The following is a 55,044-nucleotide window of genomic DNA, read 5'->3' on the forward strand; positions in this document are numbered from 1 at the left end:
CTACAATAAAATTGCAAAGGCAAAAAGAAAGAAAGAAGAGAAGGCAAAAGACATGCACGAAGAGGAACCGTCCATCTAGTGAGCATAGTTGATTTTGCTGATATGAACAAGTAATCTATGTTCAGAAAAGAGGAATATTGTTGCTCATGTCAGTTCCTTTCGATTCAGACGTGTTTCTGGTGTTTGCTTGTTATTCTTTTGAACAAAATACTTATTTGTTTATGAATAAACTTTTTTGGTGCTTCAGGAGCTGATAGATGGCTTTGATCAAGAAGCCGCTGCGGCAGTTGTGGCACGCTTGGTCTCATTTAAGATGGAAACTGAGGTACATCCATGAGTTTCATAATTAAATTAAATAGTTCACAATATCAGTCCATTTTTAGAATTTACAAACTGAATGCATTTCTTACTTAGCCGATATGGATAATTGTTTTTAGCAGTATTGTTCAGCACTTGAGCTGCAGGCAGTTACTTGGCTGTTGATGTCACATAGATTATCTGAAATAATTCAGGCCTTAAACAATTACAAATTCAAGTTATATTTCCATTTTTATTGAACACTATCTTGTCTGGATGCTTTCAGGCTGATTTTGATCCAATAAGATGGCTTGACCGTGCTTTGATACGCTTATGTACCAAATTTGGAGACTATCAGAAGGAAACACCCTCATCTTTCAGTTTGTCTCCACGCCTATCAATATTCCCCCAGTTTATGTTTAATTTGAGGCGTTCGCAGTTTGTCCAGGTTGAGGGTTCTCGCCTTTCTTCATTAAACAATTCTACAAAGATGAAAACTTACATGTTTATACATACTGAATTGCTTCCCTATATGCAGGTTTTCAATAATAGCCCCGATGAAACCGCATATTTTAGGATGATGTTGGAGAGGGAAAATGTGGGCAATGCAGTCGCAATGATTCAACCTTCACTTTTATCCTACTCCTTTCAATCAGGGCCAATGCCTGTTCTCTTGGACGCAACTGCAATTGCTCCTGACAAGATCCTTTTGTTGGATTCTTATTTTTCTGTCGTTATCTTCCATGGGATGAACATTGCACAATGGCGAAATGCGGGCTACCAAGATCAAGAAGGCCACGAGGTATTTGGTTGTCAGGCTATGGCAGAACAATGTCGGTTTTCTGAGATGCACACAAGTCTAGTTTATTGATCACGAAAGACTTGATTCAGATTGCAAAGTATAGTGTGCCTTCCAGTGCTTAATCTTGTGTCTTGCGTGATGGTCAGGTGTTCGCCCAGCTGTTGAAAGCTCCACATGAGGAAGCCGACACAATAATGAAGGAGCGGTTCCCTGTACCCCGTTTGGTTGTCTGTGATCAATATGGATCTCAGGTAAAATATCCTTTTTGTACTTGTCATTTTATTATTGAAGAAAAGAGGTAAATATCATTTTCGTCTGAACCTGCAGGCTCGGTTTTTACTGGCAAAGCTAAACCCATCAGTGGCATACAACTCCGATAACCCTGCCCCCGGAGGAGACGTTATATTCACGGATGACGTGAGCTTCGAGGTTTTCATGGACCATCTCCAGCGGTTAGCGGTGCAATAGGTTATATATATATGAATATGACCCTGAGGAGAGCAATTTTGTACCACCAAAGCGCTCATCTCTTGTGGTGTACAGTAAAGAGGCATTGTTCGTTCTTGTTTATCGTGTCTTGTTACTTTGTATTGTGTTGACGGGGTTTATGCGCTTCGGTTATCAAAGTGTAAAAATGCGCCAAGTAAACTGTCATTTCTGTTGAGAAAACAGGTCTTTTTCATGCTACTGTGTCATGTCAGTTTGGTATATGTCGATGAGCATATATAACTGAAAATAGATTGGCTTGTACGAGTAGAGAACATGGCCGGCGTATCTGAACCCACGTCGAACAAAACGTGGCGTCGCTGATGGTTGCGCGCGGCCAGCGGGCTGTTGAACCGGGGACCAGGGAAAATCGCGCGGGCAGCGGAGTTTCGCGGTACGGACAGACGGAGATCTTCACGTACGTATGTCTCGGCGAGCGCTATCAGATCTTTTGACGTAACGTTCTCGACGTGCCCATTTTAGAACGTGACCGTTAGGTTATGTTTGTCCTAGAGCACATGCGGTCGGTCAGGTCCATTCAAGCACTCGCACGTTTCCTTGCTGGCGTGCCGCATGGCATGGTGATGGTCCTGGACGGCCGGACCTTGCCAATGCCACCACACAAAATCTTATCTGTTAGCACTGTTACTGCATCCAAGCCGGCCTAAGCATAGAGCAACGCCTGTCTCTTATCTGTTTGCCTGTTACCACACCCAAGGCCCAAGCAACACCCGGACAAGAAGAGCACTCGGCCTCCATGGCCAGCACCATCAGGAACGGAGTCGCCGTCTGCACTGCCTGGGCGGCCACCCGACCTTGCCGCCGGCTACCACCGGATCGGACAAGAAGGTCACCCCAACTCCAACGGCCTTCCCTGTCGACCACATTCTCGCCTCGAATTAGATGCCCGGGCCTGTGGCGTTCGAGAGCTCGTTCCACCTCAGAACGCAATGATGCCGCCGCCGACGACGACCAAGTGCTGCTAGAGGCCCCGGGGAGCTTCCGCATATACAAGAGCGGGAAGATAGACCGCCTCAACGACCCCACCATCCTGCCCGCCGGCGTGGACGAGGCCACCGGCGTCGCCTCCGAAGACGTCGTCCTCGACGCGGCCACCGGCCTCTCCGTGCGCCTCTACCTTCCCAAGAAGCTCCAGGACACCTCCGCCAAGCTCCCGGTCGTCGTCTACTTCCACGGCGGCGCCTTCCTCATCGGGTCGGCCAAGGACCCCACGTACCACAAGTACCTCAACGCCCTCGCCGCCGCGGCGGGCGTCCTCGCGGTCTCCGTCGACTACCGCCTCGCCCCGGAGCACCCGCTCCCGGCCGCCTACGACGACTCCTGGGCCGCGCTCCGGTGGGCGGCCTCGGCGCAGGACGGCTGGATCGCCGACCACGGCGACGCCTCCCGGCTGTTCCTCGCCGGCGACAGCGCCGGCGCCAACATCGCGCACGACATGCTCGTGAGGGCGGCGTCCGAGGACGGCGGGCCGAGGATCGAGGGCGCGATACTGCTGCACCCGTGGTTCAGCGGGAACGCGGCGATCGAGGGGGAAGCCCCGGCCGCGGCCAAGGTCACCGGGCTCCTCTGGTCCTACGCGTGCCGGGGGTCGGCGGTGGGCGGCGCCGACGACCCGAGGATGAACCCGCTGGCGCCCGGCGCGTCGCCGGCGCTGGAGAGGCTCGGGTGCGCGAGGATGCTGGTGACCACGGGGCTCGAGGACGGGCTCGCGGCGCGCAACCGCGCGTACTACGACGCCGTGGCTGCGAGCGGGTGGCGCGGGAGCGCGGCGTGGCTGGAGCTGGAGGGGGAGGGCCACGTGTTCTTCCTTGGGAAGCTCGAGTGCGACAACGCCAAGCGGCTTATGGATCGCGTTGTGGCGTTCATAGCCGAGGCATGAGTTGGGCGTGTAAAATGTGCATCGCTCGAGCGTGTTTGGTTGCCTTCTCAAACAATGCATGTACTTTATACGTGTCTCAACTTAAGTTGGGTGAGCAAAAACATACTCCCTCTCTGGCAAAAAAAAAAAAACATACTCCCTCCGTATAGGTGTCTTAAGTTTAGTATAATTTTATATTAAAATTAATATAAAATTAAAACAGTTATTTTAAAACACAGAAATACAAAAAATTAATATTTATATGTTTTTTTAGGTAAACATGAACTTTATTCATTAGAAACAACCAAAACATCGTTTATGAGTAACATTACAATTTCATTTAATGGTCCATTCAGAAATCTGAGAAAATCTTGCTAGTCTAGCGAGCTCATGAGCAACTTTATTTGCTACGAAGTTGCTAATGAGCGATTCTAGTAACTACAAAATCACACGCATAATGAAAACAATCATCGAATATTGTCGTCGTCGCATCAATAGATCATGCTTCATCCTTCATTGTCTCAATGACCTCCATATTGTCCGAGTTAATAGTAAGGTCATTGCAACCTGCCCTTTACACCAGTGTTAGGTCAAATTTGAGCGCACGTGCTTCAGCCATCAATACATCCACACAATAGTCGATCTTGTTGTTTCCTCCTGCAATAAATCTACCTTTATCATCTCTAAGGACCGCCCGTCGTGCCCCGTAGCAGATTATGGTCAAAAGAAGCAACCACATTAAGTTTCACAAATCCCTTGGGGTATACCTGCCCATGGGCCTGGTCGGGCCGGGCCTAAAACGCCCATAACAGAAAACTGAGGCCCGGGCCCGGCCCATGCCCTACCATCGTGCCTACTTCTCAAGCCCAAGCCCAGCCCATTTGTTGAAAAGCCCGTCGGGCCTAGGGCCACGGGTCGGACATCTTCCTTAAATTCTCAATATACCAAGCCCAAGCCCAGCTCGGCCCTGCTGGCGGGCTAAAAACTTAGGCCCAAGCCCGGCCCAGGGGCAAGCCCGTCGGGCCTAGGCCCTGGATTTTTGGGTCGGGCTGGGGCAAAGATGGCGAGGTATACCCTAGGGGGGACAAGACCATCCCTCCCTTCTCATTGAGGCCTTTGGACATGATGCACTCACGAAATTTTTTGTTAGGGCTAAAATTCCCATAGAAATCAGATGGGCATGCTGAGTTTTCTCCTTATGCATCAATTTTCATCTTTCCCACCATAGATACCAGGTGAGATAGCAATCATTTCACGCACATTGTGGCATTCCATAATCCTCAATTCTTGTTCTGGTCGAAGAATTAAGTACTCCAACACCACCTCTCCAGCACGATCAACCTCACAAGATTTTGCGATAATATCATCCATCCCTAATCTTTTCCAAACCTCATTTGCTTTAGTACACAAAAAAGCAAATGCTTTGTATCTTCTAGACCCTGAAAGCAAGTGGGACAAATTGGTGAAATTTTCATATGTCTATTTGCAAGCCTTACACGACAAGGAAGGCTGCCATGTAGCGTACGCCAGATATTTTTTTAACCTTTGCCAGGCAAGATAACCTCCATAACTTACTCCAGATAGGGTTAACCATAGTTCGTCCCATCCCATTAGAATGTCTTAGTTTACTTCCATACTGATGGTCCCACTCCACTTAGTAAGCAGACCGCACCGAAAACATACCATTCTTCGTATAACTCCACGCAATGAAATATGACATGTCATGTTGTGATAGTGGAATCGAAAGAACCCGTTGAATATCAATAGGCCACATTGTTTGTCTAGTAAGGTCTTCATTCCAATTATTCGTAACAGGATTAATCAAATCAGCCACTTTAGATAACAAAAGTCCTCCCTTTGGTGTTACGATTTTCCTATTAGCACAATTTGGAATCCAAGCGTCATCCCAAATGTTGATGTTTTGTCCAAGGTCCACCAAATAATCCAACTAGCATCAACTACAAAGAGTAATCAACACTACTAGCAACCTTACAAGTACCAATCGGAGTCGCGAGACGAAGATTGGTTACAAGTGATGAACTAGGGTTTGGAGATGAGATGGTGCTGATGAAGATGTTGATGGTGACGAGTCCCCTCTGATGAGAGGAGTGTTGGTGATGACAATGGCGACGATTTCCCCCTCCGGAAGGGAAGTTTCCCCGACAGGATCGTCATGCCGGAGCTCTAGATTGGTTCTGCTCAAGTTCCGCCTCGTGGCGGCGGCGAATCCACGAAAAAGCTCCTCCTTGATTTTTTTTTCCAGACGAAACCCTTCATATAGCAGAAGAGGGGGGGGCAGTGGGCCATCAGGCTGCCCACAAGCCCCCTAGGCGCGACCAGGGGGTGGCCGCGCCTAGCAGGCTTGTGGCCACCTGCTGGTGGCCCTCTGACGCTTCTTCAGCCCACTATTTTTTATAAATCCAGAAAAAAATCATCGTTGATTTTTACGGCGTTTGGAGTTGCGCAGAATAGGTATCTCAAAGTTGCTCCAATTTCAGCCAGAATTCCAGCTGCCGACATTCTCCCTCTTCATGTAAACCTTGCAAAATAAGAGAGAAAAGGCATAAGTATTGTACCGTGAAGTGAAATAACAGCCCAAGAAGCGATAAATATCAACATGAAAGCATGATGCAAAATGGACGTATCACTGACCAATTGTCCAGAAACCGCATAGTATGAATCTAGTACTGATTTGAGAGCTAGTGGCTTTCATAAGAATCAACGAATCATCCACAAAGAGAAGGTTTGTGATGGGTGGGGCATCTCTATAAACTTTCACTTCCAAAATATTTTCATTTTCCTCGGCATGTGCTAGCAATGCATTCAAACCTTCTGTGCATAATAAGAAAGATAAGGTGGCAACGGATCACCCTGCCTCAAACCCCCTTGTTGGTTTAAAACTTTTACTTTCCTCCCATTAATTCGTACCTGTATTCGAAAGCCGAGACACATTGCATAATAAGATTTACCCAATCTTGACGGAAGCCTGGTCTCAACATAATCTCCTTCAGAAAAGGCCACTCAACTCTGTCATAAGCTTTATGCATATCGAGCTTAATAGCACACAATCCATCTTTGCATATTGTTTGTTTGCCTGCATTGCATCAATGGTCATTTTAGGGTCGACTGTTTGGTTGCACACATATGTGCTTAAGGGATGAGCAAATGCAAACCAGAATTGTTTGGCTGCGTGCACACGTTTGTGTTCTACTGGCCCATTATCACCACGATAACTGCACAACAACATGCACAACCGCTAGTAAAACAATGACAACAAACAATAGATAGATGGTAAAGATCAGATTAAGAGGCAAACTAATATAATTCTGACCATAGTTAAAGACAGCAAGGGCATCCCATGGCCCCTGCTTCACACGAGGGTGTTGATCCTGATTAAAATATGAACAACTTCACATCACAAGTTCAAACCATCACCATCACTACAAACTACTTGCAGGTTCTTACCATGACTAGGTACTAAACTGATGATCTAGAGCACGAGAGAAATGTCATCAATGCATCTATGTCTGGTGCAACGCACCTGCACATGATCGAGTTGTCATGATTGTAAATCTGCACCTTCAAGTCAAGGCCAAAGATTCGCAGGACGAGGAGGTCGCCGGGGACGATCTTGTGACAACGTCGGCAGAAGTACTACCAGCCCCGGCTAAGGAATTTGCCCCTCGAAGTTCTGGACCTGAACCCAAAACTCGGACCACTTGTTGGCCGACAGCCTGACGATGGGCGGGAGCTTGACCACCAGCCACTCCTTCATCACCTCCACTAACTTGGGAGGGATGATGAGCATGGTGAGATCCTCCATGTCCTTGATCTGCACGTAGAAGCGTAGCGGCTCTCGGGACCCCTCCTTGTGGCTGGTCCTCGTAGATCGTCCACTTGAACATGGCAGGCTCATGAAGGCGGCTCTACAAGGTAGGTTCACCTTCTTGAGCGAGCGATTCACGGGGAGGAGGTCATTGGCACGCTCGACGCCAACCATGACCTGGGTACCTCCACCAGCTACGCCCCACTCTGTCTTCATGACCTTGTCAGATAAGATGCCATGTATTAGTAACAAGGCATTATGATCTAACATTGATCAGTGGCAGTGCGCAGTGAAACTTGCACTTGGGCAACTGCCACCGTCAGTGCAGTTTCCAAAATATCAATGCATGATGTGAAGCTAGAAGTGCATTTTTTGCCCACTTCCACATTTGGCAGCATGCCACATTGATAGTACTACCTAAACAAGCAAACACATTGGTCCTATAACATGTATGAGTATATGCACATTTGTCCTACCTAGCAAGTTCACCATGCACGTAATAAAATCATGCACAAACCCAGCTTATGCAAATATCAATCTACCTTCAACATCAAGCATGCCTATGAACATGAAGCATATGCTGGCTCTAATCTACCATGAACACCATGAACATGAATCATATGCCGGCTCTAACCTACCATGAACATCATGAACATGAAGCATATGCTGGCATAATGTAATACCTATTTTGCAAGCACAAATCTACCAGTGGGGAAGCAAAAACTACGCCTACTTTGCATGAACAACTTGGGACAGTGCACAAAGCAACAATAACAAACAAGAACGGACCGATTGGACCATGCCTAATGCAGAAAACCCTAATCTACATTTGCAAGCAAAGGGGAAAATTGAAACTTACCAGAGCGGGTGTCATTAGAGCGTAGTCGTCCGGGGAGAAAACCTCGGTGAGAAGGAGATGGCGGGCAAAGAGTAGGACGAGACGGCAATGCCGACGACCGTCGGCATTGCCCCGGTGCTCGTGGCCATGCTGGAAGTCGAGGAAGAGGGCGTCATCGTCCATGACCTTGCCCCGCTGGCCGAAGAAAACCCTCGAATGGGAGTACCCCCCCCCCCCCCAAGGGGTTCCAAGTAGCGACATAGTGGATGTCCTCTCCGGTGGCACCACCGAACACTCGACCACAAGGTCCGAATACGATGGCGAAGCCGGAACGGCCGACACCGCATTGCTGGATGAGGGGGCTTGGTGCAAAACGACGACGGCCCTAGGAAGGCCGCCAACAGGTCGATGCCAGAGTTAGCAAGGTCGTCCACCCACCGCTCTTGATAGGGATGAAGTGACGACGCGGTGGCGGGCGAGCCGTCGGAGGAGAGCAAGGGGTGATGAGGAGAGGGAGAGAAAGAGGGTGTGAATGAAGAAGTGGGTGATGACACGAGAGAGGGAGTGGAGTTATGAGATGTTCCATTCGTGCCCTACGCTCCCGAAGGCATGCAGCGAAGCCTGGCTGCCAAGAAACTGCCGATTCATTCGTCGCACGCGGGCTTGGTCTAGAACTGCTAAATTTTGTGTGGCCTGGGAAGTAGATGCAACTCAGGTAATCAAACAAAGTTTTTCTTCCCATGCGGGCCTGGTTGGGGCTAATGTGGGCTAGCAAACATGTCCGTATATGTTCATCTTAAACCATAGCTATAGATAAGTCACCTGAAGTCGATTTTCGCGTAAAGGAACAGCCGGGAAGGAAAGGAGCTCACCAGAGAGGCCCTCCGGGTCTATCTTAGGGTGGCAGGCGACCCTGACGTCTATCTTAGGTTGGCAGACGACCCTGATGTCTATCTTAGGGGTGTGAGAGGTAGCATAGGTTCGTCGGAAAAAAAACGATCATCGCCCAGGTTAAAGGGATGGTCCGGGACGACGGCAACACGCCTCACGCCTGGTGACGGTTTAGGTGAGGACGGGGCAACGAGGTGGTTGAGGGAGCACGCCGGGCCGACAGCACTAGGAGGAAGATTGAATGTGCGGTGAGGAAGAAGAGACACACTGTCATACCGTCTCAAGGTTGAAGATGAAGCCCTGGACGTTGGATCTGTACCCAATGGTCGAGCTAGAAAGTTAGAAATCTACTAACACCTTCAAAATTTCCAAGCGACCGTCTTCTAGCCACTCCCGTCTTACAGAACGATTTAAACACATCGCACCAGCCTGTTAAGCACTGAACTCTGCAAAGATAAGCTCCACCAACGCGATGACCACTGGCTATTGATCCATTTTTTGCTTCCGAAGGTGCCTGCTAAACCAGAACTGCCAGGGAATCAAAACCTTTCATCGCTTTCTTTGGGCAATCCTGTCTAGTGCGGGTGCGGTAGTGCCACATTGATCTGGAGCAAGCTGCCAGATTTCCAGCAGAAAAACCATGGATCCACCTATCCGCCAGAAGAGCACACGCTGACCATTCCCAGCTGCGATCTTAATCATGGAAAAACATGGACTTCGCTGTCAACTTGCCCAGGGACTCCCATGTCCAATAGCCAATAGCCACGGCAAACGGCGAGATTGCATAATGCTCTTGAGTTTAATGCAGCAATAAAAGATAATCGTCTCCATCTGTTAATTCTTGATTGAGTTGCAAACTTGATACAGGTTGATGACATGTTTTTCAATCTGGTTTGCTATTACCTATCATGAACAGAAATTACAGCTAAAACATGTTTTACTTTTGCATCATCGATACCACATCAAGATTGGTGTCGTCTTCCACCCACAAAAAAAAAAAGATTGGTGTCTTCTTCATTTTACGAGTGTTCGTAGCAAGTCATCTTGCCTCTCGGCGGGCAAAGTCCAGTTTAATTCTGAGGTGCTTCAGCCATCACCATCATATATATTACCCATTTCATCGCAAAGAAAAAAAAATGCCTTTCAGACAGTGTCCAGAGTTGATAATAGCCGGTGTGGATGGCTTCTTAATTTAGCTCCTGCATCTGCGTGTGTGGCATCCTTGTGATTCGTTTGCATTCTACTAACTCAGATAAAACCTGGTCCTGGTTTGACGAGTGTATGGCTTTGGATCACGGATAAAACCTGGTCCTGGTTTGACGAGTGTATGGCTTTGGATCACGACCGCCGCCCTCCGAAGATATTCCAGGAGATTTGTTCTTCCTGCTTGCACTCGCAGTGATAACCTTTTTGCCTGCACCTTGGGATTCTTGGTGCTCCTCTGCTTCTGGTTCCTCGTCTTCCTGAACACCTTCCAGGACAGAGACCACTGAGTCCATGGTCGGCCTCTTCTTGGGGTCCCCGCACAGGCACTCAAAGGCAAGGGCAGCGACTTTTTGCGCCGCGGTGAACGAGTACAGACCACCTAGACTGGCATCTATGACGCAACGTATCTTGTGCTTATGTTTGAGATATGGTCTGGCCCAATCCACAAGATTTTGCTCCTCTGTTGGCCGGTTCCGGTCGATGACACGGCGACCGGACAACATCTCCAGAAGCACCACTCCAAAGCCATAGTTGTCACACTTCTGTGTAAGATGACCTGCAAGTGTAGAGTTGTTATACATAAGCTTATTACACCTTCAATATGAGCTCTGAATGAAGCTGACAACAAAACAAGAAAGACACCATCGCAACATCTTCGCACCAAAATAAATAACATTTGTGAATCAATGCATTAACAAAAATAAAATGGTTAAAAATAAAAGAAGGCCACACCTTCTCTAAATTCAGAATGCTATGTTCAACTTTTCAAACCCAGAGTAAGTAATTGGCATGCTTGCTTGGTAGCCAAAAATGGTTTGCCAATATTTGGCATACGAACATTTGGCTAGTTATGCGAGGTTGGCAAAGTAGGCAACCAACCATTTGGTTGCCAGTTTTTTTGGCTTGCCTATGTAGCGGCAAGCTTGTGTAACGCAACGGAAGGCAACCTTACAACTATCAAACATGGAGGCTCCCGTGCTTGATTTGGAGCAGCCTCCAAAAGATATGCCGATTGCACGGAGACAGCGACTCTGCTAGACTGCCCTTTTTGGCCAAAATCACCAAACAAGGGCGATTATTATGGAGATCGGACACTTATGGCAACTCTACTAGAGTTGCTCTGAAGTATTGGACCCTAATATCCAAGGTACGTCAGCTGGGGGTCTGTCCTCCTGTGATTCATTCGTTCGTGAAGGCAGCCTCCAACGAACGTTTCAGGTGGTTCGCTATTTGTTCCCTCTAGCATGACTCCTGTTTGACTCAGAGACCCATTTAACTTCTCTTTTATTTTAAACGCCACCAACAAAAAAAAAATACCATGATCTAATTTATGGAAAAATGTCATGCTACTTTATAACAACTGCCATCTCTCATTTTATAAATATACAATGAGGAAAACAACAACAACAACATAACAAAGTCTTTATTTCCAAATAAGTTGGAGTAGGCTAGAGCTGAAACCCATAAAATCTCGCAACCAACTCATGGTTCTAGCACATGGATAGCAAGTTTCCACACACCCCTGTCCATGGCTAGTTTTTTGGTGATACTCCAGTCCTTCAAATCCTTCTTTACGGACGCCTCCCATGTCAAGTTCGGTCTACCCCGACCTTTCTTGACATTTTGAGCACGCTTTAGCCGTCCGCTATGAACCGGAGCTTCTCGATGCCTGCGCTAAATATCCCAAACCATCTCAGACGATGTTGGACAAGCATCTCTTCAATCGGTGCTACCCAACTCTTATCTCGTATATCATCATTCTGGACCGGTCCTTGTGTGGCCACACATCAATCTTAACATGTGCATCTCCGTCACACCTAACTATTAACATGTCAAATTTTAGTCGGCCAACAATCAGTGCCATACGACATTCCGAGTCAAATCACCGTCCTATAGAACCTGCCTTCTAGCCTTTCTGTCACTCTTATCACAAAGAACGCTAGAAGCTTGGTGCCACTTCATCCATCCAACTTTGATTCGATGGTTCACATCTTCATCGATATCCTCATCCTTCTACAGAGATGACCCCAAATATTAAAAGGTGTCCTTCTAAGGCACCACCTGCCCATCAAGGCTAACCTCCTTCTCCTCGTGCCTAATAATACTGAAATTGCACCTCGTGTATTCAGTTTGAGTTCTACTAAACCTAAAACCTTTCAATTTCAAGGTTTGTCTCCATAGCTCTAACTGCCTATTAACCCTTGTATGACTATCATTGACTCGCACGACATCATCCAAAAAGAGCATGCACCATGGGATATCTCCTTGCATATCTTTGTGACCTCACCCATCACCAAAGCAAAAAAGATAAGGGGTAAAAGCTGACCCCTGGTACAGTCCTATTTTAATCCGAGAGTCATCAGTGTCGCCATCACTTGTTCCAACACTTGTCACACCATTATCATACATGTCCTTGATGAGGGTAATGTGACTTTTGTTTCTCCAAGGTCCACCACATGACATTCCACGGTATCTTATCATAGGCCTTCTTCAACTCAATGAACACCATATGCAGGTTCTTCTTTTGCTCGTTGTATCCCTTCATAAGTTGTTGTACCAACAAAATGGCTTCCATGATCAACCTCCCACACATGAAACCAAACTGATTTTTGATCACGCTTGTCATGTTGAGTATGATTAAAAAAAGGTCATATGAAATACAAAATAAAAAATTCATGCTGAACTTTAAAACTGCCATTAACAAAAAAATCCGCACAAGTTTATAAGTTGAGAAAATGCCATGGTCCAAAAACATTTGGCATGCTACTTTATAAGACTGCCAAACTCTAGATAAAAAGTTTTATCTGGATAAACCCCAAATAAAACTGTCATGCCAATAATAATGAGAAGTGCCATCCTCTCAAACATTAAAAAATGTCATCCTATTTAGAATAAAAAGTGCCATCCCCTCAATAATAAAATGCTATCCTATTGTTAATAAAACTGCCATGGCATTAAAAATAAAAAATGCCATATCTCAATAATAAAAATGTCATCACATTATTGATAAAAATGCCAACCTATTGTTAATAAAAATGTCGTGCGCTTAGTAATAAAACTGACAACAACAACAACAACAAAGCCTTTAGTCCCAAACAAGTTGGGGTAGGCTAGAGGTGAAACCCATAAGATCTCGCGACCAACTCATGGTTCTCGCACATGGATAGCAAGCTTCCACGCACCCCTGTCCATTGCTAGTTCTTTGGCGATGCTCCAATCCTTTAGATTTCTCTTTACGGACTCTTCCCATGTCAAGTTCGGTCTACCCCGACCTCTCTTGACATTATCAGCATGCTTTAGCTGTCCCCTATGCACTGGGGCTTCTGGAGGCCTACGTTGAATATGCCCAAACCATCTCAGACGATGTTGGACAAGCTTCTCTTCAATTGGCGCTACCCCAACTCTATCTCATATATCATCATTCCGGATTCAATCCTTCCTTGTGTGGCCACACATCCATCTCAACATGCGCATCTCCGTCACACCTAGTTGTTGCAGATGTTGCCTTTTAGTCGGCCAACACTCAGCGCCGTACAACATAGCGGGTCGAACTGCCGTCCTATAGAACTTGCCTTTTAGCTTTTGTGGCACCCTCTTGTCACAAAGAATGCCAGAAGCTTGGCGCCACTTCATCCATCCGGCTTTAATTCAATGGTTAACATCTTCATCGATATCCCCATCCTTCTGCAACATTGACCCCAAATAACGAAAGGTGTCCTTCTGAGGTACCACCTGCCCATCAAGGCTAAGACCCCCCTCCTCCTCGTGCTTAGGGTCAGTTCTTTTGGTAGCTTCTAGAATAAGCTAAAATAAGTTACCCCCTACCTAGCTTATTCTAGAAGCTCAATCAAATATATTCTTTTAGAAGCCTACTAATTAAGTCTTGATTACTAGGCTTCTAGAAAAATATTTTTAGTTGGGCTTCTAGAATAAGCTGGCTAGGGGGCAGCTTATTCTAGAAGCCCAAAAAAGCTACCAAAAGAACTGGCCCTTAGTAGTACTGAAAGCGCACCTCATGTACTCGGTCTTAGTCCTACTAAGTATAAAACCTTTCGATTCCAAGGTTTGCCTCCATAACTCCAACTTTCTATTGACCCCCGTCCGACTATCATCGACTAGAACCACATCATCCGCAAAGAGCATACACCATGGGATATCTCCTTGTATATCTCTTGTGACCTCATCCATCACCAAGGCAAAAAGATAAGGGCTCAAAGCTGACCCTTGATGCAGTCCTATCTTAATCAGAAAGTCATCAGTGTCGCCATCACTTGTTCGAACACTTGTCACAACATTATCGTACATGTCCTTGATGAGGGTAATGTACTTTGCTGGGACTTTGTGTTTCTCCAAGGCCCACCACATAACATTCCGCGGTATCTTATCATAGGCCTTCTCCAAGTCAATGAACACCATATGCAAGTTCTTCTTTTGCTCCCTATATCTCTCCATAAGTTGTCGTACCAAGAAAATGGCTTCCATGGTCGACCTCCCAGGCATGAAACCAAACTGATTTTTTATCACGCTTGTCATTCTTCTTAAGCAGTGCTCAATGACTCTCTACCATAGCTTCATTGTATGGCTCATCAATTTAATTCCACGGTAATTAGTACAACTCTGAACATCTCCCTTGTTCTTGAAGATTGGTACTAATATACTCCATCTCCATTCTTCTGGCATCTTGTTTGCCCGAAAAATGAGGTTGAAAAGTTTGGTTAGCCATACTATCGCTATGTCCCCGAGGCCTCTCCACACCTCAATGGGGATACAATCAGGGCCCATCGCCTTGCCTCCTTTCATCCCCTTTAAAGCCTCCTTGATTTCCGACTCCTGAATTCGCCGCACAAAACGCCTGCTAGTCTCATCAAAGGAGTCGTCCACATCAATGATAGAGCTCTCACTCTCCCCATTGAATAGCTTGTCAAAGTACTCCCGCCATCTATGCTTAGTCTCCTCGTTCTTCACCAGGAGTTGCTCTGCTCCGTCTTTGATGCACTTGGTTTGGTCAACATCCCTCGTCTTCCTCTCTCGGATCTTGGCCATCTTATAGATGTCCCTTTTGCCTTCCTTCGTGTCTAACCGTTGGTAGAGGTCCTCATACGCCCGACCCCTTGCTTCACTCACAGCTCGCTTTGCGGCCTTCTTTGCCATCTTGTACTTCTCTATGTTGTCTACACTCCTATCCAGATATAGGCGTCTGAAACAATTTTTCTTATCCTTAATTGCCTTCTGGACATCATCGTTCCACCACCAGGTATCTTTAGCTTCTCTTCTACTTCCCCTGGACACTCCAAACTCCTCTGAGGCCACCTTACGAATGCAAGTCGGCATCTTCATCCACATGTTGTCTGCATCACCTCCTTCTCCCAAGGGCCCTCCTTAATGACCCTCTCCTTAAACGCCTGAGCTACCTCCCCCTTGAGCTTCCACCACTTCGTTCTAGCGACTTTGGCACGCTTGTCCCGCTGGACACGAATCCGAAAGCGGAAGTCAGCAACCACAAGCTTATGCTGAGGGACAACACTCTCTCCAGGTATCACCTTACAGTCTAGGCATGCACGCCTGTCTTCTCTTCTCGAGATGATGAAATCGATCTGGCTAAAGTGTTGCCCACTACTGTAAGTCACTAGATAAAACTGACATGCCATTAAAAATAAAAATGTCATCTCTCAATAATAAAAACAACATCACTCCATAATAAGAATGTCACCCTCTGAATAAAAAAATTGTCATCCTCTTAAAAGAAGGCCATGTATAAAAAAATGTTATGTGAGGAAATGAAAATATCGGGATTTTCATATGCAATAAAAAATAAATTAACTTCAAAAAAAATTGTGGCGCTTAAACAAAAAAACGTCTCATCCTAGTGGTGATGGGCGCCTGGACACGCACAGGAGGTCGCAGGTTCGACCCTCACCTGGTACACAGTGCTTTATGGAGATGTTTTGTGATAGTCAGATTGCTATATGTCTTATAAAGGATAAACCTTGTCCTGAAATAACAAAGCACCGTGATATACCACTATGTTCAAGATGCTATTGCAGCTAGGGTTAGGTTCCGAGCCGCCACCGCCGGCCATTTCTCCATCGAGCTTCCCCTTTTCTTCCGGGCAGATAATCCTGCTGCTGGTAGCCGCCGCCATTCCAGCCTGCAGCAGCCGTCCTTGCCAGCCAGTGCTGCCTCCTCGGTTGCCAGCGTCCCTATCTGCCAGCCTCCTGGTTCTTCTTCCCCACCATGTTGCTTCCAAAGACCAAGAAGAAGTCTGCTGCCGTCATCAACCCTCTCCTGAAATGGCACCCTCCACCACCACCACCACCACCACCACCGGTGGTGTTGTCCCAGTCCCACGATGTCCTGTTATCTTTAACAAATAGAACTATAAGGACTGGGTACAGCACATGAAGTTGCACATGAGGGGCCAACTGGTCTGGGAGCCTCTCTTTTTTGACTACCTGATTCTCCACCTTCACCGCCACATGTTAGGTCCACTCCTAGCCCTTCACCTGTGTCTGCTCATGAGCTTCAGCTCTACACAATATGTGGTTTCTGTTCCTGACTCTCCTACCCGGGTTGAGCCATCCACTCTCCCCCTTTTTCTTTGGAGAGTTTTTACGGTACCGTACTCCCTAAGATATCCAACCATAAGTCAATAGGGGTATTTTAGACCTTTTTATCTTGGCTAATTAATTTCAGTTCCTATTTTAACGGAACCGACAGCACGACGCCGCCGGGGTCGCACTGTTCATTTCCTGCCGTCTTCCCCATCGCTACTCACTTGTGAGATGCCATTCGATCTGCCCACAAATCTAGAAATCAAGAAGGCGCCATTTTTTTGTTAATTGCAGATTGTATCGAACTGTGACGTTGTACCAGGGTTGTGCTCCTCCCAGACATCCATCATGGCCTAGTATCCTATGCAGTGGAGGCGTCCCCGGCCACTTCGCGTAGGCAGAGCATTCGGCGCCAGCCAGTGACATGCACATCATGGTTCACGATGTACACAACCTGAACATGAGACATGCACCCTCGGTGGCGGTGACCCGCCATGGTCAAGCACGGCCGCACACGGTCGTCCTATTTATTTTGGGATTAGGGTTCATCATAAAATTATTATGTTTAAAGTATGCATTTTTAACCTTACGAGCAAGTCTCCGTTAAACCGACTCCTTATTTTATTTAGTCATGCATCCGTTTCTAATTAATAACAAAATAAAATTATGACAAATAAGTAAATCACCTATTGATTACTGCTTTACCCCTCACATTAGGATACTCCCTATTTTTTCAAGGGGCTTCTTTGCTTGTTTCCCCCACGCGTATATGTATCGATGCATGTTGGCCCCACGGGGTATATATGCTCATTTCATAACATTGATGAGATGAAAAATCTGGTTCCTACTACAAAATTATTCTTTAAATGAAGATTGTAGATATATGATCAGAAGACTATTAGAGGTGTGGGTGTGGGTCTATCATAGCGAAGGCTAGTAGCCCGGGTCTGTGGATAGCAAAGCACATGTGTTATGGATCATTCATTCATTTCTATAAGCAGTTTAGCTTTTCACTTCCAACTGAATTGAGTTGTACGCAACCTTATACATACCTATTGTATACCAAACCAGACGACCTCATTGTTAAATTTCTGTATATGCAAACACTTTTGATATACTCCCTCCGGTTTCCTAAACAAGGCCACTATCTCAATTTTCAGATACCAAGAAAGCAAAACCAACTAACAAAGTGTTGTAGTGTACATACGGATTGTCTAGCCCTTTTCACCAGTTTGGACTTTGTTGTGTTGGTTAGTGCATGAAGCTTAACATGATAACAGAGTCTGAGGTCTTCAGTTCAAGTCCCGGCTTTCGCAATTTATTCAAAAATTGTTGTTGCCCCCCTCTATGTCCATGTACATGCCTCGTTGATTGTCTAGCTCTTTTCATCAGTTCAGACTTTTGGTTGTGTTGCCTCGTGCATGAAGCTTAACATGGTATTGAAGTTAAGGTCTTGAATTCAAGTCTTGGCTGTCGTAATTTATTCAAAAAATGTTGCTGTCCCCCTTTGTCCATGTATAGATCTCTTGAGCCATACCTCGGAGTCTATCCACGTGCTGAATTTTTGTGTCACACGTTAGAAGGGGTGTTGAACTGTATATGTGGATTATCCACGTGCTGAATTTCTGTGTCACACGTTAGAAGGGGTGTTGAAGTGTATATGTGGATTGTTCAGCCATTTACATCAGTTTAAACTTTTGGTTGCGAGTCCTTAAAGCTTAACACAAAGAACATGATTAATTGTGTGGAAACCTCTCGTGTTTTGGGTTAATTAAGATATTGTGGTGCCTCTTTCTCTATGGTTGCATGCAACGTTCACATTAATGAGCACCATTGTACGAGGTAGAAACCTAATCAATTCTTCTCGGTGTAACTCCCCACGACTGTTGCGACCTCTGACTGGCCACAGAATCAATTCCCATGTTCTACTACATTGTAGGGCTGCATCCTTCGTTTGGGGGACGCTGGGACCGATTGCTCCTGCGTCTAGTTCTGCTAACCTAGGTGATTTCATCGTATCGGCTGAAGCAATGCAAGTTTTTGGCAAGCAATGGAAGGTTCTATTCGCCACGGCCAGTCACTGTGGAATGCACGAAACGCCGAGGTGTTTGACAACAAACAGTGTACTAACCACTACTCCATCCATTCCTAAATGTAAGTCTTTTTAGAGGTTCCACTAGGGGACTACATACAGATGTACATGTATATAGACATGCTTTAAAGTATAGATTCACTCACTTTGCTTCGTATGTAGTCCCCTAGTGGAATCTCTAAAAAGATATACATTTAGGAATGGAGGGAGTACATCACAACCTTAGTTTCAAACTACTTGTGGCTCTGGAGCAACCGTGCAAAGCGACAAGACAGGTGGAGGGGTGTGCTCGGGATGGCTGCGAAGATTCTACCAAATCCGATTTGGCGTGGCGGCTCCTCTGGCTGGTGGTTCTTGTGTATCGCGGGCCATGGTGGCACAGGCTGGCAGTCTCCGGTGGCCTTGGACGCTGGCGGTAAGCCCCTCGCGTTGGTTGTAGGCTGCTGGCAGCGGCGGTGGCCGGTGGTCCTTCTCGCGGGCGTGTGGAAGTGAGGATGTGGGCATTGGGTGGAGCCCTTAGCGTGGCGTGAGTCGCATGGGTGGGGCTGCTCGACGTCAGGAGTTGCCTATTGCCTGAGCGCCCCCCGCCGCGTTCGCGTGGATATGGGTTGTCCAGATCTGATGGGGCGGAACCTACCTCGCCTGGGTGCGATGCCTGTTGCAGACTGTCCGTCGGTGTGGGAGTTTGACATGGTCCTCCGGCCCGAGGTCAGGACAAGGTGGGAGCTTGGGGTCGCTTGGGGCGGCGTCTACACGCTATGGCGTCAGTGAAGGACCGTGGTGGTGGTGGTGGTCAGGACAACGCTAGCCGGATGTTGGGTCGGTGCTAATGGCCACGGATTTGGCGGCGTCTGAGTTGATGGCTCGATGATGGCTATCGGCAGCCACTGGGTCGTATCCCCCTCGATACACTGGGATTGAAGGGGATCGCAGGCGTGGGTGCCCCTACGGTGATGGCGCTGACCCGGGCTTGGGGGTTGATGTCGGGCTTCTCCTGTTGCGGTTCGTGCATTGTGAAGTGGGCGGGTGACGATGTCTCGTGGCTTGGATGTTGGGCCAACGGCCCTGCAAGGCAGTCCGCATGGTTGGCTCTTCGGTGAGCACCATGGTGGCGGTGGTGTTTATACCTCTTGGTTATATGGGCAACGAGAGGCATAGCGGCGAGTGGCTCGGACGTGCTCTGTCTCTAACTGGGACGATGCCCCCATCCGGATATGGGATCTGAACGTCGCGCTTCTGCTGAAGACTTCATGGTGACAGGGGGGCTATAGGGTGAAAGCCCTACGCTTTGGCGCTGACGGCGCTGATGCCTGCCGGCGCCACTATCTTCTTGAAGACGTCATCGTGGTGCGCCTCCCCGTGTTTGGGTTCCAGTTGAAGATCTTTGTCCGTTGTGGACTCGGTAGCGGCGACGCTATGTGTCGTTATCCCTCCTGAGGGCGTTGTCCTGGAGCTTTGGTGTAGTAGGGAGTAGTGTGATGTTGTTTTCCGATCGTCCTGTGTTATCTTTTGGTAGTGTAGTCGCTTGCGTTGTGTGTATTCCGACTATCATGGGATCGGTTTTGTAAGAGGGCCACCTCACCACCATGTATCGTTCAGCCGTGTACTTTGTTCGCTTGTTGCTTTACATATGAAGTGGGGAGAAATCCTGTTTCGAGAGATAGGAAGACAGAAACATACTTAATACATGAGCTGCCTTTCAGTTTCTCTTTTGAACGGTTGTACCCCTCCTGTTACTACCTCCCCTACCTCTTCTTAAACAGGCTTGGTTATGGCCGTGCAGCGCATAAGTAACCTTTCAAGTAATTGATCATATGGTCCCCAGGCTCAAGCCAGTTTTGAAAGCAGACCAGGCATGATGAAATACATAAGCTAGAGACTGCTCTACCTTCCCTTCAAAAAGAAAAGAAAAAATATGGTGGCCCTGTATAACTGCAAATTATATTTTAGATAATGGCTATGTATACAAAATAGGAGGGAGTAGTGAAGATCACTGATGACCGTCATGCGTCAACGTTCTTTTTAAGGTATTCCATGTGAAAATTAAATGTCAGAGTTTTCAATCTACTTTGTTTATTGCTCATCGATTTCAAATGAAAAACCTATATGCATAGTGTCTGAAGTTGTATTTCGAAGATTACCTGTTACAATATATTCCGGAGCAGCATAACCATATGTTCCCACAACCATTGTGGATACATGACTCCTCTCACCAACAGGACCATTAGTTGCGAATCCAAAATCAGTGAGCTTCGCAGTATAGTCCTGCACAGTAGTATGATGCATTCCTTTCAGTGGACATCACATGATCATAAAGGTGAAGTGCGATGTATTGACGATCCACTTACGCTGTCAAGGAGAATATTGGAACTCTTAACATCTCTAACAATAATATTTGTTTCTGTAATGTGAAGGTAAGCTATTGCTTTCGCAGCTCCGAGTGCAACTTTCATTCTCAGGTTCCATGCAAGAGGTCGACATGAGCCTCCTATATCAAAGATAGTAATTTATAAATATAACATACTATGGCGTTACACTAGCAGTACGAATAACAGTGGACAACAGTGGAGCACAAAGTCCTAATTTAACTTACTCCCAAAAAGATGTTCTTCCAAGCTCCCACGTGGTAGGAACTCGTACACTAGTAGCCGGTGCTTATCCTCCAAGCAGTACCCAAATAGCTTCACAAGGTTGGGATGGGAAAGGTGACCTAGGTAATTGACTTCTGCCTGTAAATGGAAAACATAACAGAGTTAAAAATCCTGCAATATTTCATCAGCACTTGTGAAGCTGTAACTGCCAAAATAGAATTCATCACTTCAAGATAAGATTTCGAAAGTGTACTTAGACCACACATGAATCTACATAGCTTCGAGGACAACAACACAAAATAGAATGGCAGTTATACTCACCAACCACTCTCGATGCCCTTGTAACCCCTCGTGGTTTAATCTTTTCACTGCAACAGGTATACCAGTGCGAGATTTGCAAGATGACAATGTGTTCTCATCGATCCATCCTTTATATACAGTTCCAAACCCTCCTTCACCAATCACACAGTCAACATGGAATTTCCTTGTGGCTGACCTGAGATTATCATAACTGAACATCTTAACACTGGCTGATGGCAAGATCTGGCATTTAATACTCCCATCTTTACCACCACCTAACATTCCTGCATATCATGTCTTCAGTACTTTTTAACGAACAAAACATACACAAAAAATACCAAATTAGCTTAATACTTTAAAATAAGATGTTCTCTGGTGGATACACTTTTGTATTAATCTACGTCAGGTCCATAGTTATGATGTTCTGCAAGATTTAAATGTTTGGTTCTATTCTTTAGGGAAACTGCACAGAAACTAGGAACCGACTCAAGCAAGCTTGGTCACTTGCCATCATCTAAAAATGGTATGAGCGGAGAGAAGCATAGTTGCCTGGAAAGGTCCAGGAGGGAGTCCAATATGTTACTTAGTTGGAGTCTGGTCAAAAGTACTAAATGCTTACCTGAATGCACGCATGGGTTGAAGGCCTGATTGCTACGTAGGTTGGTGACCTACAACAGAACTTTAGAGCTTCAGCTTTTGTTTATATGAGTCTCTCTTAGACTGAACATATAGTATTATTTACCCCAAAAAATGTATAGCAGTATTTAAACATTATTAGTCCTATTCTGTAGACACACTTAAACCACATTACAGTGATTGGTTGAAACATCAAAGAGCAGGCAAACTACTTTCAGTTTGTCAGGTGAGAAGACACAACCAAATAATTTTGAACTTATTGTACATGTCATGAAGTTAATGTATTTTTATGGTTAATGTACAGTTTAACTAGTTATGCATCAGAATATCCCGATCTATTCTTAGAAAACATCCTGATATAAAATATGCGAATGTGTAAGATGAGGGTTCCTTTATAGATAAAGGTAACTTAGATTGGCAGGGTGTAGTAAGAAGTGTGCTTTTTACAAACATGAGGGATTTGTCCAATATTTGTTCTTTGACTATTAGTTCACGCATTTTGCGTTGCGTGTGGTCAGATCTGGCATCTCCATCAGAGAGCACTACTCATATTTTTGGTAATTAGCTCATACGGGACCTAAAAGATTTAGGGAAAACTTATTAATTGGAGCGGACGAGTGGCCACATGTTGGGCAGTCAAGGTGTGGAGCCTCGCTGCGAACCTGGGTGCGACTACTGCGGCAAGAGGGCAGGGGAATGGCCCTCTCAGCGCATACAAGGTTGGACATAGCGATACGACTGCTTTTCATGAGCTATGGTTGGCAGTTTAGTTTGTTAGAGTTATCTTCGTGATGCCTTTTGGCTTTTGTATTCTAGTCTCTTGGCATCCTCTTGTAGCCTTTTGGCATCCTCATGTATGTGTATATATCTGGCTTTGTCCTCATAATAATATATGTTACTATTCCTCTAACATCAACATGGTATCATGAGCCTAGGTTAGGGATCTTTTTTGTGGGTGCCTCAACACGCCCAGACGATCGGCTGTGCTGCTCCATGCCGCTGCTGCTTCCCCGCCCTCGTGAACAGTCCATCTGCTGCCGCTACTCCCACCCACCCCTCTGGATCGAGCCGATACTCGACTTGCTTCCCGTCGCTGGCCGCCTCTGTCATTCGCCGTAGGACCATCTTCAATCACTGGTTCCCGCCGTCGGCCGCCTTCAGATCGGGGACGCCTGGTTGTTGTTTGTGCGTCTCGCACTTTAGATCGAGCCACCGAGGCGTGAGCCAGGCGCCATCGAGGCCTGCGACCAACCTGGTCTGAGCAACGAGCCGCTCTTGCTCGCTCCCGCCTCAGCGCCCCTGCCGTCGATGCACAAGTGGAGCACCACGTTCCTCCTGGATCGAGTCTCGACGCTTGCTCGTGGTCCCGCGTCGACCAGATCCAGCCTCGTGGTAGCACCGGAGACCCTGCCGCTCCCCGCCAACCGTCGTCCGGCTGTCACCGCCTACCGCTCGGCCTGTCGCCGCCAGCGTCGTCCATCGGCCGCGTTCGCCGCCATCCACCGGTGCCATCCGCCTGTCGCCACCGACCGCACATCCGGTGTTGCTGACTTCCGCGGGTGAACGTGTGTGTGTCTGTGTGGCGTGGAACTGCGACTGGTTCCAATACAGTTCGTGATCTAGATCCAGATTATATTCCTAAAAAAAGTAAAAAAAAAGTGGGGTGTGATTGTTAGGAAAGCAACTTATGTTTATTGAGGGCCAAGGGGCATATATATATATTACACAAGACTTGAGGTGCAAGGAAAGTAAACATAAACTAAAAAGCACACAATATGATGGAGTCATGTGCACCAGTACAACCGATGAAAGTCGCGAGAGGTGTCGAGAAAGAGCGACAATCATCATATGTGAAGCTCACAAGAGAAGCAGCAGTAAAGATACCACCACAACCTGCGGAAGACGCCGAAAGAGACGGCGATACAAACGAACGAGCATCAAGCGTCGAGGAACAACCCAGATGCGAGACAGGAGCAGCAGGAGCCACCAGGCAGCAAGGGACATGCAGACCCGAGAGGAACATTTTTTTTTGAACACTATCAACCGATGATGAACCACCAGAAATAGTACAGCACCATGTCACACGTGTGCACAACAGCCGTTGCAGGCCAGCACCAAGGCTAACCAAAGCAGTTTATGCCCAGGTCAACGGACGATGCAGCCCCGAACGGATCTCAATGGCCATGCACTGACGGATGGTCAGGCATAGATCGCAGCGGCAGCTGACGAACGGCGGCCGGACGGTGCCGGACGCGGACAGCGGACGGACGGCGGCCAGACTGTGGCGGAGTCGGACAGCGGCCGTACGGCTGCGGAGGCCGGAGGATGCGCGCGTCAGCAGCGCAGGAGTCCGTCCCAATCCAAGCAGCGGCGTCCTGCAGCAGCTTGATGGGGAAACAGCCGGAGGACAGGCTCAATCTGGAGCAACACACCGCCGGCTGGGGGCACGAGATCCAGCGGGATGAGGCGGCGGCGGCTGGAGGCGGAGAAGAGCCCAGGACGAGCCGTCCCTGCTCAGATCGAGCAGCAGAACGAGGCAGCGTGGAGCGCGTGAGATTGGATCGGGAGGGCGAGTTGCGGCGCCCGAAAAAAATAACCTAAGCTCTAATACCATGTTAGGAAAGCAACTTATGTTTATTGAAGGCCCAAGGGGCATATATATATTACACAAGACTTGAGGTGCAAGGAAAGTAAACATAGACTAATAAGGACTCCTAGACTAATACTAATAGACTAATGAGGACTCCTAGACTGATACTAATACTTCCTAACAATGATGTCTTCGTCGTCGGCCTACGTCATTGTCCCTCGCTTCTCGGTGATTTTTGATGGGGCTAACTATGCTGAGTTTGCTTTCTTTATGCGCATTCACATGAGTGGTATTCGTCTTTGGGGCGTTCTTTGGCAAGGTCCCGTGTCCGCCGTGCCCAGTTCCTCCTGTGGCTCCTATCCCACCGACGCCACAGGTTCTTCCCACGGGTGCTTCTGAGGCTGATAGGGAAGCAGACAGGATTGTTGATGATGATGTAGAGGCTGCTTATAATCAACAGGTTTTGGATTACTCGAATGCTCTTTCCTTTTATCGAGATAATTTGATTGCCAACACTCAGTGGTGTGATGATGATGCCCGTGCTGCGGCTGTCCTCACTTCCAGTGTGCTACCTCAGTTTGCTTCTGAGTTTATGGGGCTCAATACTGTCTTTGAGATGTGGACTCATCTTCACCAGCGCTATCAGCCCTCTGGTGATGCTCTCTACCTATCTGTGGTCCGTCAGGAGCATGCTCTTCAGCAGAGACTCCACTATTGATGAGTTCTACACTCAGAGTTCTGCTATCTGGCATCAGCTTGACTCTCTTTGCTCTCGTGTTTGTGTTACTTGCCCATGTTGTCAGACTGTCAGGTTAGACCTGGAGTTTCATCGCGTCTACGAGTTTTTGTCTCGGCTCCGTGGAGAGTTTGAGCCTCGACGTGCTCGGTTGTTTGCTCGTGGTCGTGTGCCTATTTTGGAGGTGCTTTCTGAGCTTCGTGCCGAGGAGACTCGCCTCGGTGGAGCTGGTTTAATTCTGGTTCCTTGTATGCATGCTACCCGAGCTACTGCTCCATCATTGTTTTCTCGCAGCAGTGCTCCACCGCTATTGCCCACTCCTTCTGCTAGTGAGGCTCGCTCTTGTGACGGTCGCTCTCGTCCTCATACTCATTGCGGCTACTGCAATAGGGATGGTCACCACGAGTCTAATTGTTTCAAGAAGAAGCGTGATATGCGTAATAGGGAGCGCAATTCTTCTTCTGGGATTTGAGCTTCTTCCTCGACAATGTCTACTCTCCTTGACTGAGCAGGATATTGTGAAGCTTAAGCGTCTACTTGCCGCTTCAGGTTCTTCGGCGGGAACTGCAGGCTCTGTGACTCGTGCTTCTAGTGTTGAGCAACCACCGTCTACACAGTCAAGTACATCCCCATGGGTTCTGGATTCTGGAGCTTCATTTCATATGTCTTCTGATTCTTCTGTCTTGTCCTCTCTTAGACCTCTCAATTGTCCTAATAATGTACCTACTGCTGATGGTACTCCTCTTCATGTTGCTAGTCGAGGCACTCTTTCCACTTCTTCATTTTATGTTCCGAATGTTTCTCATGTTCCTCGCCTTACCATGAACCTATTTTCCATAAGTCAGCTTACTGATTCTGGTTGTCTGGTCATTCTTGATTTTGATTCTTGCACTGTCCAGGATCGTCATACGAAGGCTCTGGTTGGGCTGGCCCTCGCTGCCTTGACTCCGAGGGGCTTTGGGAGTTAGACTAGCTTCATGTTCCTTCCGCTGCCACCACACTCGCCAGTACATCTGCCTTTGCCGCTTCAGCTACCAGCTCCTCCCAGCAATGGCATCATGGACTTGGTCACCTTTGTGGTTCTCGGCTATCATCTTTAGTTCGACGTGGTCTTCTGGGGCCTGTCTTAGGAGATCGTCTCTTTGCATTGTCAGTGTTGTAGGGTTGGTAAACAGGTTCAGTTACCTTATCCTACTAGCGAGTCAGTGTCTCAACGCCCTTTTGATTTAGTTCATTCCGATGTGTGGGGACCAACTCCCTTGGCTTCCAAAGGGGGGCATCGATACTATATTATTTTTATAGATGATTTCTCTCGCTGCACTTGGCTCTACTTTATGTCTTCTCGTAGCGAGGTTCTCTCTATTTATAAGCATTTTGCCGCCATGGTCCATACTCCGTTCTCTACACCTATTCGTGTGTTCCGTGCTGATTCTGCTGGCGAGTATATTTCCAAAGTGTTGCGTGGTTTTCTTGCTGAGCAGGGAACTCTTGCTCAGTTCTCTTGTCTAGGTGCTCACGCTCAGAATGTCGTGGCTGAGTGCAAGCATCGTCACCTTCTTGAGACAGCTCATGCTATGATGATTGTTGCCTCTCTTCCGCCTTATTTTTGGGTTGAGGTTATCTCCACTGCTACATATCTCATAAACATTCAACCCTCATCTGCTCTACATGGAGGTATTCCTCTAGAGCGTCTTTCTAATCATTCTCCTGATTATTCTGCTCTTCGGTTGTTTGGTTGTGTTTGTTATGTTCTCCTTGTCCCTTGAGAACGCACTAAACTAACCACTTAGTCTGTCGAGTGTGCTTTTCTGGGCTACAGTGATGAGCATAAGGGTTATCGGTGTTGGGATCCTATCGGTCGTCGGATGCGTATTTCTAGGGATATGACTTTTGATGAGTCTTGTCCATTCTACGCACGACCATCCTCTTTAACCTTTTCAATAGAGGATATCTCTTTTCTCATGTTTCCTAATAGACCTCCATCTGTGCCACATATTCCTCTACTCCTTATTGTCCCACTATTGCAGATCCAACATCGTCTTCTCCTATGGTTTCTTCTCCTCCCTTGTTGCATGTCACTCCACCTTCATCACCGATGTCTTCTCCATCTCCATCACCTCCGGCGGTTCCTTCTCATCCCACTTTTCCTTTTCATTATACCCGTCGTCGACGTGTTATGGATGAATCTACTGACGTGCCATCTACTTCTGATGTGTCGTCTTCCTCCCAGCCGACTTATGGTCTTCAGGCTCGGCCTTGCCCTCCTCCTGACCGCTATTCTCCTAGCCGATATGGTCTTTCGGTTGTACTTGAGCCTACTTCTTATCGTGATGTTATTGTTCACCCTGAATGGCAGTTTGGGATGGCAGCACTTGAGCGTAACGGCACATGGGATTTGGTTTCTCTTCCTCCCCGTGTTCGCCCCATCACTTGTAAGTGGGTCTATAAGATTACGACTCGGCTCTGATGGTTCTCTTGAGCGTTATAAAGCTCGTCTTGTGGCTCATGGCTTTCAGTAGGAGCATGGTCGTGATTATGACGAGACTTTTGCTCATGTGGCCCATATGACCATTGTCTGCACTCTTCTCGTTGTGGTCTCTGTTCGCCACTGGTTTGTGTCCCAGCTTGATGTTAAAAATGCATTTCTTAATGTGAGTTGCGTGAGGAGGTTTATATGCAGCCACCATCTGGATATTCAGTTCCCGATGGCACGGTATGTCGTCTTCGTCGCTCTCTCTATGGCCTTAAGCAAGCCCCTCGTGCTTGGTTTGAGCGCTTTGCCTTTGTGATCACTGATGTTGCTTTTCGCCCAATGATCACGATCTAACGTTGTTTGTCCACCTTTCTGCTCATGGTCGCACTCTTCTTCTTCTATATGTTGATGACATGATCATCACTGGCGATGATTCTGAGTATTACCTTTTTCAAAGCCCGTCTTAATGAATAGTTTCTTATGTCTGATCTTGGTCCTCTTTGTTACTTTCTTAGGACTGAGGTTTCCTGCACCTCTGATGGCTTTTTTATTTCCCAATAAGAGCATATCCATGATCTTCTTACTCGTGCGGTTCTTAGTGATTAGCGCACTGCTGAGACTCCTATGGAGCTCAATGTTCACCTTCATGCTTCTGATGGTGAGCCTTGACTGATCCGACGCGTTATCGTCATCTTGTTGGCAGTCTTGTGTATCTTGTTGTCACTCGTCCAGATATCTCCTATCTCGTCCATATTCTGAGTCAGTTTGTTTCTGCTCCCACTTCAGTTCACTATAGTCACCTTCTTCATGTTCTATGATATCTTCGTGGCACAATCTCTCATCGTCTACTTTTTCCCCGTTCTAGCTCGTTACAGCTCCATGCCTATTCGAATGCTATGTGGGCTAGTGATCCTACAGATCACCGTTGACTTTCTGCCTATTGTGTCTTTCTTGGTGATTCTCTCATTTCCTAGAGGACGAAGAAACAGATTGCAGTTTCTGGTTCGAGTGCAGAGGCCGAGTTGCGAGCTATGGCTCTTTTGACAGCAGAGGTAACTTGGTTACGATGGTTGCTAGAGGATTTTGGTGTTTCTGTTACTACACCTACCACCCTCCTGTCGGACAGCACAGGTGCTATCAGTATTGCGCGAGACCCCGTGAAGCATGAGCTTACCAAACATATTGGCATTGATGCTTCTTATGTGCGCGCTGTTATGCAAGATTATGTTGTTGCCCTTCAGTATGTGCCTTCTGGGTTACAGCTAGCGGACTTCTTCACAAAGGCTCAGACTAGAGCACAACATGGATTTCACATCTCCAAACTCAGTGTTGTGGATCCACCATGAGTTTGAGGGGGGGTGTTATATCAGTGATGTCTTTTGGCCTTTTGTATTCTAGTCTCTTGGCATCCTCTTGTAGCCTTTTGGCATCCTCATGTATGTGTATATATGTTGGCTTTGGCCTCATACTAATATATGTTGATATTCCTCTTAACATCAACATAGTTTTGGCATGTCACCGAAGTATCACCACATTTTATCTTTTGCCGAACCTTTTTATCCAATATCTTGGTTACTGGACTGTGTAACCGTTACCACAAACATAGTTTCAGCGTTGTAAACTTTTATGGCTGTGTGCATCCTGGAAGCAGAAACATACTAGAGCAATAAAAAGTTCTGTTATCTAAAAATATAATTAGTTATTCATCTTAGACAAATATGGTGAACAATTTTAGTAAATACAGGAATCTAATTAAATTATCAGGCTATAATAATACTCCCTCTATTCCTAAATGCAGTGCGCATAAAAAAATTCAAAAGTCAAACTTTCTAAACTTTGACTATGTTTATAGAGGAAAATATCTACATCTATAATATTAAATAAATATCCTTATATGCACCATTAAACATATATTTATAGTATTTTTATTTGGTAATATTTTTGTTGACACTTTTCTGACTAAACTTGGTCAAACTAAATAATGTTTGACTTTTACAAAATATTATGCTCACTACATTTACGAATAGAGGGAGTAATACCCATATGCCTATACTAAATATTAAACCCAACTCAATCCAATAAGCACATATGACAAAACTTATTTTTAGCTATAGCAACTTATACTGTTATAGAAGACCTTGTTTCTATTTCTTATAAATCACATAATTATATGAAAATGGTATACAGAAGGTTAAGTTAATAAATAGTATAGGTAATGAAGGGAAGATTATAAGTAAATGGCAGGAGTGTACTATTGTAAATTAGTGGTTAATTAAAGAATATAGTAAGGTGTTTAATTTAGCTCTTCCATATATGTCCACATAGCAAGAAGAAAGGCACAATCTGTGGACAGATGCAAACAAACAAAGCCACAATCTGTATCACCAGTATAGTGTGAGCTTATACCTGCTCTGTTGGTGAACTTCTGGCTGCATCAATCTTATTTAGTTCATCGATAATGGTAGTATCAATCTTATTCAATTCATCCACAACCTCGGCTATAGTAGGCCTTTTCACTCGGTCAGCCTCCACACATCTTGATGCTATTTCAATGCATTTCTTAACTCCATCTGATGTCTGTGACAACTCAGTTGTCTGCAACGCCTTTTCCCAGTTCTCATGTACCTGCGGAATTGAGACATAATATGCTGGAAGGTGACACATATGCACACTGGTAAGTGGACAGAGCATAATATTTGGGGGGGGGGGGGGGGGGGGGGTATTGTTCGACGTATATTTTCTTACAAGTTGAATAAATTCTAGGGAAGACATATCCGCAAATTTGGAGTAGCCCTCTTGTCCTGCCATTATTTTTATAATTGTAACACCCAAACTGAACACGTCAAACTTTGGTGTGATTTGGGATCTATTGATGTATTCTGGTGGCATGTATCCACTGCATGTATCAGATACACTTACTTTAATAACGAGTTATAACCACAGAAGTTGATTACTTTTCATCAGTTATGAACTCACGGTGTTCCTATAATTCCTTTTGTGGAATAGGTTTCTGTTGAATCGAAGAGTCTAGACAGACCAAAATCTCCTATCTTTGGCATCATATTCCTATCCAGCAATATATTTGCTGGTTTCAAGTCCAGATGGAAAATCGATTCTTTTGATCCATTGTGAAGGTAATTTAATCCTTCACAGATTCCTTTAATGATTTTGTAACGCGTGTGCCAACCAAATCCACACGATTCATCTGCAGAGGTAACAGAAATATGTCACCAGGCCTTAACTTGGGGATCGTTGCGTTCATACAAAAATGAATATTGTCTAAGTAGAGCAATATCATACCAGAGAGATGTTTGTCAAGGCTTCCACCCTCCAAATATTCGAAGCAGAGAGCTCTATCTTCCACCGTGGCAAGAACATATTTCCCATTGTGCTCTACACATTTATGACGTATTTCATGGCAGTAGCCAACAAACCTTACTATATTTTTATGGTGGACCCTCATAAGGTTAATACACTCATTCTGAAATTGCTTGTCGCTGTCAAGTCCTGGATGCTTGTAATAAAGCTTCTTCACGGCAATCACTTCCCCATTGTCGAGTGTTCCCTGTTAAAGTATCTTGTTAATATGTGTCAGGCCTCAGAGTTAGTGATGGTATCACTTGAAAAGAAAAATGGTATATAGTGATCATACCTTGTAGACTACTCCGTACCCGCCAACACCAATTCTGTTGTCCTCAGAAAAATCATTTGTAATTTTTTTTAACAATTGGAATGTAAAATCCCTTGGCGACGTACTTGCATGTTGTAAATTGTTCTCCATGGTATTGTCTAATTCCTAGTAGGACGAATTGGACATACCATCGACCTAGTAATACAGAAGAAAAAATCAGAGAAGATATGGGCATGTATATGCATTTTTGAGGAATTCATATGCACAATTTTTCACAAAGAATAGACATTTTGCTGCAGCCACACATTCAAGCATATGTTTTGTTGAAGGCGGATAGAGCCTAAACTTTGGGTCCAGTCAGAGTTGATTACAATAATGCCTCCCAACTTAGCAGAAAATACCCCAAAAGGAAAAAAAAACTACTAGGAGTGCATGGATGTCACCGGCGAGGTGTGGGAAGTAAATATTATGAGGCATAAAAAAACCAGAGAAAGGGGGAGGAAGAACCGAAGAACAGATCTGGGGCCTTACCTCTGTACCTGCGGTGGCATGGTACACACGGCGCAGGGAGTCGCCGTCAACGGACGACAGTAGCTACTGTAGAGACGGAGAAACTGCTGGCCAGGTCGCTACAGGTGGGTGTGGGTGCGCCCCCCTCCCCCTCCCCTCGCACCGCCGGCGAGCACGACGGCCGCAGGCCCGCAGGCAGGAAGTTGGGGAGGACCGCCGGACGGCTGCGAGGTTTGTGAAGCTTCTGCGCGTCTCCGTGGAAGCGAGCAGGGGGTCAATCCCGCGTTCGTGGCTCCTCTCGTTGTTCCTCGGAGAGTCGGAGTTGGACTCGAGTCTTTTTTCTGCGAGTGATTGGACTCGTGCCCTTCTTGTTCTGTTCTGGACACAGCAGGGAGCATCTCAGGCGCTAAGATCATCTCCAACAGTGGCGGTAAAAGACGCGGGGAAATGTGAATTTAACGCTGGCGGAGCGGTTTGGTGCGTTTCATTGGACGCGGTCCGGCGCGCTAGCTTTGGCGCGTGGCGTTCTACGCGTTTTATAAATTTAACGCCCCTTTACGCGCCTTTCCACCGCTCTGTGCCTCGCCAAACGTCCTCTCATCGCTCTCGCTGCCGCTCTTTCTCATCTTTGCTCGCCTCGCCGTCGCTCCACAAACGATGCTTCCTAAAGAGGAGCGACACCGTGATGCCGCCATCATCTGATCTGGAAAACCAGATCCTAGGGTTTTTCCTGGAGCAGCACGAGTGGATCGACCTCCTTGCGCTCGTCCATCCAAACACGAAGACTCTGTAAGATCTGTCGTGCGTAGCACCTGCCGAACAGGCATGACAAAACGTAGCACGTGTCGACCAGGCATGACCTGACATCACCACCGAAGCTCCGTGCAGGACGAAGACGCTCCACCTCCTGCCTCTGTGTTTCAGTGCTGCTCCACAAACGATGCTCCCTAGAGAGGAACGACACCGCAATGTCGTCATTGTCCGATCTGGAAAACCAGATCCTAGGGTTTCTCCTGGAGCAGCACGAGTGGATCGACAGTAGTTACAAGATGAAGCCTTCATCAAGGTAACGGCGCATAACGCCGCCATAGTCCGTCGTTGGCTCGGTTTTCACCGGCAACTATGTCTCCCCGACTCGCAGCCAGTACCGAATCCCGCGACGAGCCCGGTCACGGGATCCCAAGATCCGCTGTCACCGGTGGCGCCACAAAGACCCACCACCTGGCCTGTCATCCCCGGCGGAGGGGACGCCGCCACCATCATGGTCGGATCCGGGTTAGCCGTCGCCACCGCCAAGACCGGATCCGGGCTGAACGCCGCCGCTGCCACCACCACCGGCCACGCCCAGCCCCACCTTCATCTTCTAGCCACGTCCAGCCGACTGGCACGCCACGCCCAGCCAATCTAACGAGGAGAAGGGAAATCCCCGCCGCGGCCTACACCGACCGGATCGGCGACGCGGGCCAGGCTTTGCCCCGCCGCGTCCTTAGGCGGCGGCGAGGAAGGAGAGAGGGAGAGGAGGCTGCTGGAGGTGGCGGATGGGGAGCCCTCCCCGTCGCCAACGGAAGCGACGTGGGAGGGTCAGGTGCGATCTGGTCAGGTCAGTTCGCTGCACCTCCTTTAGGCTTGAAAATCAAAAGTGTTTGCTTGTACTTTAGCTAAGCAATTTGGTTTTAATACACCTCTTAGTGAGCTTTTCAGTTGTGGGCATTTTCTTTTTGCCTCTTGTTGTGTGTTGATCGTATCTCAAGAATAACTTTGTTCCCAAACTGTTGTAGATGCACTTATGCCTTTTCTATCTCATTTAGTTCTTAACATGTCAATTTATGAAATTATATATACATTAAAGCAAACTCATAGTTATGTACGGCTTACTACTTATATGCTTTTAGCAGTTATCCTCTCCGCACTTGGCTACCCAGCGTTTACCGTAGGCACGATAACTGGTACACCAGAGGTGTGTCCTTCCCGGTCCTCTCGTACTAGGGAAAAGTCCTCTCAATGCTCTAACGCCCACACCGGATATGGACCGAACTGTCTCACGATATTCTGAACCCAGCTCACGTACCGCATTAATGGGCGAACAACCCAACCCTTGGAACCACCTACAGCTCCAGGTGGCGAAGAGCCGACATCGAGGTGCCAAACCTTCCCGGGTTTAAACCCACGGTTATGTATTGGGTTTAAATTGGTTTGGATGGAAAAAATAGTGGGTTCAGTTTTGGTTAGGCTGAAAATGACATTAAATGGGTATGGTACAAGTATGGTTTTGGAAAATAAATGAACGGGTATGGTTTAAGTATGGTTTAAGTATGAAATCATTCTCAGGTTTATCTCCAACAGCGGCGGTACAAATGTGGGTTTAACGCTCGCGGAACGGTTTCGTGCGTTTCACTGGGCGCGGGAGATTCCGACGCGTGGAAGATTCCGGCAGAAAAAGATCACGTACGCGTGAAAAAACGGTCTGGCGCGCCCTAGCTTTGGCGCGGGGTGTTCGACACACTTTATAAATTTAGCGCCCCTCCACGCACCCTCCCACCGCTGTGTGCCTCGCCACGCGCCCTCTCACCGTGCGCTTTACATTTTGTTTTTGCATATAATATGTATCACGCGTTTTAAATTTTAGCGCTTCTATTGGAATGGTGCGTGCATTTTTTTTCAGCGCTCCGTGGCGCGCAAAAAATTGCTATTTCCGTGTTGTAAACTTATTTTAGCGCGTCGCCCGGTTGCCTTCCTGTTGAAGATACTCTAAATAAACCACGCGCTAAAAAACCTGTTATATGTTGAAAGTAGGGCTTCAGCAGTCATTTTATAATGTCACGCGTAGTAAACACGAAAAACTACATGGCATGCGGCCTATTTGGTGTGCGTGCTCTAACGCGTTGGACAAGCGAATCTCGCATGCGAACCACCAACCGCCACCTGATAGCTCCGGTCGCTCCCGTCTTCGCCGGTGAAATTTCTGTGATGGGCGTCCGCGCCGACATCTCCCAACCCCTCCCTACGCCCGCGACCAATATGTCGCCGCGGCAAACCCTTTGCGCGGGGTTGACCTCCGGTTTCGCTGCTGGCGAAGCACCGACCTTGCGCGCGACCTTTTCATGGCGCCCCGGACGAACTCATAAGGTACTTCGCGCCGCCGCCTCATGACCCACAAGTGTAGGGGATCTATCGTAGCATTTTCGATAAGTAAGAGTGTCAAACCCAACGAGGAGCAGAAGGTACTGACAAGTGGTCTTGAGCAAGGAATAACTTGAAGTACTGAAATGTAACTTTTTATGGGTTTTCTGATATAAGAAAGCGGAAATAAATGCAATAAAAGTAAATGATGCTGAGGTGCAGCAAGTGGCGCAATCCTTTTCAACACGAAGGATAAGCCGGTGGAATGAACTTATAAAGACTAAGACGTTTCTGAGAACATAGGGGAGAGATAGTCAAGTGCTTTCGCCATATTCTCTATAGTAGCATGTTTTGTATTGATAAGTGTTATGTGGGTGGATCTTAACTAGTGCACCGTCTAGGCTAAGACAATACACTCTTATGTTTAATCCCTCTTGCAAGCGTCCACAAATACAAGAGAGAAATTAAGGCAAAGCCTAACCATAGCAATAAGCTTTAGGATCCAATACTCCCTCATGCAAAAGTATGCGAACTCGGGTACCCACCATAAGCATTCTTTATACACGATGCATTCCCCTAGGTCCTTAAAAAGGCGAAGTGTTATGTAGTCGACGTTCATATAACAACACTAGAAGAATAACACCATAACTTAAATATCAATCAACACATATTACTTCAACATCATATGACTACTAACATCTAGACTTTTCCCATGTCCTCAAGAACTAAAGGAACTACTCACAAGACATAAAAGAGATCATGATCAGAGGTGATATGAATATGATAAACAATCTGGTCATAGCAATAATTCTCCAACAAAACTCAATAGCATTCACCACAAAAGTGTAATCAACACCGGTAGAGTAGGGGGGATGAATAGTGCAAGGTACAACTTCGATTGAAATGGTAAGGTGAGATAGGTGAAGATGGAGATGGTGCTGGTGATGGTGATGATGATCTCGATGACGCGCGTGACGATGGTGATGATGATGGCGACGATCTCCCCTTCCGGGAGGAGTTCTCCCCGGTGGAAACTGCCCGCCAGAAAGGTCTTTTCTTCTTTGTAGGTTTCCGCCACGGAGCGGCGGCGCAATCACGAAAACTCTATGCTCCCCGTAACTTTTAGGTCACGAGGGACATATAGGCCAAAGGAGAGCGCCGGAGGCGGGACCCACTGATACGTCCATTTTGTATCATGTTTTCACGTTGATATGTATCGCTTCTTTGGCTGTTATTTCACTTCACCGTACTATTCTTATGCCTTTTCTCTCTTATTTTGCAAGGTTTACATGAAGAGAGAGAATACCGGCAACTGGAATTCTGGCCTGAAAGTGGAGAAAAGTTGAGATACATATTCTGCGCAACTCCAATCGCCGTGAAAATCAACGAAGATTTTTTTCCCAATTTATAAAAAATACAGGGCCGAAGAAGTGCCAGAGGGGCGCCACGGGGTGGCCACAAGCCTGCACGGCGCGGCCACCCCCCAGGACGCGCCATGGGGGCTTGTGGGCACCCTGCTGGACCACTTGCCCCCCTCTTTTGCTATATGGAGGGTTTCGTCCAGGAAAAAAATCAGAAGGGAGCTTTTTTGTGGTTTCGCCGCCGCCACGAGGCTGAACTTGACCAGAACCAATCTAGAGCTCCGGCAGGACGATCCTGTCGTGGAAACTTCCCTCCCGGAGGGGGAAATCGTCGCTATCGTCATCACCAACACTCCTCTCACCGGAGGGGACTCGTCACCATCAACATCTTCATCAGCACCATCTCATCTCCAAACCCAAGTTCATCACTTGTAACCAATCTCCGTCTCACGACTCTGATTGGTACTTGTAAGGTTGCTAGTAGTGTTGATTACTCTTTGTAGTTGATGCTAGTTGGATTACTTGGTGGAAGAGTTTATCTTCAGATCCTTGATGCTACTCATTACACCTCTGATCATGATTATGATTATGCTTTGTGAGTAGTTACTTTTGTTCCTGAGGACATGGGATAAGTCATGCTAATAACAGTCATGTGAATTTGGTATTCGTTCGGCATGTTGATATGTTGTATGTTGATTTTCCTGTAGTGGTGTTATGTGAACGTCGACTACATAACACTTCACCATTATTTGGGCCTAGAGGAAGGCATTGGGAAGTAGTAAGTAGAAGATGGGTTGCTAGAGTGACAGAAGCTTAAACCCTAGTTTATGCGTTACTTCATAAGGGGCTGATTTGGATCCACTAGTTTAATGCTATGGTTAGACTTTGTCTTGATTCTTCTTTCGTAGTTGCGGATGCTTGCGAGAGGGGTTAATCATAAGTGGGATGCTTGTCCAAGTAAGGGCAGTACCCAAGCGCCGTTCCACCCACATATCGAACTATCAAAGTAACGAACGCGAATCATATGAACATGATGAAACTAGCATGACAGAAATTCCCGTGTGTCCTCGGGAGTGTTCTTCCTCCTATAAGACTTTGTCGAGGCTTGTCCCTTGCTATAAAAGGGATTGGGCCACTTTGCTGCACCGTTGCTACTTTTGTTACTTGTTGCTTGCTACGAATCATCTCACCACACAATCACTTATTACCGACAATTTCAGTGCTTGCTGAAAACCACTTGTCAGATCCTTCTGCTCCTCGTTTGGTTCGACACTCTTACTTATCGAAAGGACTACGATTGATCCCCTATACTTGTGGGTCATCAAGACTCTTTTCTGGCGCCATTGTCGGGGAGTGAAGCGCCTTTGGTAAGTGGAACTTGGTAAGGAAACATTCATATAGTGTGCTGAAATTTGTTGTCACTTGTCACTATGGATACTAATCCTTTGAGGGTCTCGTTCGGGGTATCTTCACCTTGAAGGGAAGCACAAAGAGTTGCTCCTCAACCTGCTGCACCTACTGAAAATATTTGCTTTGAATTTCCTTCGGGTATGCTTGAGAAATTGCTGGCTAATCCTTTTACAGGAGATGGAACATCACATCCAGACTTGCATCTGATCTATGTAGATGAGGTTTGTGGTTTATTTAAGCTTACAGGTGTGCCCGAGGATGAGGTCAAGAACAAGGTCTTTCCTTTATCTTTGAAGGATAAGGCATTGACATGGTATAGGCTATGTGATGATACTGGATCATGGGACTACAATCGGTTGAAATTGGAATTTCATCAAAAGTTTTATCCTATGCATTTAGTACATCGTGATCGGAATTATATTTATAATTTTTGGCCTCGTGACAGAGAAAGCATCGCTCAAGCTTGGGGGATGCTTAAATCAATGCTATATTCATGCCCCAATCATGAGCTCTCGAGAGAAATTATCATTCAGAACTTCTATGCTCGGCTTTCTCATGATGATCGCACCATGCTTGACACTTCTTGTACCGGTTCTTTTATGAAGAGAGATATTGACTTCAAATGGAATTAATTAGAGAGAATTAAACGCAACTCTGAAGATTGGGAGCTTGAAGAAGGTAAGGAGTCAGGTATGAATTTCACTTTTGATTGCGTTAAATCCTTTGTTGAGACAAATACTTTTTGTGATTTTAGCGCTAAGTATGGACTTGACTCTGAGATAGTAGCTTCACTGTGTGAATCCTTTGCTGGTCATATTGATCTCCACAAAGAGAAGTGGTTTAAATTTCATCCTCCTTTAGAAGTCAATGTAGTTAAACCCACTCCAGTTGAAGAGAAAGTCATTGCCTATAATGATCCTTTGGTACCCAGTGCTTACATTGAGAAACCACCTTTCCCTGTTAGGATAAAGGATCATTCTAAAGCTTCAACTGTGATATGTAGAGGCTATATTAGAACACCTACACCCTCTGAGCAAATTAGAGTTGAACCTAGCATTGCTATTATCAAAGATCTTATGTCTGAAGAAGTTGAGGAACATAATATTTACTTTTGTGAAGATGCTGCTAGAATTGCTAAACCTCATGCTAGAGACAAACATAGGCCTATCGTTGGCATGCGTGTGGTTTCTGTTAAGATAGGAGATCATTGTTATTATGGTTTATGTGACTTGGGTGCTAGTGTTAGTGCAATACCTCAATCCTTATACGATGAAATCAAAGATGAGATTGCACCTGTTGAGATAGAGCCTATTGATGTCACTATTCAGCTTGCCAATAGAGATACTATTTGCCCTGTGGAATTGTTAGGGATGTTGAAGTCTTATGTGGTAAAACGAAGTATCCTGCTGATTTCCTCGTTCTTGCTACCGCTCAAGATAGCTTCTGTCCCATCATATTTGGTAGACCTTTTCTCAATACTGTTAATGCTCATATTGATTGTGGGAAGCAAACTGTCACTGTTGGCTTTGAAGGTGTGTCACATGAGTTCAATTTCTCTAAGTTTGGTAGACAACCTCATGAAAAGGAGTTTCCTAGTGGGGATGAAACTATTGCCTTAGCTTCTATTGTCGTACCTCCTACTGATCCCTTAGAGCAATACTTGCTTGAGCATGAAAATGATATGCATATGGATGAAAGGGATGAAATAGATAGAGTTGTCTTAGAACAATATCCTATCCTTAAGAATAATCTGCCTGTTGAACTGCTCGGGGATACACCCCCACCAAAGGGTGATCCTGTGTTCGAACTTAAACAGTTGCCTGATACTCTTAAGTATGCCAATCTTGATGAAAAAGAGATATATCCTGTTATTATTAGTGCTAGCTGATACGTCCATTTTGCATCATGCTTTCATGTTGATATTTATTGCTTTGTGGGCTGTTATATTACTTTGTGGTACCATATTTAAGCCCTTTCTCTCTTATTTTGCAAGGTTTATTTGAAGAGGGAGAATTCAGGCAGCTGGAATTCTGGACTCTGAAAGGAGCAAATCTTAGTCCACTATACTGCACATCTCCAAATGCCCTGAAAAGTTACGTGGATTTTTTTGGGATTATATAAAAAATACTGGGAGAAAGAAGTACCGGAGGGGGCTGCCAGGGCGCCACAAGCCCTGCCACCGCCACCCATTGGTGGCGGAGTGGGGGCTTGTGGGCTCCCTGACGGCCCACTAGCCCCCCTCTTTTGCTATATGAAGGGTTTTGGTCCAGAAAAAATCATTCGGGAACTTTTTCGTGGTTTCGCCACCGCCACGAGGTGGAACTTGAGCGGATCCAATCTAGAGCTCCGGCAGGACAATCCTGTCGGGGAAACTTTCCTCCCGGAGGGGGAAATCGTCGCCATCGTCATCACCAACACTCCTCTCGTCGGAGGGGAGGCATCTTCATCAACATCTTCATCAGCACCATCTCCTCTCCAATACCTAGTTCATATCTTGTAACCAATTTTCGTCTCGCAACTCCAATTGGTACTTGTAAGGTTGCTAGTAGTGTTGATTACTCTTTGTAGTTGATGCTAGTTGGATTACTTGGTGGAAGAGTTTATGTTCAGATCCTTGATGCTATTCATTAAACCTCTGATCATGATTATGATTATGCTTTGTGAGTAGTTACTTTTGTTCCTGAGGACATGGGATAAGTCATGCTGATAATAGTCATGTGAATTTGATATTCGTTCGGTATTTTGATATGTTGTATGTTGTCTTTTCCTCTAGTGGTGTTATGTGAACGTCGACTACATAACACTTCACCATATTTGGGCCTAGAGGAAGGCATTGGGAAGTAGTAAGTAGATGATGGGTTGCTGGAGTGACAGAAGCTTAAACCCCAGTCTATGCGTTGCTTCGTGAGGGGCTGATTTGGATCCACTAGTTTAATGCTATGGTTAGACTTTGTCTTAATTCTTCTTTTGTAGTTGCGGATGCTTGCCAGAGAGGTTAATCATAAGTGGGATGCTTGTCCAAGTAAGGGAAGTACCCAAGCGCCGGTCCACCCACATATCAAACTATCAAAGTAACGAACGCAAATCATATGAACATGATGAAACTCGCATGACAGAAATTCCCGTGTGTCCTCGGGAGCGTTTTTCCTCCTATAAGACTTTGTTCAGGCTTGTCCCTTGCTACAAAAGGGATTGGGCCACTTGCTGCACCGTTGCTACTACTTGTTACTTGTTACTTTTGGCTTGCTACGTTTCACCTCGCTACACAATCACTTGTTACCGCTACTTTCAGTGCTTGCAGTTATTACCTTGCTGAAATCCGTTTATCAGAGCCTTCTGCTCCTCGTTAGGTTCGACACTCTTACTTATCGAAAGGACTACGATTGATCCCCTATACTTTTGGGTCATCAAGACTCTTTTCTGGCGTCGTTGCCGGGGAGCGAAGCGCCTTTGGTAAGTGGAAATTGGTAAGGAAACATTTATATACTGTGCTGAAATTTATTGTCACTTGTCACTATGGAAACTCTTCCTTTGAGGAGTTTGTTCGGGGTATCTTCACCACGAACGGAAGCACGAGGAGTTGTTCCTCAACCTGAGGTACCTACTGAAAATATCTTTTATGAAATTCCTTCGGGTATGCTTGAGAAACTGGCGGCTAATCCTTTTACAGGAGATGGATCTTCACATCCAGACTTGCATCTAATCTATGTAGATGAAGTTTATCGTTTATTTAAGCTTGCAGGTTTGCCCGAGGATGAGGTAAAGAAGAAAGTCTTTCCTTTATCTTTGAAGGATAAGGCGTTGACATGGTATAGGCTATGTGATGATACTGGATCATGGGGCTACAATCGGTTGAAATTGGAATTTCATCAAAAGTTCTATCCTATGCATTTAGTACATCGTGATCGGAACTTTATTTATAACTTTTGGCCTCGTGACAGGGAAAGCATAGCTCAAGCTTGGGGGAGGCTTAAATCAATGCTATATTCATGCCCCAATCATGAGCTCTCGAGAGAAATCATCACTCAAAACTTTTATGCTCGGCTTTCTCATGAAGATCGTACCATGCTTGACACTTATTGTACCGGTTCTTTTATGAAGAAGGATATTGATCACAAGTGGAATTTATTGGAGAGAATCAAATGCAACTCTGAAGATTGAGAGCTGGAGGAAGGTAAGGAGTGACGTATGAATTTCCAGTTTGATTGCGTTAAATCTTTTGTTGAGACAAACACTTCTAGAGATTTTAGCGCTAAGTATGGACTTAACTCTGAGATAGTAGCTTCTCTATGTGAATCTTTTGCTGCTCATGTTGATATTCCCAAAGAGAAGTGGTTTAAATATCATCCTCCTGTACAAAGCAACATAGCCAAAACCAATCTAGTTGAGGAGAAAGTCATTGCTTTTAGTGATCCTGTTCTTCCTTGTGCTTACACTGAGAAACCACCATACCCTGCTAGGATAAAGGATTATTCTAAAGCTCCAACTGTGATACGTAGGGGTTACATTAGACCACTTGCACCCCCTGAGGAGATTAGAGTTGAGCCTAGTGTTGCTATTATCAAAGATCTCTTAGCCGAAGACATAGATGGGCATGTTATCAAATTCCGTGAGGACTCCACTAGAAACCTCACGCGAAAGACAAACACGGACCTGTAGTTGGCCTGCCCGTTGTTTCTGTCAAGATAGGAGATCACTGTTACCATGGTTTATGTGATATGGGAGCTAGTGTTCGTGCAATACCCCATTCTCTATATGATGAAATCAAAGATGAGATTGCACCTGTTGAGCTAGAACCCATTGATGTCACTATCACGCTAGCTAATAGAGACACTATCTGCCCTCTGGGAATTGTGAGAGACGTAGAAGTCCTGTGTGGTAAGACGAAGTATCCTACTGATTTCCTCGTCCTTGGTACTGCACAAGATAGCTTTTGTCCCATCATATTTGGTAGACCCTTTCTCAACACTGTCAATGCTCACATTGATTGCATTAAGCAGACCGTCACAGTTAGTTTCGAGGGTGTGTCTCATGAATTTAACTTCTCCAAGTTTGGAAGACAACCCCATGAAAGAGAGTCGTCTGGTAGGGATGAAATCATTGCTCTTGCATCTATTGCCGTACCTCCTACGAATCCTTTAGAGCAATATCTTCTTGAGCATGAAAATGATATGCATATGGAGGAGAGAGATGAGATAGATCAAATTGTCTTAGAACAATATCCTATTCTCAAGAATAATCTGCCTGTTGAACTGCTTGGGGATCCTCCCCCACCAAAGGGTGATCCTGTGTTCGAGATTAAACAGTTGCCTGATACTCTTAAGTATGCCCATCTTGATGAGAAGGAGATATATCATGTCATTATTAGTGCCCTCCTCTCAAAGCACGAAGAGAAGAAGTTACTAAGAACTCTGGGGAAGCACTGTGCTGTTATTGGATATACTCTTGATGATCTTAAGGGTATTAGTCCTACTCTATGTCAGCACAAGATTAAAACCGATCCTGACTTTAAACCAGTTGCTGATCATCAAAGGAGATTAAATCCTAAGATGAAAGAGGTCATTAGAAAATAAATATTAAAGCTTCTGGAAGCAGGAATCATTTATCCTGTTGCTCATAGTGATTGGGTAAGTCCAGTACATTGCGTACCTAAGAAGGGAGGTCTCACCGTCGTTCCTAATGATAAGGATGAACTAATCCCACAAAGGATTATTACCGGCTATAAGATGGTGATAGACTTCCGGAAACTTAACAAGGCAACTAGGAAAGATCATCATCCTTTGCCGTTTATCGACCAAATGCTAGAAAGGCTATCAAAACACACACACTTCTGCTTTCTAGACGGTTATTCAGGTTTATCGCAAATACCTGTTGCGCAATCTGATCAGGAGAAAACCACTTTCACCTGCCCCTTCGGTACCTTTGCTTATAGACGTATGCCTTTTGGCTTATGCAATGCACCTGCCACCTTCCAAAGATGTATGATGGCTATATTCTCTGACTTTTGTGAAAAGATTGTCGAGGTTTTCATGGATGACTTCTCCGTTTACGGGTCTTCCTTTGATGATTGCCTCAGCAACCTTGATCGAGTCTTACAGAGATGCAAAGATACCAACCTCGTCTTGAATTGGGAGAAGTGCCACTTTATGGTTAATGAATGTATCGTCTTAGGACACAAAATTTCTGAGAGAGGCATTGAAGTTGATAAGGCTAAGGTTGATGCAATTGAGAAAATGCCTTGCCCCACAGATATCAGAGGTATACGAAGTTTCCTAGGTCATGCCGGTTTCTATAGAAGGTTCATTAAAGACTTCTCTAAGATCTCTAGGCCTCTTACCAACCTCTTGCAGAAGGATGTTCCTTTTGTTTTTGATGAGGATTGTGAGGAAGCTTTCAAAATACTTAAGAAGGCTTTGATAACGGCACCTATTGTTCAACCATCTGACTGGAACTTGCCCTTTGAAATCATGTGCGATGCTAGTGATTATGCTGTTGGTGATGTTCTAGGACAAAGAGTTGACAAGAAGTTCTACGCTAGTACAACTCTAGATAGTGCCCAAAGAAACTATGCCACTATGGAGAAGGAATTTTTAGCACTCGTGTTTGCATGTGAAAAGTTCAGATCTTATATAGTTGACTCCAAAGTCACTATTCACTCTGATCATGCTGCTATTAAGTACCTTATGGAGAAGAAGGACGCTAAGCCTAGGCTGATCAGATGGGTTCTCCTGCTACAGGAATTTGATTTGCACGTCGTTGACCGAAAGGGTGCTGATAACCCTGTAGCAGATAACTTGTCTAGGCTAGAGAATGTCCTTGATGACCCACTACCTATTGATGACAGCTTTCCTGATGAGCAATTAAATGTCATCCGCACTTCACATAGTGCACTGTGGTATGCCGATTATGCAAATCATATCGTAGCCAAATACATACCACCTAGTTTCACCTATCAGCGAAAGAAGAAATTCTTCTTTGATTTGAGACACTACTTTTGAGATGATCCTCACCTTTATAAGGAAGGAGTAGATGGTGTTATTAGACGTTGTGTGCCTGAACATGAACAGAGACAGATCTTGCAGAAGTGTCATTCCGAAGCCTGTGGAGGACACCATGCTGGAGATAGAACTGCCCATAAGGTATTGCAATCAGGTTTCTATTGGCCCACTCTCTTCAAGGATGCCCGTAAGTTTGTCTTGTCTTGTGACGAATGCCAAAGAATAGGGAACATCAGTAAGCGTTAGAAAATGCCTATGAACTATTCACTTGTCATTGAACCATTTGATGTCTGGGGCTTTGATTATATGGGACCCTTCCCGAGTTCCAATGGGTACACTCACATCTTAGTTGCTGTGGATTACGTCACTAAGTGGGTAGAAGCTATCCCCACTAAAAATGCTGATCACCACACCTCTATTAAGATGCTTAAAGAAGTCATTTTCCCAAGATTTGGAGTCCCTAGATATCTGATGACCGATGGCGGTTCACACTTCATTCATGGTGTTTTCCGCAAGATGCTCGCTAAGTATGATGTCAACCATAGAGTTGCATCCCTTATCATCCTTAGTCTAGTGGTCAAGTGGAGTTGAGTAATAGGGAGATAAGTTGATCCTACAAAAGACCGACAATAGATCTCGAAAGAACTGGTCTAGCAAACTTGACGATGCACTATGGGCTTATAGGACTGCTTATAAGAATCCCATGGGCATGTCACCGTATAAAAGGGTTTACGGTAAGGCCTGTCATTTACCTCTTGAGCTGGAACACAAAGCTTATTGGGCAATCAAAGAGCTCAACTTTGATTTCAAACTTGCCGGTGAGAAGCGGTTGTTTGATATCAGCTCGTTAGATGAATGGAGGGCCCAGGCATATGAGAATGCCAAGTTGTTCAAGGAAAAGGTTAAGAGATGGCACGACAAACGAATACAGAAACGAGAGTTCAATGTAGGTGATTATGTCTTTCTATACAATTCTCGTTTGAGATTCTTTGCAGGCAAGCTTTTCTCTAAATGGGAAGGTCCCTATGTTATCGAGGAAGTATATCGTTCCGGTGCCATCAAAATCAATAACACGGAAGGAAATTTTCTAGAGTGGTAAATGGGCAAAGAATCAAGCATTACATCTTTCATACTCCCATAAATGTTGAGACTAATATCATCAATGTCATAACTCTAGAGTAGTACATAAGGGATGTTTATCAGCCTGTTTCAGACCGTGAAAACGAAGAGGTATCTGTTTCGGTAAGAAATTGGACTCCGACACTTTCCCAATAGGAAATTTCCTCCGTTTTGGAATTTTTGGAAAATTAGAAAAATAAAAAGCAGTCCGGAGAGCACACGAGGCGGCCACAAGGCCTGCCACCGCCCCTACCCCCTGGTGGCGGAGGGCAAGCTTGTGGGCACCTCGTGTGCCTCCCGGACTCTCATTTTCTTGGGGAGCACTCCTTCTGGTCCAGAAAAAAAATCAATATATACTAGCCCGAAGGTTTTGATCTCCGTGTCGTGCAGTTTTCCTCTGTTTTCGTTTCGAGCCTGTTTCTGTGACAGATCTAGATCATCATGACTTCCCTAAGCGCTCCTAAGGACAAGATCTTCGAGAAGGTCATCAATCCCTACCTCAGGGAAGTGTTGAAACACCCTCAATCTATCAAGATGAGCGAGGGGATGTTGCACATCTGTGATGTTGAGGGGCCTAAGAAGACCGGAAGCGTGGAGACGAGGCTCAAAGCAATGGAGCAAAAAGTCTTGAAGTGCCAAGGGATGGTGGAGCGTGGACTCAATGCCAACCACACGATGATCACGGAGTTCACCAACAATCACAAGATGGATGCCATTGACATTGGGAAACACCTCGCCAGGCTCTATGACAGGGTTGATCAACTTCAGGGCTAGATCTATGACCTGCAGAACCAAAACTGTGAGTATGAGTACAGATTTAAATCAATAAGGTTGGGTGCAGATTTGAGGATTCCGGCGACTCGTTCATCATGCCATGATGGAGCACCTATGCCTTGGAAGACGGAGGATCAGACTACTCCAACAACTTCACCACCTTCACCACCAAAGGAAGACAACTAAGCATTGGTATGGGCAATCCCCTTGGCTTCTGCCAAGCTTGGGGAGTTGCCCTGGTATCGTATCACCTTTATATCTTTTGCTTTTACCTTTGTTTTAGTTCTTTCCTTTTCAGTTTTTTATTTCTTCTCTTAGAGGAATAAGTCTTTAGTTTTTAGTTTGAGTCTTTTGCTTTTGCCTCTCCCCTGATGTATTCGAGCTCGCGAGCTATATAATAAAGAGTATCTTAGTCAAGGGCTTTGCTTTGTGCCATGATCAAAAGTATGAAAAGAACGATAGCATGAAAGATCATGAGACGATCTTATGAAAAGTAATAACTTCACTTATGACACGTATGATGATTGAAACTTGTTGAGAATAAATCAACACAGACCCCAGTCATTGTTGCAATTAATAAGAAGTAATAAGGAAAGAGAGGTTCACATATAAATATATCATCTTAGGCACTTTTTACAATTGTGAGCACTCACCAAACTATTACATGCTTAGGAGTAGATGTTGGACAAGGAAGACAACATAATGAATTGTGTTTGTTTGGTTCCAAACAATGTTATATGATTAGAGATCCCTTAGCATGTGACGATTGCTTCCACCTCATATTAGCCAAAACTCCCGCACCAAGTAGAGATACTACTTGTGCATCCATAAACCTCCAACCCAGTTTTGCCATGAGAGTCCACCATACCTACCTATGGATTGAATAAGATCCTTCAAGTAAGTTGTCATCGGTGCGAGCAATAAAAATTGCTCTCTAATATGTATGATCTATTAGTGTGTGGAAAATAAGCTTTGTACAAACCTGTGATGAGGAAGACATAAAAGCGACAGATTGCATAATAAAGTTCTTTATCACAGGAGGCAATATAAAGTGACGTTCCTCCGCACTAAGAGGACACACATTCAAAACCTCAAAAGCGCATGACAACCTCTACTTCCCTCTGCGAAGGGCCTATCTTGTACCTTTACTTTTTGCCCTTGTAAGAGTCATGGTGATCTTCACGAATTCCCTATTTTTGCCTTTGTCTTGGCTACCGTCGCATGTTTGGGAAAGATATATATTCATATATCAACTTGGAGTTGAGTACTTATGCTTTATTGTTGTTGACTTTACCCTTGAGGTAAACCGTTGGGAGGCAAAACTATAAGCCCCTATCTTCCTCTGTGTCCAGCTGAAACTTCGACACCATGAGTACCACGTGAGTTGTAACAATTGTGGAAAACAAAAGATATGATTGAGTATGTGGATTTGCCTTACAAGCTCTTATTTGACTCTTTCTGATGTTGTGATAAATTGCAATTGCTTCAATGACTATGGATTATTGTTGGTTACTTCTCGGTAAGGTTTTTTGCTTCATGCTTTGCTTTGTGAAGGAATTGTTACTTTCCCATAAGAATCTTTATGATGTATTGTTGTTCTATGTGTGATCATGATGCCCTCATGTTCGTATTATGTTTTATCGACACCTTCGTCCCTAAACATGTGGACATGTTTATGGAACTTGGTTTTCGCTTGAGGACAAGCGAGGTCTAAGCTTGGGGGAGTTGATACGTCCATTTTGCATCATGCTTTCATGTTGATATTTATTGCTTTATGGGCTTTTATATTACTTTGTGGTACCATATTTATGCCTTTTCTCTCTTATTTTGCAAGGTTTATTTGAAGAGGGAGAATTCAGACAGCTGGAATTCTCGACTGGAAAAGGAGCAAATCTTAGCCCACTATTCTGCACATCTCCAAATGCCGTGAAAAGTTACGTGGATTTTTTGGGATTATATAAAAAATATTGGGCGAAAGAAGTACCGGAGGGGGGCTGCCAGGGCACCACAAGCCCTGCCACCGCCACCCCCTCGTGGCGGAGTGGGGGCTTGTGGGCTCCCTGACGGCCTACTAGCCACCCTATTTTGCTATATGAAGAGTTTTGGTCCAGAAAAAATCATTCTGGAGCTTTTTCGTGGTTTCGCCGCCGCCACGAGGCGAAACTTGAGCAAATCCAATCTAGAGCTCCGGCAGGACGAACCTGTCGGGAAAACTTCCCTCCTGGAGGGGGAAATCGTCGCCATCGTCATCAACAACACTCCTCTCGTCGGAGGGGAGGCATCTTCATCAACATCTTCATCAGCACCATCTCCTCTCTAATCCCTAGTTCATCTCTTGTAACCAATCTTCGTCTCACAACTCCGATTGGTACTTGTAAGGTTGCTAGTAGTGTTGATTACTCTTTGTAGTTGATGCTAGTTGGATTACTTGGTGGAAGAGTTTATGTTCAGATCCTTGATTCTATTCATTACACCTCTGATCATGATTATGATTATGCTTTGTGAGTAGTTACTTTTGTTCCTGAGGACATGGGATAAGTCATGCTGATAATAGTCATGTGAATTTGATATTCGTTCGGTATTTTGATATGTTGTATGTTGTCTTTTCCTCTAGTGGTGTTATGTGAACATCGACTACATAACACTTCACCATATTTGGGCCTAGAGGAAGGCATTGGGAAGTAGTAAGTAGATGATGGGTTGCTGGAGTGACAGAAGCTTAAACCCCAGTCTATGCGTTGCTTCGTGAGGGGCTGATTTGGATCCACTAGTTTAATGCTATGGTTAGACTTTGTCTTAATTCTTCTTTTGTAGTTGTGGATGCTTGTGAGAGAGGTTAATCATAAGTGGGATGCTTATCCAAGTAAGGGTAGTACCCAAGCGTCGGTCCACCCACATATCAAACTATCAAAGTAACGAACGCAAATCATATGAACATGATCAAACTAGCATGACATAAATTCCCGTGTGTCCTCGGGAGCGTTTTTCCTCCTATAAGACTTTGTTCAGGCTTGTCCCTTGCTACAAAAGGGATTGGGCCACTTGCTGCACCGTTGCTACTACTTGTTACTTGTTACTTTTTGCTTGCTACGTTTCACCTCGCTACACAATCACTTGTTACCGCTACTTTCAGTGCTTGTAGTTATTACCTTGCTAAAATCCGTTTATCAGAGCCTTCTGCTCCTTGTTGGGTTCGACACTCGTACTTATCGAAAGGACTACGATTGATCCCTATACTTGTGGGTCATCACTAGCCTCTCGGAGCATGAAGAAAAGAAGTTACTAAAAACTCTCAGGAAGCACCGTGCTGCTATAGGATATACTCTTGATGATCTTAAGGGCATTAGTCCCACTCTATGCCAGCACAAGATCAAAACTGATCCTGAATTCAAACCAGTTGCTGATCATCAAAGGAGATTGAATCCTAAGATGAAAGAAGTAGTAAGAAAAGAAATACTAAAGCTCCTGCAAGCGGGTATTATCTATCCTGTTGCTCATAGCGATTGGGTGAGTCCGGTGCATTGCGTTCCTAAGAAGGGAGGCATCACCGTTGTCCCTAATGACAAGGATGAGTTGATCCCACAAAGGATTATTACTGGCTATAGGATGGTGATTGATTTTAGGAAGTTGAATAAGGCCCCTAGGAAAGATCATTACCCTGTGCCTTTTATCGACCAAATGCTAGAAAGACTATCCAAACACACACACTTCTGCTTTCTAGACGGTTATTCTGGTTTCTCCCAAATACCAGTTGCACAATTTGATCAAGAGAAAACCACTTTCACCTGCCCTTTCGGTACCTTTGCCTATAGACGTATGCCTTTTGGCTTATGTAATGCACCTGCCACCTTTCAAAGATGTATGATGGCTATATTCTCTGATTTTTGTGAAAAGATTATTGAGGTTTTCATGGATGACTTCTCCATTTACGGGTCTTCCTTTGATGATTGCCTAAGCAACCTCGATCGAGTCTTGCAGAGATGTAAAGACACCAATCTTGTCTTGAATTGGGAGAAGTGCCAATTTATGGTTAATGAAGGCATCGTCTTTGGACATAAAATTTCTGAAATAGGTATTGAAGTCGATAAGGCTAAGGTTGATGCAATCGAGAAAATGCAATACCCCACAGATATAAAAGGTATAAGAAGTTTCCTTGGTCATGCTGGTTTCTATAGAAGGTTCATTAAAGACTTCTCTAAGATTTCTAGGCCTCTTACCAATCTCTTGCAAAAGGACATTCCTTTTGTCTTTGACGATGATTGTGAGGAAGCCTTCGAAATACTTAAGAGGGCTTTGATAACTGCACCTATTGTTCAACCACCTGATTGGAACCTACCTTTTGAGATCATGTGTGATGCTAGTGATTATGCTGTTGGTGTTGTTCTAGGGCAAAGAGTTGATAAGAAGTTAAATGTTATTCACTATGCTAGTAAAACTCTAGACAGTGCCCAGAGAAACTATGCTACTACGGAGAAGGAATTTTTAGCAGTCGTCTTTGCATGTGAAAAGTTCAGGTCTTACATAGTTGATTCCCAAGTCACTATACACACTGATCATGCTGCTATTAAGTACCCATGGAGAAGAAGGACGCTAAACCTAGACTTATCAGATGGGTTCTCTTGCTACAAGAATTTGATCTGCACGTTGTTGATAGAATGGGTGTTGATAACCCAGTAGCGGATAACTTGTCTAGGTTGGAGAACGTTCTTGATGACCCACAATCTATTGATGATAGCTTTCCCGATGAGCAATTGAATGTCATCAATGCTTCACGTAGTGCACCGTGGTATGCTGATTATGCAAACTATATCGTTGCCAAATATATACCACCTAGTTTCACGTACCAGCAAAAGAAGAAACTCTTCTTTGACTTGAGACACTACTTTTGGGATGACCCTCACCTTTATAAGGAAGGAGTAGATGGTGTTATTAGACGTTGTGTACGTGAACATGAACAGGGACAGATCCTACAGAAGTGTCACTCCGAGGCCTATAGAGGACACCATGCGTGAGATAGAACTGCGCACGAGGTATTGCAATCAGGTTTCTATTGGCCCACTCTCTTTGAGGATGCCCGTAAGTTTGTCTTGTCTTGTGACAAATGTCAAAGAATAGGTAATATTTGATGGGGAACGTCGCATGGGAAACAAAAAATTTCCTACGCGCACGAAGACCTATCATGGTGATGTCCATCTACGAGAGGGGATGAGTGATCTACGTACCCTTGTAGATCGTACAGCAGAAGCGTTAGAGAACGCGGTTGATGTAGTGGAACGTCCTCACGTCCCTCGATCCGCCCCGCGAACAATCCCGCGATCAGTCCCACGATCTAGTACCGAACGGACGGCACCTCCGCGTTCAGCACACGTACAGCTCGACGATGATCTCGGCCATCTTGATCCAGCAAGAGAGACGGAGAGGTAGAAGAGTTCTCCGGCAGCGTGACGGCGCTCCGGAGGTTGGTGATGATCTTGTCTCAGCAGGGCTCCGCCCGAGCTCCGTAGAAACACGATCTAGAGGAAAAACTATGGAGGTATGTGGTCGGGCAGCCGTGAGAAAGTCGTCTCAAATCTGCCCTAAAAGCCCCATATATATAGGAGGAGGGAGGGGGACCTTGCCTTGGGGTCCAAGGGATCCCCAAGGGGTCGGCCGAGCCAGGGGGGAGGACTCTCCCCCCCCAAACCGAGTCCTACTTGGTTTGGTGGGAGGGAGTCCTTCCCCCTTCCCACTTCTTCCTTTTTTTTTCTTTCCTTTGATTTTTTCTCTCTTGGCGCATAGGGGATTGGTGGGCTGTCCCACCAGCCCACTAAGGGCTGGTGTGACCCCCCCCCCAAATGCCTATGGGCTTCCCCGGAGTGGGTTGCCCCCCTCCGGTGAACTCCCGGAACCCATTCGTCATTCCCGGTACATTCCCGGTAACTCCGAAAACCTTCCGGTAATCAAATGAGGTCATCCTATATATCAATCTTCGTTTCCGGACTATTCCGAAAACCCTCGTGACGTCCGTGATCTCATCCGGGACTCCGAACAACATTCGGTAACCAACCATATAACTCAAATACGCATAAAACAACGTCGAACCTTAAGTGTGCAGACCCTGCGGGTTCGAGAACTATGTAGACATGACCCGAGAGACTCCTCGGTCAATATCCAACAGCGGGACCTGGATGCCCATATTGGATCCTACATATTCTACGAAGATCTTATCGTTTGAACCTCAGTGCCAAGGATTCGTATAATCCCGTATGTCATTCCCTTTGTCCTTCGGTATGTTACTTGCCCGAGATTCGATCGTCAGTATCCGTATACCTATTTCAACCTCGTTTAACGGCAAGTCTCTTTACTCGTTCCGTAATACAAGATCCCGCAACTTACACTAAGTTACATTGCTTGCAAGGCTTGTGTGTGATGTTGTATTACCGAGTGGGCCCCGAGATACCTCTCCGTCACACGGAGTGACAAATCCCAGTCTTGATCCATACTAACTCAACTACCACCTTCGGTGATACCTGTAGAGCATCTTTATAGTCACCCAGTTACGTTGCGACGTTTGATACACACAAAACATTCCTCCGGTGTCAGTGAGTTATATGATCTCATGGTCATAGGAATAAATACTTGACACGCAGAAAACAGTAGCAACAAAATGACACGATCAACATGCTACGTCTATTAGTTTGGGTCTAGTCCATCACGTGATTCTCCTAATGACGTGATCCAGTCATCAAGCAACAACACCTTGTTCATAATCAGAAGACACTGACTATCACCGATCAACTGGCTAGCCAACTAGAGGCATGCTAGGGACGGTGTTTTGTCTATGTATCCACACATGTAAATGAGTCTTCATTCAATACAATTATAGCATGGATAATAAACTATTATCTTGATACAGGAATTATAATAATAACTATACATTTATTATTGCCTCTAGGGCATAATTCCAACAATATTAGCAAACGTCAGTAAATGCCTATGAACTATTCACTTGTCATTGAACCATTTGATGTCTGGGGCTTTGATTATATGGGACCTTTTTCCAAAATCCAACGGGTATACGCATATCTTAGTTGTTGTTGATTACGTCACTAAGTGGGTAGAAGCTATCCCCACTAGTAGTGCTGATCACAACACCTCTATCAAGATGCTGAAAGAAGTTATATTCCCTAGATTTGGAGCCCCTAGATATCTAATGACCGACGGTGGTTCACACTTCATTCATGGTGCTTTCTGTAAAACGCTTGCTAAGTACGATGTCAACCATAGAATTGTGTCTCCCTACCACCCTCAGTCCAGTGGTCAAGTAGAGCTAAGCAATAGAGAGATTAAACTGATTCTGCAAAAGACTGTCAATAGGTCTAGAAAGAATTGGTCTAAGAAGCTCGATGATGCACTGTGGGCTTATAGAACTGCCTATAAGAATCCCATGGGCATGTCTCCGTACAAAATGGTGTACGGTAAAGCATGTCACTTACCTCTTGAGCTAGAGCATAAAGCTTATTGGGCAATCAAAGAGCTCAACTTTGATTTCAAACTTGCCGATGAGAAGAGGTTATTTGACATTAGCTCGCTCGATGAGTGGAGAACTCAAGCATATGAGAATGCCAAGCTCTTCAAAGAGAAGGTTAAGCGGTGGCATGATAAGAGGATACAAAAGCGTGAGTTCAATGTAGGTGATTATGTCTTGCTATATAACTCTCGTTTAAGATTCTTTGCAGGCAAGCTTCTCTCTAAATGGGAAGGTCCCTACGTTGTTGAGGAAGTATATCGTTCCGGTGCTATCAAGATCAACAACACGGAAGGTAATTGTCCGAGAGTGGTAAATGGGCAGAGAATCAAGCATTATATCTGAGGTACTCCCATAAATGTTGAAAGCAATATCATCAATACCATAACTTCGGAAGAATACCCGAGGGACATTTATCAG

General features: G+C 45.4%; 2 protein-coding genes and 1 pseudogene across 3 annotated transcripts in view; 2 read left to right on the forward strand and 1 right to left on the reverse strand.

The window, feature by feature from the left end:
• The window catches only part of LOC123398741 (protein transport protein SEC23-like), a 7,026-nt gene extending 5,245 nt beyond the window's left edge, over nucleotides 1-1,781 (forward strand). The window contains exons 10-14 of one of the 2 annotated variants that reach the window (XM_045093196.1): nucleotides 248-325; nucleotides 584-745; nucleotides 836-1,099; nucleotides 1,246-1,350; nucleotides 1,427-1,781. In XM_045093196.1, coding sequence (XP_044949131.1) covers nucleotides 248-325; nucleotides 584-745; nucleotides 836-1,099; nucleotides 1,246-1,350; nucleotides 1,427-1,567 — 750 coding nt within the window. In that variant the 3' untranslated portion in view covers nucleotides 1,568-1,781. Of the gene's footprint in view, nucleotides 1-247; nucleotides 326-583; nucleotides 1,100-1,245; nucleotides 1,351-1,426 lie in introns of both variants that reach the window. The other variant, XM_045093195.1, reaches the window with a different exon arrangement.
• Nucleotides 1,782-2,144: 363 nt separating this feature from the next.
• Nucleotides 2,145-3,555, forward strand: LOC123398745 (probable carboxylesterase 2). The gene has a single exon (XM_045093199.1). The coding sequence runs from the start codon at nucleotides 2,343-2,345 to the stop codon at nucleotides 3,483-3,485; it is 1,143 nt and encodes a 380-aa protein (XP_044949134.1). The 5' UTR covers nucleotides 2,145-2,342; the 3' UTR covers nucleotides 3,486-3,555.
• A 6,696-nt stretch (nucleotides 3,556-10,251) lies between these two features.
• LOC123398744 lies at nucleotides 10,252-32,735 on the reverse strand (annotated as a pseudogene).
• Nucleotides 32,736-55,044: the final 22,309 nt, after the last annotated feature.

This window comes from Hordeum vulgare, chromosome 5H (genome assembly GCF_904849725.1).
Source record: "Hordeum vulgare subsp. vulgare chromosome 5H, MorexV3_pseudomolecules_assembly, whole genome shotgun sequence".
Taxonomy (NCBI): Eukaryota; Viridiplantae; Streptophyta; class Magnoliopsida; order Poales; family Poaceae; genus Hordeum; species Hordeum vulgare.

Excerpts from the sequence above, each read along its gene's own strand:
- LOC123398745 (XM_045093199.1), top strand. The coding sequence starts at position 2,343 with ATGGCCAGCACCATCAGGAACGGAGTCGCCGTCTGCACTGCCTGGGCG.